The sequence below is a fragment of the Vigna angularis genome, chromosome 2, assembly GCF_016808095.1.
Source record: "Vigna angularis cultivar LongXiaoDou No.4 chromosome 2, ASM1680809v1, whole genome shotgun sequence".
Lineage (NCBI taxonomy): Eukaryota > Viridiplantae > Streptophyta > Magnoliopsida > Fabales > Fabaceae > Vigna > Vigna angularis.
In genome coordinates this window covers 29,045,274-29,117,362 of record NC_068971.1, presented here as the reverse complement: position 1 = coordinate 29,117,362, position 72,089 = coordinate 29,045,274, and the positions used below count along the sequence as shown (strand labels likewise).

At 34.4% G+C, this 72,089-nt stretch overlaps 4 protein-coding genes and 1 long non-coding RNA gene across 8 annotated transcripts; 2 read left to right on the top strand and 3 right to left on the bottom strand.

Annotated features, from left to right (window-relative positions):
- Positions 1–13,456: 13,456 nt before the first annotated feature.
- LOC128195331 (uncharacterized) lies at positions 13,457–19,989 on the top strand. Its single transcript, XM_052872592.1, has 4 exons — positions 13,457–13,641; positions 13,908–15,069; positions 15,157–17,510; positions 17,688–19,989. The coding sequence occupies exons 1-4, from the start codon at positions 13,457–13,459 to the stop codon at positions 19,987–19,989; spliced, it is 6,003 nt and encodes a 2,000-aa protein (XP_052728552.1).
- A 16,982-nt stretch (positions 19,990–36,971) lies between these two features.
- On the top strand, positions 36,972–43,351 carry LOC108329353 (potassium transporter 8). Its single transcript, XM_017563526.2, has 8 exons — positions 36,972–37,456; positions 37,550–38,039; positions 38,258–38,311; positions 40,383–40,643; positions 40,729–40,781; positions 41,081–41,204; positions 41,288–41,542; positions 41,940–43,351. Exons 1-8 carry the CDS (start codon positions 37,418–37,420, stop codon positions 42,989–42,991), a joined length of 2,328 nt encoding a protein of 775 aa, XP_017419015.1. The 5' UTR covers positions 36,972–37,417; the 3' UTR covers positions 42,992–43,351.
- A 15,337-nt stretch (positions 43,352–58,688) lies between these two features.
- On the bottom strand, positions 58,689–60,804 carry LOC108327777 (RING-H2 finger protein ATL46). The gene is made up of 2 exons (XM_052873384.1): positions 60,527–60,804; positions 58,689–60,242 (listed from the first exon to the last, which is right to left on the bottom strand). Exon 2 carries the CDS (start codon positions 60,128–60,130, stop codon positions 58,970–58,972), a length of 1,161 nt encoding a protein of 386 aa, XP_052729344.1. The 5' UTR covers positions 60,131–60,242; positions 60,527–60,804; the 3' UTR covers positions 58,689–58,969.
- A 4,327-nt stretch (positions 60,805–65,131) lies between these two features.
- Positions 65,132–67,289, bottom strand: LOC108327470 (probable inactive receptor kinase At2g26730). Its single transcript, XM_017561166.2, has 2 exons — positions 66,445–67,289; positions 65,132–65,783 (listed from the first exon to the last, which is right to left on the bottom strand). The coding sequence occupies exons 1-2, from the start codon at positions 67,247–67,249 to the stop codon at positions 65,230–65,232; spliced, it is 1,359 nt and encodes a 452-aa protein (XP_017416655.2). The 5' UTR covers positions 67,250–67,289; the 3' UTR covers positions 65,132–65,229.
- Positions 67,290–69,723: 2,434 nt separating this feature from the next.
- On the bottom strand, positions 69,724–71,378 carry LOC128195596 (uncharacterized). Of its 4 annotated transcripts, none has more exons than XR_008247265.1 (5): positions 71,233–71,378; positions 70,659–70,725; positions 70,135–70,218; positions 69,917–69,986; positions 69,724–69,796 (listed from the first exon to the last, which is right to left on the bottom strand). It is a non-coding gene; the product is annotated as an uncharacterized LOC128195596 (long non-coding RNA). The 4 variants fall into 4 exon arrangements; XR_008247264.1 differs by having other exon boundaries at positions 70,144–70,218; XR_008247266.1 differs by having other exon boundaries at positions 69,751–69,836; positions 70,144–70,218.
- Positions 71,379–72,089: the final 711 nt, after the last annotated feature.

Sequence of the window (72,089 nt, the reverse complement as noted above, 5' to 3'; positions counted from 1 at the left end):
GCATTGGAGTCCATGTAGGTATAAAAAGATGAGCACCCCTAACCCTATGTTTATGATGCAGTGCTTGGAGGTATTGGCAGCAAGCTACGTGAAGGTGCATGCAGGTGGTGGAGATTTCGCAAGGTGGTGGACCATTTCTGTGCTGTGTAGCCTAGGTAAGGTGGTGGACATTGATCAAGATCATTCTGTTTAATTGGTATTATGTGTAATTTTTTTTGTTGATAGTGAAAGAAGTTCTTCTCTGGTTGGCAGTGTAAGAAACTGATGTTAACATGTTTTGATACCATTTGCATTCTTAGAAAACAAGATAGGGTGGCTGGTTGCTTGTGAAGTTGGTGGATAGAGCTGCATCATTGACTTAAGTGGCAAGCTGATCCATTTTTATGTAAGTTGGAAACATTATTTATGGTTTGTGTGCATTGTTGAATCATTTTATTTGATAATAATTTGGTATATGTTTCACGTTTGGTTTAGGCTTAGGAAAATTCAAATTTGAATATATCTTCTACAGAAAAGAAGAAAGTGTTATTGTTATTGCAGAATCTGTGACTCACCTCACTGCCATTACATTATAATTTGGACTCCAAGTTTTTGCTCAAACCAGCATATAGTAATCTTCATACGTCTTTAAATCTGGTAACTCTTATATCATTTTCTTAATTGCATTTGTATTTCAGTGAAGTTTATGAACTGATAAGTGAACACTCATTATTAATGACTATGTTAGCATTAGTATTTTTTGTGTTCTAATTGATCGTATAAGGGGGTTTACATTTTTTTTGTTGATTAAATAACTATCTTTAATTATTATTTAGACATTATCTATAAGTTAAAAATTGTATTATGTATATAAATGTATAAAGAGATATAATATATTGTTATACATATTTTATTTAACCTTATAATTATAATTTTGAAATATTACTTACCTGACAAAATAATTTTCATCTATTGTATTTAGGTTTTTTATATGACAACATTGTTTAATATTGATTATCTAATTATTATTGATTATTTATATTATTTAATGTCATAATTATTATTTTTATTTTATTAAAAAATAAAATTTCACATGAAATTATTCTTTATCATAAATATTTTGAATATCTTGTATTATATGTTTAATGAATATATGATTGCATGACATCAATTTTCATACTTTTATTTATTGCTCAATGAAATTAAATGCAAATCTGATGGATTCTCGAATCACAGATGAACTGCAAGAAATAATTAATCAAGGAAGAAGACTATATGCTGATCTTGAACGACAAACACAGGCCATGAAGCGTCGAAATTCCCTGTTAAATGCTAGGATTGAACCATCTAATCCAACAACAGAAGAAATTGAAAACTTATTACAGACTATAAACATTGAAGATCATAATTTATTTTATCTTCGCATCCATCTCATACAAGACGTCTAATAGGGATGCCGCAACAATATCGTTTCAATGCATTGCAATGATACCTCACTGAAGCAAGGTCATCATGAACTATTAATAATATATTTGTATGTTATTATGTTGGGACTTTTTTTTAGATCATGTAATATAATAACTCCGTTTAATTATATGTTTGTTTAAAATTAATGAATCTCACTTTCGTAGACAAATAAATTGATAGTATTCGGTAAGAAATTATATTACAAACAAATACTACATTTAAAAATAAATTTATTTTACTACATTATAATTTTTTTAATATTTTAAAATTAATTTTAATTATTATTAATTAATTTCCTCTCTTTATTAACATTTATACATTTAAATATAACATTAAAAATTAACATTTTATATTACTTTAATAGCTAGGGCATTTTGATAATCTTTAATTTCTACCAATTAAACTAATTTGTTTAATCTGTCATATCAATCAAATCCTACATTAATTCTCACAAACTTTACTCTCAAATCCACTCTCAATTACTCACAAATCCACTCAAAAAAATAACAAAAAAATTACCCTTAAATTCACTCAAATTCATTCAAATCATCTCCCTCAAATCATCTCCCTCAAATTCATCCAAAAAAACACAGCATTAGTGATGACTTAATATATGATGGTTATAATTCACCAGCTATTATATATGATAGCATTATTATATCGACTATTATTAGAATCGGTGGAATGATGATAATTTTGTAGTAAAGTACAGGTTTATTATATTATTTTTAACTTAAAAAAGAGATACTATTATGGGTCATTTCAATAGTTGACATGATATCTTTGATTTTTCTCTTTCTTCGTAGATTTGGCATTGGTTATTTTGAACATTGCACTTCAGTTAAATAATCAAAACATATCAAAACGAGCTTAAAAAAGGTAGCTTTTTGGTTTCGGTTGTGAACGAAGCTTAAACTTCAATATTAAGTTTCAATTTTGGAAGATGTAACGTCCAAATTCTGGGATGTCACCTATTTACAAAAATCAATAAATTTTAATATTTTATCATAGTACAGAAATGTATTTTTCAAAACCTTAATTTTTTAACATGTATAATTTATTCAAAACATAATAAGTTTCAAAAATCTTGTCCAATTACATTATTCCAAAAGTAACTAAAACGATTAAGAAAATAAAACAACTATAATTACTTTGTTTCAAAAGTCTATACCAAAATAACTTTTTAAAGAAACACAAATCTTTTCCTGTCATCTCACGAATCTATTATACCTCTAAAATATCTACAATATCGTCTACTCACATATAACGCATTATGTGATCATGATTGATAATTTCATTCACAAACATACAAACACAAACATGTATAGGATAAACTATCGATAAAACAATCATAACAACAAAATATAAACATACCTATTGAATTAATGTATTTGGATAATGGAATGTATTATGATGAAATTGATTCTGGAAAAATGGTATGAATGTTGTCGCGTGTTTTTATGTTTACGGATATAAGTGTATGAGAGCATTAATGTATTGTATTTTGCATAATATGGAATAATTTTTGTAAGTATGAGATATGTGTCTTTGAAATTGGAATTTGGAAATTGGTTTCATTAAGAAAGAGTAGTATAATCTAAGGCTTAGGAATTTTATATTCTGATTGAAATGAAATGAAAATCGCTGATAAAGTACGTGCAGGGTAGTAATGATATATGTTTACTCTATAAATGTAATTGGTGACTAAACATGAACAAAAAAGATTATTTTCCAAGGGGAAACTGAATAGTATAGAGTTATGGGTTGGGAAATTTAATTTGATGGTATAGTTATTGTTGTATTGTTAAGAATAAAGGTTTGAATTTTGAAATGAGCTAAATGCTAAGGACCTATAGATGTGAGTTAAATTAAAATTAGTTGTATTATTTTGGAAATTAAATTAGGAATTTTAATTAGAACAAATTAGAGTTTAGGTTGATATAAAAGTCTCTAGATTTATAAATAATTCTTAAGCATAAAAATTTTATGTTAAAGGTATTGAAATGTTATATCCTTCGATGATAAATGATATTGTTATGTATGCTTTGTTCTTATTCAAATAACTCACTCATACATTTGTTTGTATTGCTTGTGTGTGTATTTAGCAATGATCGTATAACATGTGTTATATGGAAACTCAGATAGAAATGCATATGTTTTGTAGATGCTTGAGAGTTTTGGTAGACCTATGAGAGGGGAATATAATTTTTGAGGAGATTTTCCAATGTGTATTTCATTAATTTAAAGAAATTATATTAGGTTTTAAGGGAATTATATTTTATTTCTAAATAGAGTTTCAAGGCTTTATGTATTATACAACTAAATACGGCTTGTAAATATTTATTTAACCCTTGGTTTATGCGAAATAAATTTAATTAAGAAATTCTCTTATCAATTGAATAATTAACTTTTGAGTTGTGATAAGTTTATATATTTGTAAAAGTTTATTTATAAGTAAAATGGAATAAAAACATTTTAGTCCTTGAAACTTTTAGTGACATCCAAATTAGGGGTGTTACAAAAATAATATGATTGATATGTTATTTAGATTTAACACCATACTTACTTTCTATAATGTAAAAATCATTAATTTTACTTGATTAATAAGAAAAAGTCATAGATAAAAATAAATGATAACGATAATAAAAAAACAAACAAATTTACTCATCTAACCTTATAATCCAGTCAAGAAATTACAGTAGAATCAATCCTAGAGAACATGAGAGAAGAGAGAGGACAAAATTTTAACCCCAAAAGGGTTGGTTTAAGCTTCCATAATATGTTTCCCTAATTCTCTTTATACAGAAATTGGATTAGACTTTGTTTTAGGCTTTTTTGTTGTTATAATCTTCTTGATGATAATGTAATATCATCCAATTATCTTCTAAATAATCGAATATCTTCAAGATAAATTTGATTCTTGTGAAGATCTAAAAATATTTGAGAAGATATTTGCTAGATTAAAAAAGATTTGACAAATATTATCTTTTGATATTTATTGATATTGTTAAATAAGGTAATTATTTAAATATATAAAATAAAATAACTTAAGATATATTTTCCCCAAAATATCTTTTATCATACACATTTATCAATTATGAAAGCCTTTTTGTAGAAAAAATAGAGAAAGCCGCAAGGTCCAAAATTTGTTACCTGTTTCCTTTTCTTGGCTTAGCTAAATTTTTTCATTTTTTCATGTTATGCTTGGATTAATTTCTTGTGATCTTGATTATTTGTTATTTTTGGATTTATCTTTAAAGTTTGGTGAAACTTTAAGTAATTTATTTCCATACCTTAATAAACTTAACTTAACTTCAACTCACTAACACACCTCAAAATATTCAAAGCATATTTATGCAACTATAAAGCTATTTTTAACATAATTTTTATTCTCATACTAATTAAACTAAATTATAACAAATCATAATTAAAATATTTTATTAAATATCAAAGTCTAAACGAAGACATAAATATATAAGCATCACATGTTATTTCTTATTATAACAAACAAAATCAACATCTAACACACAGTTTCCTAACTTTATTTTTTTTCCTTAGGTCTTACAAAAAGGCCTCTTCCTTATCATAGTGCCCCATGTTGACAAGGTGCTTTACCCAAATGGGTGTTTTCTGATTTAGCTCTGAAGGATTTCGGAAACCCAGATAAAGGACCTCGGGAGTCCGGCTAAAGCACCTTGAGAACTCTATTGAAGGACCTCGATAGCCCGACTAGAGGATCAAACCCTTTCTCAAGGGTTATTTTACAAAATAATAAGAAAACAAAAACCTATCTATGCAATACCAAAATTAATGTCTTCTAGTTTTATTCAAATTCTATGGAAATGGTCACCTTTTATTTTAGACATATTTTTAATTTAAAAACAGAAATTTAACAATAATTTCTAAGAAACTCTATTTTTTCACTTAAACTTAAAATCTACCATAACCTAAGAAAGTTACAAACTAATTAAAACTAAAAAGACAATTTTATGAAAGAAAGTGGCAAAACTAAAGTGCTAACATGGGGTACTTAATAATCATTTAACACTACATTTTTGCTCGCATCTACACCATCATTTTTGGTTCACGTATGCAAAAAAAAAAAAAACTTCTTTGTCTTCTTTGGTTGGGCAGAGGAGCTTGTTAGCGGCAACAGTATGGAGGACCATGACATGACTTGGTTCTTGCCATCCTCCTCGCTAGAAACATCGTTATCACCCATGGTGTCTAGTTCCTCTTCTCGAAAACCTTCCACAATGTAGGAGACTAACGCGAGAGGTAGAGGAGGATTCATGAATCCCAAAATAAAGTTAGCCTGATCCGAGTTGTAGAAAATCTTGGAAATATGATAGAATATGGTAATAAGTTCTTATACTATCAACTATAAATATCTTAGAGATACTTTATAATATCTTTATAGTACTGATTTTCACGTTATCACTGCATAACAAATTTTGTTAGGATATACTTTTTTTCAGTAACTCTTATGTTATCTTAAAAAGTAAACTTCAAATCTAATTTAATATTACAAAATTAATTTTTATAATAATTTTTACATTTATTTATGTATAATAAATTATCTTATTTTTAATGGATATGAAATATCTAATAGAGGGAGAAAAATGAGCAGCTTTGGCAATGTTAAAAGTTAGATTGATTGAAATTAGATAAGAGATAAGTGTAGTAGGTTTGGCAATGATATTGGGAAAACTTGGACCCATTTATTTCTTGTTGATAATAGACATGTGGTGGTCACCTACCTAGAAAGTAACCCTTCAAAGAGCCCCATTTGTAATGGCATTGTATACAACTTCTTGGTCTTTTAGTGCCACCTAACCACTTGCCAAAATTCTTTCCACACTTTAGATAGAGGGAATGCCTTATATATATGGTGTAACTTATCTGCACTTTATGATATCCTAGCCTGATTTTTTTTTTTCACATCTTATCTTCCTGCATATCATATTAAAGCTCACTTTTTTGTAGACTCAGCAAGCACTATCTTAGCCCAGCCAATTACATGTATTTAATTGTGGTGAAAGTGAGCGATTACGTGATACTTTAGTTTCTTTCATTTATAAAATGTTAAATGCGATGGTAAGTTTGATGATTTTGCTTGAGAAAAGCAACAGCATTGTCTGGTTTATTTGTATGCAAGACTAAGGAAAGGATTCCATGGGACCATGGTGGTCACGTAGATTGAATTATGAGGCAGAACCAAACAAACGTTAAGAAAGACACAAAGGGCTTGTGGCAGGAGGGGGTCCGTCGCACACGTAGCTTTCTTCACAATTTCGTTGTTCTTGTGGCTTCTTAGTGCACATCTTCGTGAAAGATAGTAGTGACGTTTAATGCTTTTTCTGGAAGGAAGAAAACGTTGATATTATTATTGTAGCCTTTATGAAGTTTAATGCTTTTTCTTAGAATAAATTGATTGTTTTTAGTCAATAGCATATTTAATTCGATTATTTATTTATTGACGACGAAGAAGTAGTGAAAAACCTATAATTTTTGTATGATGAATTGTTTTTGTTGGAAAATTCTTCAAAACTTTCATACGTAGAATCTTTACATTTTTTTTCGTTTCTTTTTTAACTAATTTCAAACTTCTTTCGGTGAGTTTAGAGACAAGATTAATGTAAGGATCATTTATCAAAACATTAACAAGCAAGACTTCGTCTTTTTTGTCTTTCTTTCCATTTACATTTTGATTTGAGTTATGGTATGAATTTCAAGCAACAAATTGTCAATTTCCTTCACCTTTTTCATAATTCTAGCTCCTCTAGATAAGTTTGCATTCTTAGTGTCCATAGATAATAACTTTCATCGTCAAAGAATGAAATAATGACTGTGATAAATTTCCTTCCACTATAGGTGATGGTAGGCTACTCCTCCTAGCTATATGACTCAAGCAAGGTGGGTGAGCCCAATGATGAATGATGCACGAAAGCTAGAAGAAATGGAAATATATTACTCAGTTTTGATGATTTAATGATGATGGGATGATAGTGTTTAAGTGCTCTCAAGAGAGCTTGGGCCAACTCCCAAGAAAATTTGGCTAGAAGAAACTCAGAAGGGGTGTTCTAGCCTTTGGTGAACTAAGTGAGTAGTATGAATTGGAGACATCTTTATTTATATGGGGAGACATCTTTATTTATATGCCTAAGAAACCCTATAGGTGTTTAAAAAATTGGAGAGCAAAACCCTAATTCTACAATAGAAGGAGGACACATGGTCACTAATCCTCTCTATTAGGAGAAAGACACATGGCAAGAGCAAGTGTCTCACAAAAAGAGAGCAACCTAGAGATATCTCTAGCCAAGGACCCACAAGCTATTATAATCTCTCCCCTCATGTGCATAGAAGGTGGCCTCTCTTCTAAAAGGTTTGAACCCCAAGCTAGAATTTTTACCCTAGACTAAGTGTCTCCTTAAGGCTTATCTTCTTTAGGCCCAAAAACTACACTACAACCTTAAGCCCAAATTCATGGTCTAAAAGTAAACCTAGACTACTTGGCCCATTATACAAGGCCCCAAAAGAAAACGCTATTTAACTAGGCCCATAATACAAAACCCTTGATGAGCACCAGGTCGATAAAACTAAAAGCCATATACTCGAACTCAAGATGTAACAGAATGAAAATGAATGAAGGCGTAATTGGTTTGAAGAGACTTGGGATCAACGGTGATTTGGAGTGATAGAAAGAAAGTGGTTCTCAAAATGGCTAGAGGAGCCTCTTGCAGGCTCTCTAATCGTGACTCTCAAGGGGTAAAATGTGCTCTGGAGTGATCTCAACATATGAACATATTCTCTTAAAAGTGCTTAATACAATAAAGAAGCATGGTATTTATAATAGCCCCAATGCCCATGCCTAACTAACTACTTCGTTGATGATTAGTCGTGATTAATGAATTCGTTGCCAAGTGGCACTCTACGTGGCCACTCATTTAACATGTGCTAAAAATGTGTGAAATGAATAACAACAAAGTCTGGAAGGTGGAAAACACTAAGCGAAAGTAGAACCCACTCAACGCTTGGTCGTTGAGCGAAAAGTAAGGCTCGCTAGGCACCTTCAAGTTATCCAAATGAAGATATTGTGAAATGGTCCACTTTCTTTTGGTGTCTCCCCCCAACCTTCTTAGATCCTTCGAGCCATACTCTTAGTTATGGTTCCATTGGTTGGACTCAAGTCATCAATCCTACTCTACTAATAATTGATTCATGGCTCATAATGATAACAACTTGGGCCCACCTTTCACAGATGGCTCCAACTCTTTTTGTATGTGCTTGACCACTGTTTCGGTGTTTTCCATCAATAGGTCTTGTAAGAATAATGTCTCTTGATATCACGAAATCCATAGTCGACAAGATGGTACGAATAGAAGAAGAGATATATGTCAAATTGAGTGAAGATGTGATCACATGGAAGAAAGAGGAGAATAATTATAAGAAAAAAAGAAGGAAAAAATGAAGCACAAGAAGAAGAAGAATTAATGAAATTTGAAGATTTGAAATCTAAATAAACAAATATTAAGCAATAAGGAATGTTGAGAATATTTACTTAATATATTTTTTATTTAAATTAGCTTTTCGGAAATATTTTTATTTTTATCTCTTATACCTCTCATATGTCTCGTATCTCCAAAATCTCTAAAATTCCATTAAAGTTTATGTCTCACGTTGTACGAAAGAGAAAGTAGAGCAACATGCAAAGAATAAGACCTATAGACTCTTTAAGGTTTTGAGTTCATCTCTTATTAGTATTGTATCTAATGAATTAAAAAATCTATAAGTGGAATCAGAATATCTCGTTATGCAAACTCATAGTTTGAAATGCTTTCACTCAAAAAGATATTGTCAACACCCAATTTTGTCCGGGTTGAAAAAATGTGTTTTTATTTTTTTTCTTTTATTTTATCTTTTTATTTTATTTTTTTTATGTATCTAGATATTTGCTTTTAATTCAATTTCTATTTTATTTCTTATTTTCAATTTGTTTTAATAAAGTTAATTAAATAAAATAGTTAAAAAAATTGAAAAATAAAATTAAAATTAAAAATAATTAAAAATAAAATTGAAAAAAAATAATAAAATAAAAATAAAATAAAGTAAAAAACAAACAAACAAAAAACGTGGAAAAGGGGTACGTGGGAGGCGTGTCTCAGCAGGGGAGACCAGGTTGTTACAGGGGAATATTTTTCCAAGATTTTGGGGGAGGATTTTGTTGGATGAGAGGGAGAAAAACGTGGAAAAGGGGCACACGAGGAAGATCCATCATTGGGGAATCATCATCCAGATTGGCACAGGCAGAGAAAACAAAAGGCTAGAGAAGGTCACCGGATACAGAGCGATAGCAGCAGCCATAACTACAGGTAAGTCTCTGTTTCACCTGTGCATCCAGACTCATCATGTATGCTTACTGCATAAGCTCCATTCACCCCTATCCCGTCAGCCCATGCACCATTATCAGGATGATCTATCCCACTCATGCTCATATGCACACTGCACTCATCGTTTCCAATACCGAATAGACGGAAATCAATCAACTTTAAACCAATCAGAAAATAATAAAAAATTAGGGGAGGCCGAGAAGGAAAAATGGTGTTGTGGAGGGCTTTCGGCATTCGAGAAAATCCTCGAATGGGGAAGAAGAAGAGTAGTGTTGGTGGCACCGGTGAGGTTAGTGGCGCGATGGCGTTGAATCCCGGAGGCCTGGAACTGTTGAGAAGGAATCCGGTGGCCGTGGAGGTGACTGAGGAGGTAGACGAGGGTAGGCATAAGGACATTATCGTGATAGTGGTTGTGTTGTCGCAGAGGTTTTAGCAATGGTGAAGTTGATGTTGATGGGTGATGATGGCGAATGGATCGGAGATGAAGGCTGAAGAAAACCCTCCCCGAGAATCGCTGATTTTCGAAGAAAGAAGATTGGAAACGGTGGCGTCGTGGCTGGCGGTGGTTCTGGTAGCGCGAGTGGTCGCCGGTGAGTCCAAGGCGTGATCTGGTTGAAGCAACGGTGACCGGCTCTGGCAGAGGTGGCAGTGAGTTCATGGTGTAGAGCAGGAGACCTTGTGTCTCTAGGAGGCGTGAGCTGGGGAATGGGGAATGAGGATGAACCTCCTGAACCCCTAGAAAATTCTAGGTTAGAGAGCATTCGTCTGGACCAAGCCCAGAAATGGGCGTACGTCCGGGAACATTCAGCCTTTTTGACCGTTCGTTCAACATTCCAAACGAACGAGCGCTCGTTATCCAAACGAGCGAACGCTCGTTATCCTTAAGCCTTTTTGACCATTCGTTCAACATTCTCACCAAACGAGCGAACGCTTGTTACCTTAAGCCTTCTTGACCGTTCGTTCAAATCTTCTCCCTGAAGAGCGCTCGTTATCCAAACGAACGAGCGTTCGTTTCCGAACCAATGAACGCTCGTTACTCAGCCTCAATTTCTCAACGTCCGTTCGCCATGCCTTCAACGAGCGTTCGTTATTGAGCCTTCGTTCTCAACGTCCGTTCGTCATATCTCTGGACGAACGCTCGTCATTCAGCTCACATTTCTAAACGTCCGTCTGTTATGTTCCCCAATGGACGTTCGTCCTCTGCCCCAACGAACGTTCGTTCTTTACCTAACGAGCGCTCGTTATTCTGAATCTCTTCCCAGCGTTCGTTCAACCTCTCCCATTTCTTTTTTTTTGTTTATTTTATTTTATTGTCTTATTTTATTATATTTATTTATTTTTAATAATACAATATTTATAGTTTAAATAATGTACAAAAAATATTTAAGGGTTTAAGCGCACGTGTGACCGCTCGCGTCGTCCTTGTGCTAAAAACCTTTTCTTCTTGTCTTAAGTAAAATTTCAAAAATACGTTTTAAAGGTTTAAGTACACGTGTGACCGCTCGCGTCGTCCTTGTGCTAAAAACATTTTCTTCTTTTCTTAAGTAAAATTTCAAAAATATGTTTTAAAGGTTTAAGCACACGTGTGACCGCTCGCGTCGTCCTTGTGATAAAAACCTTTTCTTCTTTTCTTAAATAAAATTTCCAGAAATATGTTTTAAAGGTTGAACACTCGTGTGATCGCTCGCATCGTCCTAGTGTTCAATACCTTTCTCTCTTATTTATATAATATTAAACGAGGGTATGAGTGCTCGTGCGATCGTCCGCATCAGCCTAGCACTCAATACTCTCAAGTCTTCCTAAATAAGTAGATAACGGTATGAGTACTCGTGTGATCGTTCGCATCGTCCTAGTGTTTAATATCGTTATCTATCTTTTAAAAAATAATTAAAAATATTTAAATATCATTTTAAAGGTATGAGTACTCGTGCGACCGTTCGCGTCGGCCTAGTATTCATTACCTTTCTTTTTCTCGAAAATATTAAAAAAAAAAACATAAAATCCGCAAAAATTAAAAACAACTGGTTTCAAACAACAAACAATCTTTTAGAAAGAACTACGTAACCCTGATTTCTCATTTTGAATGAGAATACGTAGGAGCAAGGTCAATCCTTGTCGGGCCCAAAAAACTAAAAAATATATTTTGTTTATTTAGAATTTTATTTTAGGGACTAGTTAAACATTTTGAAAACCACATCATATTCGTGCATTTAGTTAAAGGTACTGCCTTCGGGCAGGCGTTGTAGGGTGCTAATACCTTCCCTACACGTAACCGACTCCCGAACCCAAAATCTGGTTTTCGTGGACCGTGTCTTATTATTTTATGGTTTTTCCGTAGTTTTCCAGAATAAACTATGGTGGCGACTCCAAATCTCTTTTCCAAACCCGTTTCTTTTTTGGATCGTCGTCCCGTCGCGATTCCGGTTGCGACAGATGGCGACTTCACTGGGGATTTACTTCCTGTTTGGCTATCGTGAGAACTCCAGCTAGAGTCTGTTCTCTTCATATGTGTTTCCACACCTAGTTGATTACTCGACTGTTGTGGAGATGCTATGAAGGGGGCCATAGCTCTAGTGACCTTTGACCTTTAGGTTCAGGGAATCATCCTTGTGAGATTGCATATACTTGACCTTGAACTCCAAGCAGTGAACCTTTGATAGGGCACAATGGGAGGAATATGTACTTCTGTAACCCTCACGCTGTTCATTTTTTTGTGATATTACATTTCATATCATGCATGTGCTTTGTTTCGTCATGTTGATTTATTATCATGCATCATATTCATACATCATTTAGTAACATGTTAATTTTAAAGGAAATCACAAGTACCTACTTGACTTCATACAAGATGGATGTTAACACAAGATCCGATGCTACACAGCACACCGACTCTTCCGATTTAAGAAAGAAGTATAGTCTAAGGACCCATGTTGGAAACTTGACCGGGCTGATAAACTTGGGCAAAAGGCTTAAGACTATAAAGAGAGAAACCTTTCAGAGAAGATTTGGAAATTTGTTGAACTTGATGGAGGTTGAAGTACAAACACCCGCTATCACAGCCTTGGCACAATATTATGATTCTCCGCTTCGATGTTTCACATTTCAAGACTTTCAGTTGGCGCCAACCATAGAGGAGTTCGAGCATATCTTGGGTTTGCCACTGGAGGGCACCACTCCCTATCAACATTTAGAGCATCATGCCTCTATACCCACCATTGCTACCATCATGAAATTACATCCCAAGGAGCTTGAAGACAGGATGATGATGAGGAATCAAGTGCATGGGTTATCACAGGGATATCTAGAGCAGTATTTACATCACTTGGCTGATAAAGAGGATTGGGAAACTTTCATGGATGTATTAGCCCTCACCATATATGGCATTGTCTTGTTTCCCAAAATAGAAGAATTCGTGGATTACACCGCGATAGACGTCTTCGTGGCGAGTAAAACCAGATCAGAGAATCCTGTAACAGCAGTCCTTGCGGATGTTTATGGGTCTTTAAGTTTTTGCCATGAGAGAAAGGGAAAGAAGACAAATGGAGGAATATATCGAGGAACAGGAGGAGCGATGGAGGTCGATAGAATTTGAAGAAAGGCATCAGGCCTTGATAAAGCGAATGGAAGAGCACATCGCCGAACAAGAAATGGCTGTAAAGCACTGGAAGGAAAGATTCTCTCAGTTGGCTGCTTTGGCAAACGGGGCAATTGAAGACATCCCCAGGATGGTGTCGAATGCTGAAGCAAGCACTCATTTTTGTAACTCATCAGCAGAAATAGAATTGTTTATTAATCATTGTAAATGGTTGGTGCGAGAGATGAAATCTTTCATTGCTCGGGCGCGGGATTGATGTACATCAGAGTTATGTGTTTTGTTCCTTAGACGATGTAATGGATCAAATTTCTTGAAATGAAAGATGGGGGATGTTTGTTTGGTATCGGCTTGTGTTAATTTTCCATCAGTATTGTCATTGTTATCTTGTGATTTCCACTTATCACTAGCATGCATCATGTTTTCTTTTTGCATTTTTCATCCTTATCTAATTTAATTTAATAAAAAATAATCATCAGTACAAGTGAGAAAACAACGGCAAGTTTTCCAAGACATCCGTACAGGACCAGAGCTAATTCGAAGGTCATGGAGAATTGGGAGCAGTCACACGAATCTATTAAGGCCGATGTCAGCCAGTTGAAGGATCAGATGACCCAGATTTTGGCGGCTCTCGAAGCCCTGAAGACTACGGGAGGGGTGACCCCTGCGCAAGTTGAGGGAAGTGCTCAATATTACCCTCCGTTGTTCAATGCTGGGAGCCAATCTGTTTCATTCCCAATGTATGGATTGCCTCCAGGTTACACCCCACCTGTGGGAGAATACACAGAAGGGGAGCATACTTCATTCTCTTTCCCTACCACTGCTAACGTACCGCCAATCAATACTCAGGGACCTGTTGTAATGTCTGCACCTATGGTAAATGAAGGGATGTATGCAAGCATGACTGATGGAGTACGAGTAACCCCGGTGCCACCTGTGATTACCGGAGAGGGCTTTTCTACAAGGGCTGCGCCATATACTTTGTCTCAGGGGGTAACTAGTAATGTTGATGGGGCGAAGGATAAACTGGAGAGCCTAGAGGCAAGGTTGAGGGCTGTTGAGGGGTATGAAAGTTATGGATTTGGGGATGTTTCTAGATTGAGCTTGGTTCTTGGTGTCAAAATACCACATAAGTTTAAAGCGCCAGATTTTGAGAAGTATAAGGGAAATACATGCCCAAAGAGCCATCTAACCATGTTTTGTAGAAAGATGGCTGCATATGCTTATGATGAGCAGCTGCTCATCCATGTTTTTCAAGATAGTTTGGCTGGAGTGGCGTTAAACTGGTATACCCATTTAGAGCCGACTCGAATTCGTTGTTGGGCGGACTTGGCTGATGCTTTTGTGAAGCAGTATATATATAATACACATGTTGCACCAGATCGTTTACAGCTGCAAAACATGTCAAAGAAAGATAACGAAACTTTTAAGGAGTATGCTCAGCGGTGGAGGGAATTGGCTGCACAAGTTGAGCCACCTTTGTATGATAGAGAAATGGTGGCAATGTTTGTTAATACGCTCCAACCACCATTCTATGAACATATGGTGGGAAATGTATCTTCAAATTTTGCCGATATCATCGTGATAGGCGAGCGGATAGAGATCGGGTTGAAGAATGGGAAAATTGCATATGGCTCATCGGTGGTTGCACATTCCAAAAAACCCAACTTCAACTCAGGAAAAAGAAAGGAAGGAGATGTGCATGCAACATCTGCAACCCCGGTGTAGAGAGGTCAGGTTCCCACTCATAACTATCGACCATACTGGGGTCAACATCCACATGCAGCTAATGCGTCATTTGGTCATCAAATTAGGCCTCAACAGCAACCAGGGTACTATCAACCACAATACATTCCGACGAATAATTGGAGGGGAGGGGCGAACGTAGGTTCCAATATGAATGTGGGTCCAAATACTTATCCAAGAAGGAACCAAGAAAGAAATTATGTTAATTTTACCCCAATTCCTACTACTTATACGGAATTATTGCCTCATCTTATCAAACAAGGTCTGGTTGTCGTTTGTCCCCTGAAGCCTTTGCAGCCTCCATACCCAAGAGGTTATGATGCAGATGCAAAGTGTAGTTATCATGGAGGGGCCGCTGGTCATTCCACTGAGAGGTGTCTGGCTTTCAAGCATAAAGTGCAGACTCTAATTGATTCTGGGTGGTTAAAGTTCCAAGAGGATAAGCCTAATATTGAGGCCAATCCTTTATCTGGGCATGGAAGTGCTTCGACGAATGCTGTCGAAGTGAAAGAGCATGAGCTGGTGAGGAATGTGAAAGAAGTCAGGAGCTCTAGGAGGTTTATTTTGGAGGCGTTGCTGAAAGTGGGTATCTTGAAGGGTGATTATGATGAGAATATAGCATGCGCGCTCCACCCAGATGCTGAGCACTCTATTGAGGAGTGTGTTAAGTTTGAAGAAATTCTGCAAGACTTGTTAGATCGTGGCCTGATGCAGGTATGCTACAAGAAGGAGGAGGGAAATGTATTTGCACAAACTGGTGATGAATCCGGCATGATTTTACCAGAACCATTGGTGATTCATTTCACTAAGACTACCTCTATCCCACCAACTCAAGGAAGGTCGCCCGTTGTTATCCGTGTACCAGCTCCTTTTCCTTACAAGAATGAAAAAGCCGTCCCATGGAGATATGGGACACATGCGTCAAGCGAAGCACAAAGCGTTGACCCTGTCGTCAAAAACATATCAGGGATAGGTGGAATGACTAGGAGTGGTCGAATTTTCACATCACCAGAGTTGGCACAAGAAAGAGTCAATGATAAGGAAACAACGATGGCTGCGAAGGCAAAAGAATTCTTAAAGGGAAAGGGTGCACAGACAGAGGAGATCCCCGACAAGGAAGAGAGGAGAGAAGTTTCTGAAGAGGAGGCTTGTGAATTTTTAAAATTCATACAACAAAGTGAATATAAGGTGGTGGAACAGTTAAACCGTATGCCCGCTCGTATATCCTTGTTAGACTTGCTCATGCATTCAGCATCACACAGAAAGTTGCTAATGAAGATACTCAGTGAGGCTCACGTAGAGCGAGGTATTTCGTTAAATAAATTCGAGGGTATTGTTGGCAATATTGTTGCTAATAATTATCTCACCTTTACGGATGAAGAGATACCAGCTGAGGGAAGAGGGCATAACAAGGCTCTTCACGTCTCTGTGAAATGCTTGGATCATGTTATAGCACGTGTTTTAGTGGACAATGGGTCCTCTTTGAATGTCATGCCGAAAGCAACCTTGGAAAAGCTACCTTGCGAGGGAATGCATATGAGGCCGAGTTCAATGATTGTGAGGGCGTTTGATGGTAGCAAACGAGAGGTGATGGGAGAGGTGGATTTACCAATGCAAGTTGGCCCTTGTGTCTTTCAAATAACTTTCCAGGTTATGGATATCCTGCCAGCTTATAGTTGTCTGTTGGGGCGCCCATGGATCCATTCGGCTGGGGTTGTGCCTTCTACACTACACCAGAAGTTGAAGTATGTGATGGGAGATAAGCTGGTGATAGTATCAGGAGAAGAAGATCTTCTTGTGAGTGGGCCATCATCCACACGCTACATCGAGGCGGCTGAAGAAGCTCTCGAGACAGCCTTCCAGTCGTTGGAGATTGTGGGAAATGCTTGTGTGGAACCGTTTCCAGTAAATCCTCGTCTATCATGTGCTTCTATTATGATGGCCAAGATTATGATAAAAGGGGGCTATGTATATGGGGAAGGTTTGGGCAAATATCGGCAGGGGCGAGCATTCCCTATAGAAATCGTTGAAAACAAGAACAGATATGGCTTGGGGTACAAACCTACCAAGGAAGACAGGAAAAGGATGATAGAAGAAAGAAAGGAACGCAGTTTAGCCCGTGCAGAAAGACGAGGGCCCAAAGAGAGCAAAATTCACATTGTTGACATCAAGGAAAGCTTCCGCAGTGCAGGGTGGATCAACACTGGCCAGATAGCAGCTGTGGAGGATGAAGAAAGGACTCAAAGTTTGAGCTTTGTGTGGGCTTGCTCCCCTGATACTCAACTCAACAATTGGGAAACACTGGATTTACCTGTGATGCTTAATGTGAACAAAATGTAATAGTTTTAATTAAGCTTATAGTTTCGATTGGGGCTTTAGAACTGAGATTTTGCGGATTGATTCTTTTTTACTTTTCACTCAGCGTGATAATAAAGATGCATTTCATCATCATTTGGCATTTTTCTTTGTTTATCTTATTTATTTATACTTTTTCATAAATTTAAATGATGTAGATGTGACAATGATTGTTTTGAAAATAACGATATCAATGTTCCTAATTTTGAGCACCCTATCAATAATACGGAAGATGATTTCGAAGATGATGTGGAACCCTCTCCAGAATTGTTGAGATTAGTGGAACAAGAATCTAAGGAGATTAAACCCCATCAGGAGGAAATTGAAATACTCAACTTGGGAGAGAAGGATGAGATAAAGGAGGTGAAAATCGGTACTGGTATGAAAACGGAAGTGAGGGAAAGATTGCGCGTACTGTTGAAGGAATTTAAAGATGTGTTCGCGTGGTCTTACAATGACATGCCGGGTCTAGATACCGATATTGTGCAGCATAGGCTCCCACTCAAGCCGGAATGCCCTCCAGTCAAGCAAAAACTGAGAAGAATGAAGCCGGAAATGTCCTTAAAAATTAAAGAAGAGGTCCAAAAGCAATTTGACGCAGGATTTTTGGCTGTGGCAAGATACCCACAATGGGTAGCGAATGTTGTACCAGTGCCTAAGAAGGATGGGAAGGTTCGAATGTGTGTTGACTATCGTGATTTAAATCGTGCAAGTCCGAAAGATAATTTCCCGTTACCACACATCGATACTCTGGTTGATAATACGGCCAAATTTTCGTTATTTTCGTTCATGGACGGATTCTCGGGGTATAATCAAATTAAAATGGCACCGGAAGATATGGAAAAAACGACCTTTATCACGTTATGGGGAACATTCTGTTATAAGGTGATGTCTTTTGGACTCAAGAATGCTGGGGCAACATACCAAAGGGCAATGGTGACACTCTTTCATGATATGATGCATAAGGAAATTGAAGTTTATGTGGATGACATGATTGCAAAGTCGGAGTCAGAAGAGGAGCATATTTTCAATCTAAGGAAATTATTTGAGAGACTGAGAAAATACAAACTCAGGTTAAATCCCACCAAATGCACGTTTGGAGTAAAGTCTGGAAAATTGTTGGGCTTTATTGTCAGCCAAAGAGGGGTAGAAGTTGATCCTGACAAAGTAAGAGCGATAACGGAAATGCCTGCGCCCAGAACAGAAAAAGAGGTTCGAGGTTTTCTGGGAAGGCTGAACTACATTGCTAGGTTCATCTCCCAATTAACTGCTACTTGTGAACCAATGTTCAAGTTGCTACGAAAAAATCAGGCTGTAGTCTGGAATGAAGATTGTCAAGTTGCTTTCGAAAAGATCAAACAATACCTGCAGGACCCTCCTGTATTGCGTCCACCTATGCCAGGAAGACCGCTCATTTTGTATTTGACCGTACTGGATAATTCAATAGGTTGTGTATTGGGTCAGCATGATGAAGACGGGAAAAGAGAGCATGCCATATATTACTTGAGCAAGAGGTTCACAGATTGCGAACAACGATATTCGTCGTTAGAGCGAACTTGTTGTGCACTGGCGTGGGCTGCTCATCGTTTAAGGCAATATATGTTGAGTCACTCTACTTGGTTGATATCTAAAATGGATCCTATCAAGTACATATTCGAAAAGCCCGCTCTCACTGGAAGGATAGCTCGATGGCAGATGCTATTATCGGAGTACGACATTGTATATGTTACTCAAAAATCTATCAAGGGTAGCTCTTTAGCAGAATTTTTAGCCCATCAACCCATTAGTGATTATCAGCCGATGCAACCTGAGTTTCCTGATGAAGATATCATGGCTTTATTTGCTGAGAGCAGAGATGACAAAAATGAAAATGCCTGGACGGTGTTATTCGATGGGGCATCGAATGTAATGGGGCTTGGAATAGGGGCAGTGCTTATCTCTCCTAAGAATCAATACATTCCAATGACGGCAAGGTTGTGTTTTAATTGCACAAATAATATCGCAGAATACGAAGCCTGTGCTATGGGTATTCGAGCAGCAATAGAGTCTAAAGCAAAAATTCTGGATGTATACGGAGATTCAGCTTTGGTTATCCATCAATTGAAGGGAGAATGGGAGACTAGGGATACTAAATTAATTCCATACCAAGCTTACATCAGGGGATTAATTGAGTATTTCGATTCCATCACGTTTAATCATATACCGCGAGAAGATAATCAATTAGCAGACGCGTTGGCTACCTTGTCGTCGATGTTTGAAGTTGATCAAGATGCAGAATTGCCAATGATTGAAATGAAGAGTCATGCGGGGCCAGTGTATTGTCATTTCATCGAGGAGGAAGTAGATGGTAAACCTTGGTACTTTGATATCAAGCATTATCTTAAGACTCGAGAATATCCAGAGAAGGCATCCGAAAACGATAAAAGGGCGTTAAGGAGATGGTTGGCAGTTTCATTTTGAGTGGGGATATTCTATATAAGAGGAATCATGACATGGTTCTCCTCAGATGCGTAGATGCAAAAGAAGCCGAGCTGATACTAAAAGAAGTGCATGAGGGTACATTTGGCATGCACATGAATGGGCACTCAATGGCCAGGAAGATACTGAGAGCGGGGTATTTTTGGTTGACTATGGAAAATGATTGATGTACACATGTGAGAAAGTGTGAGAAATGCCAGGTGTACGCAACTAATATCAATATGCCACCCACGACCTTGAACGTGTTGTCTGCACCATGGCCCTTTTCGATGTGGGGAATAGATGTCATCGGAGCTATAGAGCCAAAGGCGTCAAATGGACACCGTTTCATATTAGTCGCAATCGACTACTTCACCAAGTGGGTTGAGGCTGCTTCTTATGCTAATGTGACTAGAAAGGTAGTGACCAAGCTCATAAAAAAGGAGTTGATTTGCAGATACGGGCTCACTAACAGGATCATCACCGATAATGCCACTAACTTGAACAACCAGATGATGACAGAGTTATGTGAGGAGTTCAAAATTCATCATCTTAATTCTTCTCCTTATCGTCCAAAGATGAATGGGGCAGTAGAGGCTGCTAACAAAAATATCAAGAAGATTGTGCAGAAGATGGTGGTCACATATAAGGATTGGCATGAAATGCTTCCTTTTGCTTTACATGGTTATCGCACTTCGGTACGAACATCGACTGGGGCAACGCCTTTCTCGCTTGTATATGGAATGGAAGCAGTACTTCCGTTTGAAGTGGAAATTCCGTCCTTACGAGTTTTAATGGAAACCCAATTAGAAGAGGCTGAGTGGGTCCAAGTTCGTTTCGACCAGCTCAATCTCATTGATGAAAAAAGATTAACGGCAGTATGCCATGGACAATTGTACCAAAGAAGAATGAAGAAGGCATTTGACAAAAAGGTACACCCAAGAGAATTTCATGAAGGTGAGTTGGTGTTGAAGAAGATCCTACCTATACAAAAAGATCATAGAGGCAAATGGACTCCAAATTATGAAGGGCCATTTGTAGTGAAGAAAGCATTTTCTGGTGGGGCACTAATTCTCACGAGAATGGACGGAGAGGAGTTACCATTGCCAATTAATTCTGATGCAGTAAAAAAGTTTTACGCATGATGATTCCGTGATAGTGGTTGCCATTAAAGGGATGTTGATATTATCGTTAAAGATTATTGTACTCTGTGTTTTTTTTTTTTTTTTTTTAATAAATGAAGTTCATGCGAATTCATTCATATTTTGGTTGTTTGCATTCCATCTGAAATATTGCATGTCACGCTGAGCTGTTAAGTATTCAAAGAAAAATGAAAATGAAAATAAATAGGAGCTTGTTGATAAAAGCATCACAGGTATATCAAGTTGGTGAGCTCGGTCCTGGAGGATGTCGAAAAAGGAAAACGAAAAAAAGAGGGTCACATGTTGAGTTTGTTGTTAATAAAGTTGTCAAGGACATAGTATTTTCGAAAAAAAAAGTTTTGAAAAAATACCGTTGGTGAGTCCTTTCCTGATTCAAGGTTTTGGGTGTAACCGGTGGTCTTTTCTTGATAAAGCATCTGCATTCACATTACTTGAACCCTAATTTTTTCGTTTCCCGTAAGAAGAAGGATTTCGCCATACGCCTAATAGTGGGGCAGTTTTCATCATGTTACATATCACCGATAATCCGTTGATTAGGGAGATATATATATAAAAAAAAAAAGAAGAAGGAAGGAGAAAATAAAGGAAAAATGAAGTTGATGTGTCAGGCACTACATAGTTCCGTTTCAGGTTTAAATTCAAGAGAAAGTCAGACAAACAAGATTCGGAGTGACGTGTGGCCATTTTTCGTTATCCAATCGTCAAAAGCAGTTCATCCAATTGCACCCCTTTTTGAGCCAAAATTCGTAATTGTTTTCATCACCCTAGACAAGAATCATTAGCATGTTGACGTCAATTTGAAAGGGTACATCATAAGCATCCAAAGTTGAGAAAAAATGAATGAAAAGGAAAGTATCATAAAAGGACCATAACAGGGGCAACGAAAAGAATGATCAAAAGGGAAAGAAAGAAAAAAAAAACAACGATAAATATGCTTGAAGTTCAAATCCCTAAAGACAGTTGACGGGACACCTTGCAAATGATTCTTGTTTAAAAACTTTAACCGTCAAACACTTATTTGGGCCTTTGTTATCCTTTCTTTCAAAACCCTTTGACCTTTAGCCACGGTACAAGCCCATAAAAGTCCACGCTGACTGAAGGCTGTTGGTCTTAATCTTTCTCACGAATTTAACTTTGAAACAGAATAATGTGGTGAATGACACAATTCAGTGTTATTTTCAAAAAAAAAAAAAAAAAAAAAAAAAAAGAGAGAGAGGTCTCCCTGTCAATCGACGATCATCCAATTTGGGGGATCCTTCATACCCAAATCTTTTCGCTTTTCCATTGTGCAAAATTGGGGCAGTATGGGAGCACAACATGTTAATAGCACTTTCCCCTAAATGAGGGACACACATACGTTAATTTTTGCTCACAGAAAATCATTATTCATTTGTTTTTCATAACCATCCTCCCACATATCATACAGGGTTCAAGTTAATTTGGATTGCAAAAAGCGATAAAAAGAATTTTAACTCGGGGTTACACTTTCTTCCTGCTCATTAAAGGGTTCTATACCTATCAACGTTGTTTTTAAGGAATGCGTTTTGAACATACATTGTGTTTGATGACAATATTAACAATGGATTCCAAGCATGGAATTTTCAAAAAAAAAAAAAAAAAATGAATGAAAAAATGAAGGTCTCATGTGTCTATGCATCCATGCATCATCATGACATAACATCATCTCAGAGGAAGCGAGGAAAATTGTTTGCAAAATCTTCATGTTTTACTCGGCATTTATCAACTTTTCAAAGCTGCAAGTCAGGTTTTAGTTTTTTGTTATCGGCCCTCTGCATGGCAATGGTCAGATTTAAATTTCTGTTCTGTGAGTTTGGCCCTCTGCGAGGCAATGGTCAAATCCAGGTTTTAATTTTCTGTTATCGACCCTCTGCATGGCAATGGTCGGGTTTAAATTTCTGTTCTGTGAATTTGGCCCTCTGCGAGGCAATGGTCAAATCCAGGTTTTAATTTTCTGTTATCGACCCTCTGCATGGCAATGGTCGGGTTTAAATTTCTGTTCTGTGAGTTTGGCCCTCTGCGAGGCAATGGTCAAATCCAGGTTTTAGTTTTTTGTTATCGGCCCTCTGCATGGCAATGGTCGGATTTAAATTTCTGTTCTGTGAGTTTGGCCCTCTGCGAGGCAATGGCCAAATCCAGGTTTTAATTTTCTGTTATCGACCCTTTGCATGGCAATGGTCGGGTTTAAATTTCTGTTCTGTGAATTTGGCCCTCTGCGAGGCAATGGTCAAATCCAGGTTTTAATTTTCTGTTATCGACCCTCTGCATGGCAATGGTCGGGTTTAAATTTCTGTTCTGTGAGTTTGGCCCTCTGCGAGGCAATGGTCAAATCCAGGTTTTAATTTTCTATTATCGACCCTCTGCGGCAATGGTCGGGTTTAAATTTCTGTTCTGTGAGTTTGGCCCTCTGCGAGGCAATGGTCAAATCCAGGTTTTAGTTTTTTTTGTTATTACTTGACATTGGTCATTTGGCATCGTGACTTGAATTGTTTTGTTCGTTTTCTTTCATAATTGAAACCCGGACAAAATTAGTGTCTTTATCTTTACTTAGCTTTACTTAAATAATACGAAAAGATTAATTTTTCATATTATTTAGTAATATCTAAGTAAAGAGGGGCAGCTGTCAACACCCAATTTTGTCCGGGTTGAAAAAATGTGTTTTTATTTTTTTTCTTTTATTTTATCTTTTTATTTTATTTTTTTTATGTATCTAGATATTTGCTTTTAATTCAATTTCTATTTTATTTCTTATTTTCAATTTGTTTTAATAAAGTTAATTAAATAAAATAGTTAAAAAAATTGAAAAATAAAATTAAAATTAAAAATAATTAAAAATAAAATTGAAAAAAAATAATAAAATAAAGTAAAAAACAAACAAACAAAAAACGTGGAAAAGGGGTACGTGGGAGGCGTGTCTCAGCAGGGGAGACCAGGTTGTTACAGGGGAATATTTTTCCAAGATTTTGGGGGAGGATTTTGTTGGATGAGAGGGAGAAAAACGTGGAAAAGGGGCACACGAGGAAGATCCATCATTGGGGAATCATCATCCAGATTGGCACAGGCAGAGAAAACAAAAGGCTAGAGAAGGTCACCGGATACAGAGCGATAACAGCAGCCATAACTACAGGTAAGTCTCTGTTTCACTTGTGCATCCAGACTCATCATGTATGCTTACTGCATAAGCTCCATTCACCCCTATCCCGTCAGCCCATGCACCATTATCAGGATGATCTATCCCACTCATGCTCATATGCACACTGCACTCATCGTTTCCAATACCGAATAGACGGAAATCAATCAACTTTAAACCAATCAGAAAATAATAAAAAATTAGGGGAGGCCGAGAAGGAAAAATGGTGTTGCGGAGGGCTTTTGGCATTCGAGAAAATCCTCGAATGGGGAAGAAGAAGAGTAGTGTTGGTGGCACCGATGAGGTTAGTGGCGCGATGGCGTTGAATCCCGGAGGCCTGGAACTGTTGAGAAGGAATCCGGTGGCCGTGGAGGTGACTGAGGAGGTAGACGAGGGTAGGCATAAGGACATTATCGTGATAGTGGTTGTGTTGTCGCAGAGGTTTTAGCAATGGTGAAGTTGATGTTGATGGGTGATGATGGCGAATGGATCGGAGATGAAGGCTGAAGAAAACCCTCCCCGAGAATCGCTGATTTTCGAAGAAAGAAGATTGGAAACGGTGGCGTCGTGGCTGGCGGTGGTTCTGGTAGCGCGAGTGGTCGCCGGTGAGTCCAAGGCGTGATCTGGTTGAAGCAACGGTGACCGGCTCTGGCAGAGGTGGCAGTGAGTTCATGGTGCAGAGCAGGAGACCTTGTGTCTCTAGGAGGCGTGAGCTGGGGAATGGGGAATGAGGATGAACCTCCTGAACCCCTAGAAAATTCTAGGTTAGAGAGCATTCGTCTGGACCAAGCCCAGAAATGGGCGTACGTCCGGGAACATTTAGCCTTTTTGACCGTTCGTTCAACATTCCAAACGAACGAGCGCTCGTTATCCAAACGAGCGAACGCTCGTTATCCTTAAGCCTTTTTGACCATTCGTTCAACATTCTCACCAAACGAGCGAACACTTGTTACCTTAAGCCTTCTTGACCGTTCGTTCAAATCTTCTCCCTGAAGAGCGCTCGTTATCCAAACGAACGAGCGTTCGTTTCCGAACCAATGAACGCTCGTTACTCAGCCTCAATTTCTCAACGTCCGTTCACCATGCCTTCAACGAGCGTTCGTTATTGAGCCTTCGTTCTCAACGTCCGTTCGTCATATCTCTGGACGAACGCTCGTCATTCAGCTCACATTTCTAAACGTCCGTCCGTTATGTTCCCCAATGGACGTTCGTCCTCTGCCCCAACGAACGTTCGTTCTTTACCTAACGAGCGCTCGTTATTCTGAATCTCTTCCCAGCGTTCGTTCAACCTCTCCCATTTCTTTTTTTTTTGTTTATTTTATTTTATTGTCTTATTTTATTATATTTATTTATTTTTAATAATACAATATTTATAGTTTAAATAATGTACAAAAAATATTTAAGGGTTTAAGCGCACGTGTGACCGCTCGCGTCGTCCTTGTGCTAAAAACCTTTTCTTCTTGTCTTAAGTAAAATTTCAAAAATACGTTTTAAAGGTTTAAGTACACGTGTGACCGCTCGCGTCGTCCTTGTGCTAAAAACCTTTTCTTCTTTTCTTAAGTAAAATTTCAAAAATATGTTTTAAAGGTTTAAGCACACGTGTGACCGCTCGCGTCGTCCTTGTGATAAAAACCTTTTCTTCTTTTCTTAAATAAAATTTCCAAAAATATGTTTTAAAGGTTGAACACTCGTGTGATCGCTCGCATCGTCCTAGTGTTCAATACCTTTCTCTCTTATTTATATAATATTAAACGAGGGTATGAGTGCTCGTGCGATCGTCCGCATCAGCCTAGCACTCAATACTCTCAAGTCTTCCTAAATAAGTAGATAACGGTATGAGTACTCGTGTGATCGTTCGCATCGTCCTAGTGTTTAATATCGTTATCTATCTTTTAAAAAATAATTAAAAATATTTAAATATCATTTTAAAGGTATGAGTACTCGTGCGACCGTTCGCGTCGGCCTAGTATTCATTACCTTTCTTTTTCTCGAAAATATTAAAAAAAAAAAACATAAAATCTGCAAAAATTAAAAACAACTGGTTTCAAACAACAAACAATCTTTTAGAAAGAACTACGTAACCCTGATTTCTCATTTTGAATAAGAATACGTAGGAGCAAGGTCAATCCTTGTCGGGCCCAAAAAACTAAAAAATATATTTTGTTTATTTAGAATTTTATTTTAGGGACTAGTTAAACATTTTGAAAACCACATCATATTCGTGCATTTAGTTAAAGGTACTGCCTTCGGGCAGGCGTTGTAGGGTGCTAATACCTTCCCTACACGTAACCGACTCCCGAACCCAAAATCTGGTTTTCGTGGACCGTGTCTTATTATTTTATGGTTTTTCCGTAGTTTTCCAGAATAAACTATGGTGGCGACTCCAAATCTCTTTTCCAAACCCGTTTCTTTTTTGGATCGTCGTCCCGTCGCGATTCCGGTTGCGACAGATATATCATTGTGAAGAGACTCATACTTCGAAAGATCCATAATTTTTTTATATGATTTCAATCTATCTACAAAAGTGAAAAAGAAACTAACAAAGTTTATCCATAATAAAGATATTTTATAATAAGATATTTTATATGATGGTTAACCATAATAAAGATCTTCTTGTATTTAATCAAATAAGAGATATAGAAAGTTTATCATAAATTAACATATTTTTTTCTCCTTTTACTCGTTGATATAGCTAATATTGACTTCGTTCCCTACCATATCTCTAAGTTTAGCCTTCCTTACTATGTCACAAGTCTGTCTCCATAACTCATTACCATCACTCACGAAGCATACTCTATCAACTAAGTTGGTTTTTACACTTATTAACTTTCATTTCATCATTATAAATATTAAATTGATGGAAAGATAAGTGTTTAATTAAAGTGATTTTAAATTGTGAAACAAAAAATTCTTGAGAGTGTAGCATATATTAGTTGGAGAGATCATGAAAAGATAGAGATGTGAGTGATAGAAACTGAAATGATTCACGTAAACACAAGAGCTATCGATGAGCTGATGAAGATAGTGTTAACAATTGATAAAACTCAAGCATAAAAATGAAGATAATTTAAAATTGTTTCTCAACGATTTAGTTGTGATAGTATTCTCTGATGAATTCCCAAGTACTGAAATTTTTCAGGGTTAAAAACACTCCTTTAAGACCTAGTTTGTGAGTCTTGACTTTTTAGAATATTTTTAGTGTTGATTAGAAGAGTTAGTTTCCACCTTAATTCCTTTTAATTGGTTGTTTTTAGACTATTTTTAGTGTGAACCTAGAGTAGATAGGGTTTTACCCAAAAATCCTTTGAACTTTTTCCCCCGTGCATTTGAAACTCTTCGTTTTTTTTAAGTGGAAGATGGTTTTCCAATAACCACCAACCTTTTTAAGGTTTTGAAAGGCAAACTAATTTGAAGCAATCCTGAATATTGCATGTCTCATCAAGGAAGAGCAAAGATACATACTCTCTCGATATTTTGAAATTTGAGAATTATTACCATGTTTTATATAACCCTTTACAACTTAGAATAACCTTTATTGAAACTGTGTATACTAAAGAATCAGTAGATAGAAATCAGACGAATTTCAAAACACAAAAGTTATTTTTGTGTTAGTGAGCTCATACTACCATAACTGATCTTCAAATGCATGTAACCTAGTTAATGTCATCCAAGCCAATTAACTCATCATACATTGCGTCACAATAGTTAGATTGAGGCAGGTCATTTTTCACAGATTGAAAATTTATAATTTCTGGTAAGACAATATCATGTTCATAAACTAATTTATAAGACAAACTCTTTATTGAATCTTTCATTTTTCTTCGATAAGCCCACAAAATTTGAAACAAAGTCTCATGCCATTTTTTGGTTTTTCACCAATGTGCTTTAGAATCAAATTAATCCACATCTTCTTAATTGTTCCACTTAACCATTTGTTTGTGCGGTAATAAGACATTAAAGCCACAATAATTTAATATTTCTTAATTCTGCATAATGTATTAATACCTTTCTATTAATAAACATTGCTCCTTGATATCTCGTGATTGATTACGCGATTCTAAATGGATGAATAATATGTTTCTCAATAAAGTTAATCATATCTTTTTCATTCATTCCACTACAAAAATTTATAAAATTATTGACGAAATTTTACCAACGTAATTTTATCAATAAAATTATTAAAGATGGAAATAAATCCGTCAATAAATTTGAATTATTGACGAATTTTATCAATGAATTTTTAAATTTTAAATATAAAAAATTTTATCGACGAAATTTATTATCGACAGATTTTTCCATCGATAAATCTGATGATAAGAAATTTTATTTATTGATAAAAAAAATTGTATAAATCTGTCGGTAATACATATTTCATTTATAGACAAAAAAATACATAAATAAATTCATCGATAATACATAATACAAATATCGAAGGTGAACAACCCTAACCAACACTAGTGCCTATCTTCTTCTTTTTCAGCATCATCCAACACCATATTTCTTTTCTTCGACACAGATAGCCATCCAACACCTAGGCAGAACCAAAGTTAGCCATCATGTGTTGTGTGGTCAACGACAAGCATAATGTCTGACGACATCGTCGATGACGGAAAAGAAGGAAGGTTGGTGTCGGACATACACGTTGTTTCATCATCATCAAGGATTTGAATCGATTGGACTTGGAGTGACATAGTCCAGATTTGAAACCGTGAGAGAACCATCGCGCATTGTAGCCACCTTCAACATCAGGTATGTGCAAACCATGCAAGCACTATTCGCAACAACCATATGAACGAACCCAACATCACCATCAGACCTCCATTATAGTACCTATGCATATCGAAAGCTACACAAAATGATGGATTAGGCCTGAGGAGAAGACCTCTTGGAGCTATGTGAGCGTGATTCAAACCTCCTAGAGCTTCCTTAGAGAGTGAAACGCAGCGGAAAAGGATTGAAACTCGAGATTGAGAGAGAATCTACGAAAGCTGAACAACGATAACCTTCGCGGAAACCTTTGTCACTAATGGAAGAGAGAAATTGAAAGAGAACGATCCAAATCTGATAAAGAACTCACAAAAACCCTAGAAAGGGAAGAAACATTATATGAACCAATTAATCGGTTCAGACGCAAGATTAAATAGTGGAAAATGAAGAACAAACGGTGGAAAGGTTTTTAATCGGTAGAAAAATGGTTTTAACTGGTAAAAATTGGAAATCAATTGGTGGAAATGAATGAAAACCTAAGGAATATGTAGGCTTATAAAGTCAAAAAATGGGGTGGAAACTGTGATTTGGAGATGAAGCTAGGGTTCAGTGAGCGAGATAGAGAGCAAATGACGCTTGAGGCTCGCGTGAGGGAAATTAAAAGTGGTTAAAGTTGTGTCTCTGATGCGCGAGAGACAAAATGAAGATGAATGATGTGGTATTGTGCTAAGGAGGCAATGACGCATTGTGAGAAAGGCTGTTGCAGTTCTGTGAACAATGCATCATGGAGGAGAGAGAAAATCATGAAAGCACCATGAGAATTAATGGAAAATGAAAATTGAGGTGTGTGCTTGGAAGGTGGCTAGAGGAGGATCCCTAGGATTCTCTAGCCTGACTTTCAAGGAGAATTAATTCTAGGTTTCAGAAATCTAATTTGCATTTATCTCAAAAAGTGAAAATACAATAGTGGAGCTGAGTATTTATAGTAACACTTGCTCCTTGCAAGCTAAGAAACGTTTATAATAAAATGTAAATATACAAAATAGAATACACTAAGGAAGGTTTTTTGGTCAGTATTCCATCAAAAAATCATCGCAAATTGCACGAACATTGCAAACCATCACCGCAAACAAGATTATTATTTGGATTTTTTTCATTTTGGTTTTGGAATGAAGAATTGTTTTCGTTTTGCTTTTGGAACGAAGGAAGACACAAAATAAAAGTGAAAAGCAAAGAAACAAGAAGAAGAAGAGGTGAGGAATAAAGTGAACCAGATCGCGATATTTACCGATGAAATTTACTAAGATTTTTTTTTTGTAATTTTCGACTGATTTTTCCTTTAGTAATTATCAACGGATATAAAATTTCATCAATAAATATTACCGACTGCACTATTATCAACAGATTTTGACCTGTCGGTAATCCATCGTAAAAAAGTCATTATTAACAATGTAATTTGATTAAATCAATGCCTTATATACATTGGTATTCTTGGGTCACTTATTTAATCATTAACTATATGAATATCCTCCAATCAATACATTTTTAGCATGTAATTTGATTAAATCAACGCCTCATATTTTGCTTTGTTATTCGAACAATTGGGTCAAATTTCATACAATACTCCTGTACGAATGTTATTTTGCAAAGTTATTAGTACTCCTCCACTAATTCCATTCACAATACTTAACCCATTGAAATATAGTACACACTGATCATATTTGACTTAAAATACTTCTTTAATACAAGAATGATTAGCCATAAAATCAATTATGGTTTCACCTTTAATCACTTTTAAAATTTCAAATTGAAGTGAAAATTTAGTCTTATCGATTTACCCACACAGTTATGTATTGTAGGCTTAGATAACAAAAAGTTCAATATATTGTTCTTTGAGAATACAATTACTTCATGAGGCCTTAAATAATGTTTTAACTTACAACAAGAATAATACAAGCATATACGTAAAATTTGTTGATATCACTATATCGAGTTTTAACATCTCTTAAACTCAAGTAGTACACGACACATTCTACTCCATTTGTATCTTCTTGAGCCACATGCTTGCTATTGATTCTTTCCAAGCTGATACATATAACTATAAAGAAGAGAGAAAATTGCATAGATGATTTTATATTGATTTAGATCACAAGGATCCTATCCAATTGTTAATCTTAAATGAGAATTAGCAATTCACTATCACAAAACCAACAAACCGTTACAATCACAAAGAAATAAACAAGTTTAAGGTTTATAACATTCTCTTGTTACCCCCAAGAGATGAAACTCACTTCCCTTGAAAGCCACAAGGGATGAATACCTCTTTCGAATGTTTTGCGAAGGATGACCTCCTCCTTTGAATCTTCACAAAGGATGTCATACTTTAACTCAACAACAACAACAACACTAAATCACAACTCCCGTGAAAGTTCTTGCTCTATGCCAACACCAAGTTCTCAAAGCCACAACACAAGGGTTACACAAACCCTAGAACACACTTGTCACAATACACAGCAAAATAGATAAGATTTTTGAAATTCATGTATTTCGTATTTTAGAAAGAGAGTCCCAATCCAATATATAGATATCTCACTCAAGGATACACCTCAAATTGCTCACAACACTTCTATTTCAAGCCCTAATAAGTCTAATAACAGATCTGTAACTGCCCAAAATAGTTTACACTTAATGTTTCAAAATCTCCCTACTCAAAACCCTCTTTTTACACAAAAACACTTCAAAATTTCAACTATGAACCACCTTTTTGCTACATGACAGATTTTCACTCACAAAACACTTCTAAAAAGTCTCAAATTACCTCATGATAGCTCCTAGACAGTTGCTTTCTCACCTCAACCTCTCTTTCTCAAACTCACCCATCAAAACCTCTCTTTTTAGCCTTAAAACTCAAGAATTTGACCACCACTCATCCTAAACACTTGAATCCAGTTTCAAACACTAAAACAACTTTATCACACACAATCATGACATCATTAATCATCAAAATCACGCCATTTCAAATGTGCACACATCACACTATCATTTATCATCATTTAAACATACACATTACTCAAACTATTATTACCATTACATCTAATTTATTTTATCATAAATAGAGATACTAAATTCAAACCACAAATACAATTCTAAGACAAGTTCTAGCTTCCCTTACCTTACACCGACGATACAAAGTTCTAAGAACACCCTGATTACTTCTCGCACAAGGAATTTCTAGAAACACCTACGAATCACCAAATTGAAAAAGAAATGAGTCTTTAGGATCTTAGATTGACAAGGAAACTCAGAGAAAAGGCCAAAGTACACATGCAAATGGAAGCTTCCATGCATGAACTCAATTAAAGAGCGAAGAGAAAAAAATGAGCTGAAACTTACTTGCTCTATTATAGAAACCAATCGGATAAGAATGTAGACCTCGTTGCCGTAGTCGATTAGATACCTCTTTATTGTCAAAGAGATGACTTAGGAGTTAGAACTCTTATAAAGAAGGTAGAGAACTTTAGAAAAATGTTTTTTAGAGAGAAGATACGTTTTAAAATAATGAAACTCGTTTATAACAAAATTATTTACAAATAAATCATTTAATATTAAAATAACCAAGTCTTACTATATTTAAACTAGTATCACTTCTAAAATACCATTTTCTGGAGTTTTACATTAATTAACAATTTAACATTGAAATAATTTATTTAAATAGTTTAAATATATTATTTGGCTATACTTAAGAAAAATATTTGACTGCATATATTAATGATATTATAAAATTTAACATATAATATATAATTATGTAAAACAATATTATTAAATAATGCTACATTCAATATTAACATGCAATTACTAATTTTTTTTAAGATAATACGTGCTCAAATCAGTGAACACAGCTTTCTGAAAGAAATTAACTGAGAAATTGATTATTGAAGTTATTGATATAAATATTTTAAAGGCAATTTTTAGGACAAAGCAGTATTAAACGATATCATAAAAACTTAACTACTTATCAATATTAAAGAGAATTAAATGTTACACTCAACTTTCTTTTCAAAGTAATAAAATCTATTCAAAATTTTATTATAGTAAATGGAATGTAATTACACCACTTACATGATGATAAATTGTATTCTGTAATAAGATGTAAGAAATCCTAAATATAAAAGGAAAAACATTGTTTAATGGGAATAAATATGAAAATAAGTATTTATTCATAAATTTTAACAGAAATTGGTTGAAAACGGATATGATAATATTCATCTCATCTCATACTCTATAATTTATATAAATATAATTATTTAAATTAAAATATTCTCAGATATAAGTAAATTATTTAAGCACAATATATTTGAAGAATGATTTAAATACATTACTAATGCTACTTTAGTTAACTTAAAAGGTAGTCTTCGAGTAATATATTTGTTAAGATACCAATAAATATTCTTAATTCAATTTGAATCACATGTTTTAATACGATGATTAAATTTATACGTAGTTTTAATTATTATTATTATATTACTACTTATGCTTGTTCGTTAGACATATTTAAAAGTAAATATTAATTGTATATATTGATATCATTTTAAAATTATTCTATATATTAATAATCAAATATTTATATTCATTTTAATCTTCTTATACATTAAATGTAACATCCCAATTATATAATAATCAATATTATATAATAAGGACGTTAACATTCAAATATAGAGAACAGTCAGAGTATGACGTGTAATTAAATGTGGTATTACAGTCATCCAGAAATAAAAGAAACTGAAAATTTAAACTTAAACAGTTGAAAGGATTAAACACTACAAGTGTTTAATCAAGAAATTCTAAGAAGATTACTCCTGCAATATCAACAACCTCCAGCTATTGCTCCAAGGGAAACTCCACGACAACATCTGCTCCCATCCAAGTGGATGATCATCGCCAACGAAACATACCCAAACAGCACATAACAAAACAATGCAAGGGTGAGCTAGATATAAAAACATGTTATACAGATAGAACAGTTAAATTCAATGTTATCATACTTAGATTCGTATAAAAGAACAATTAGAGCATATTCATTAAACCATAATTCCATCCACTCATACAACATGCAAAAGTCATCCAAACATGGTAAATTGACATCTACAATACTTGTTACTTTATACCCCGACTTGTTACATTATAGACAGACTCGTTACTTCATAGACAGACTCGTTACTTCATAGACAGACTCGTTACTTCATAGACAGACTCGTTACTTCATAGACAGACTCGTCCGGACTAGAATGAATTCTGTGTAGCTTCGATGTTCGTGCACCCGGGTGATGTAGTAACTGGAACTCTCATCAGCTGCCACCCGAGGTTAGTCCTATCTGTCCAGATACCCTAGGACTAGGACCTCCTGCCGTTCCCACACATGACGTACCCCCTCTACGTGAGGACGAGTACTCACGGAACATCAGGATGAACAACCGGCTAAGCTTCCCACATTCATTCTTTACACCAACTGATCCCACCGAGAGATCTAAATTTCCGATTCAATCCGACCATTTTAAATCTCATGATATTTCTTTTGGATCAACAATGTACATCATAAACCACTTATATTCATACCCTTTCAACCAATCTTGATTACATGAACATGCATTCATAAATTGCAACCGAAATATTTAAATAACATAACTTACTATTACTTTGAATCTTAACCCCAATTATGAAAAATCAAATACCACCATATTATCCCAACAATTCCAACATATCTCATACATTCACATAATTCATGTCATAGATAATATTCCAAACATTGGTACACATAATTCAATCCGAAAGCAAAGGAACTTAAAATTCAACATATTTGTAAAATACTATTTGGACGAGTACTATTCACTGGACACTAATGGACGAACGCTCACAGATGAAACCAAGGACGAACGCTAAGAATTGAACTAAGGACGAACGCTCACTCACACTCGCTCAAAGGCCGAACGCTCAACACTGAATTTAAGGCCGAACGCTTGGTCGAGCCATTTGGACGAACGTTCACAAGTTGAAGTCATGGACGAACGCTCACTTGCTAGCTGAAGCACGGACACTCATAATCTACAACTTGGACGAACGCGCGACGAGCCTTTGCGGACGAACGCTCACACGTACAGAACGAATCACTCAATGTCGAACACTTGGATTTAAGGACGGACGCGCATAGCGAATGGGACGAACGTCCCCTTTTCACTTCACCAACTTTGAACGAGCGTCCACAAATGAACGCTCTCCAACGACTACCGAACAATTTGGACGAACGTCCAAATTCACCTTGACGAACGTTCAACCATTTTGGACGAACGTTAGCTATTTAGGACGAACGTCCAATTTGAAATCAAATTGGACGAACGGTGTTTCTGCAGAAATTCTGCAGGTTTTCCAGAAAACCCAGAAACGAAACCAGAACCCAAATATTCATCCCATTCTTCCCAGATTTGCATCAAATACAACATACATCATCAACTAAACAAAAGATCTAGCTCCCCTTACCTCTTGAAGACTTCCTTTGCTAAATCTTTAAATCTATCTTCTCCAAGATTTCCAGTGCCAAGGTTTCTTTCCCACTCCAGCAACTCTGAACTTCACCTCCTTCACCAACCTTGCAGCAAGGGTTTCCTTCCTTATTTCAGAACCTAGCATCCCCTTATATCTTCCACGTTTGCAGCCTGCTGAATGATGCCAAACATGAGGGAAATCACGGACTTCTTTACTCTCCAAAACCAATTCCCGTGACTCCCTTAATTGCTTCCCACACCCCTTCAACAGCTGCCTCCCCGTGAAGCCATTCCCTACCACACCACTCATCACAGGAAGCCCCCACCACATCAATTACCAACATATCCTTGTCCATACACCACCCCCAAATTATTTAGGTCCTTACATTAAACAGCATTTAATTTTATATTATAAATTAAAAAAGTCAAAATTTTAAGTTCACACTTTTCCCATTTTCTGAAATAAATATATCAAAATTCTCTTTTTGACCAGTAACTTATGAAAGATTTTCTCATTAAATCTCAAATAAAATAAATGTTTATACGGAATTATACACAACAATAAAATAGTATTATTATCATATTAAATATTTTTGAGTCGTTAAAGAAGATTAAAACTATCAGAAAAAACATTGGTCCATGACATTTGATTCAATGCTTTAAATAACCAAGATATTGTGTTCACATTTTTGTGAATTGAAAAGGAAAAAAATAAAATAAAGATGAATAATGAAGTGGGAGAAGTTAGTGATAATGAAAATTGATTCATTGTATTGGTTTGAAAAAATGAGATTAATTTGGAATAATTTAACTCCTTGACCTAATTGAAGGTTTTGTAACAGCTAGGTGTTAACAGCTGTGAAACTGAAACGTCCCCATAATTAGGACTGTGAGAGAAAGAGATAGACATAGAAGTGTCTCTTTCTATTGAGAAATGGTCAGCGCTGTTGTCAGGTCACTCAAGAGTTCCAATAAGTGCATGCTTAGATGCAACCCTCTCCCTGTTTCTTATCCTCCCTCATGAGAGTAAGAGGGTAAAAATAGTTATTTGGAAATAAAATTTGATGGAGAGATAAGTATTTATTATCGATCGGAATATTTTAATATTTACTTGTAATTTTTATTACTTATAAATTTAATTAAAATTAAAATTAATTTATACTTTATTAAAATTAAATTTTAATTTAATTTATATTATATATTTTTTAATTTTTTTAAAAATATTTATTAATACATTTTTTTTTCAACTATTTGTAAATATTCTCCAATATTCATAGATATATTTTTTAATTAAGTATTACACACCTATGAAGTTCTTTAATACAGGTCAAATAATATGTAAAACACTGTTCCGTGTTCAATTCAATCCGTTTTCATATTTATTATGCATCATTATATATATATATATATCAAACTTCCAATTTCACGTTTCAAAACTATTATATTATATTCCCTCTAAACCAAACTGCAAACTCAACAGGCATTTAGAGAAGGAAACGGAAAACTTGAATCCAAAATCACCACTCACTCACTGGAGAAGTTTTGCTTATCTGCTCTCTCTTTCTTTCTCTCTTATTCCAAAAATCTGTTCACTCTTACGACAACACTTAACCCTGTTATCTAAATTGGTTGGTGTTGGTGGTTTTTTTTTATGTTTGTTTGTTATTGTTTTGTCTGAACTTGAGCACATACTTGAAAAGAGAAAACACAGCATAGGCGTTGTACCAAACTCTCTCCTTTGCCAAAATTAGTTTTTTATCCTAAGGACTAGCTTGAACTAGGGGAGGGTGTTGATTCATGAGGGTGGCATTCATTTTCCTTTGATATCTCAGCAAAATTGAAAATTTAAAGGTTGGTCTTTTCCGAGACATTCCTTGATGGATCTGGAGTCTGTGATCTACAAAAACTCTTTTAAGGTATGGCATGTTAGAGTTTCCTGATCAGTATTATGTGTGAAAGAAAAGAAAAAAAAAACTTGTTTTTGACGTACCACTCATGACACCTTGCAGGATGGATCATGGAAGACAGTGTTAACATTGGCTTATCAGAGCTTAGGAGTTGTGTATGGCGATTTAAGTACATCCCCACTTTATGTTTACAAAAGCACTTTTGCTGAGGACATTCAGCATTCAGAGACCAATGAAGAGATATATGGAGTGTTGTCTTTTGTGTTCTGGACTCTCACACTGGTTCCACTCCTCAAGTATGTCTTCATTGTGCTCAGAGCAGATGACAATGGAGAAGGAGGGACTTTTGCTCTGTACTCTCTTCTATGCAGGCATGCTCAGGTGGGGTTGTTGCCTAATGTTCAGCTTGCAGACGAAGAACTAACTGAGTACACCAAGGATGGAACAGTGCCAATTGATAAGAAGAATGTTGGGTTGGGGTTGAAATCGGTGTTCGAGAAACACAAGGTTCTGCAGAGGGTGCTGCTTGTTCTGGCTCTGATAGGGACTTGCATGGTTATTGGGGATGGCGTGCTTACACCTGCTATTTCTGGTACTGGGATTTCCAACGTTATCTGTGTTTTCGTCATGGCCAAGGTTTTAAACTGCTCTCGTGGTTTCTTCGCAATCTTTCACAGAGCTGGAAATTGTGGACAAATGCAATCCGCAATTCGGCAGATCCGAGAAACCATGTTGCAGCTAAAATCATGGTTTTGGACAGAGATGGTGGTTCTTGATGACTGAATTATCTGGTTTTTTGTTATTATGCAGTTTTCTCTGCCGTGTCAGGGTTGGAGCTTTCTATGTCTAAAGAACAGCATAGATGTAAGTTCCTTTCTAAATACAAGTAATTGGTTGATTTAATCTCCTTTTAGTATGTTTTGTTCGAGATCAATTTTAAGTCTAGTTTGCGGCTAGCCTCTAATGAACACGAAAGAGCAGTAAGCAACATGTCATGAATTTAATTGAAAAAATATATTTTAATCTTAATAAGCTGCAAGATGGTTTGAAGTTTCGTTTCATATACTGTATATTACAGTTGGATACACGTACATAACTATACTATTGGAATTGGATTAATGGATTAAGAATTCAATTTTGATTAGTAAATTGCAAAATGCTTGGCATCTGGAACTATTCTCTGGAATATTTTCTAAAGAATTGTGTACATTTAGAATAGTTCTAATGGTTGCATCATACAATACTGCTATTGATTTGGGGGAAGTTGCTCTCTGAATGGCATATATGCTGAATAGATATTGATCCTGAAATTATTGTTGTTAGCTATCACAATATATTTTTGTTTAATTTTTTCTATACAACCTATTTGAAATTCTAAATGACTTCCCTTTTTATGCTAACTATATCAAAGCGTTCGAGTTAGTGGACAAAAAGGGAGAACCAAATGCCTCCAAGTGCATGCATTATTGTGGGTCCCCATAAATATGTAATCAGGGCCAACTTCCTTGTTTTGATCGAAGTCAAATCAATGTCATGCTAAAATTTATATTAAAATAAACAATCCCTGCTAACTTGATAATATTGAATATATGATAAAGTTTGTGGGTTGTGGCTGATAGAATATCAAGCACAGAAGAATTGAAAACAGTAATTTCTTTATTAATTAATTTTCATTAGAATATGATGAGCATAGGAAATTACTAAAAGAAGTTGTTACGATAGGAGCAGGGTGGCATGGATAAGGTTTTTGAATAAACCATTATGGATCAATCTGGAACAGTAAAGTGATTATCTGATTGGATGACAAAATTAGGTAAGGACACTAGTAAATTTGTCATATACTGTTCCACTATGAATAATTAATGATGATCCAGGTACTCTTCAACTTAATTGAAACTTAATCACTGCAGTGCTTTAAACACTAAAATGTGGTCCTTTCTCTATTAAAATTAGGCTTTTGATGCAGCTTCGTTTGCTGGACTTCTATTTGTTCTTCTAAGGTCATTTGTGATTCCCGTTAAGTATTTATCATCTTTAATAATGACCTCTCACCTTGAGCTGCTTAATTTCAATTGGATGACTTATGGTCAGTTGCATATAGATTTGATTCCATCCCATTATTCAACCTTTTTCCAGATGCATTCAAAGTATACTACTGTAGTCTATACTTTGTTTTGCTGCATTGGTAACTTTTCAGCACACAGAAATCAGAATAAGTTGACTATGTCAATTGATGTTTGCTCCACTTCTTCAGTTTCTGAAAATTCTGATTCCAATACAAATGTAACTAGGCACTGGTCTTTTACCTTTTACATTAGAACCTTACTGAATGTCTAAATCATGTGGGCCCTCAATTGAAATAATATTTGACTCCTTATAATCCTATAGTGTCTTTAGGTCTATATTCAAACATTTCTATTATCATCTGTACATTTTCTTTCCCTTTGGAAATACAACGAGGGAAACAATATTAAAGAGGGGATATTTTAAGATATTATAAGACTGGTTAATGATAACCACTTGTTTCATAAATTAATCACTTGAGTAGTTTTAAGTATAGCACTATTGTATCAGCACCTTGAGAAGTTGACTGAACTGAAAGTAGTTATCCTAGCAAACAAAGAGGTCCACATATCAGGGTAATGTATTATTATTATTACAGCATGAACTGGATATATTTTCCCTAAAAGCCACAGTTAAATATGTGACTTACTATTTGTGTATATTTATTAAACAATTCGGAGTCCTAAAATATCTCTCATTGCAAGAGGTTTCTATTTCCTAACCAGAATGTACATGTTTAAGTCAATCTTAGAGCTTCTAATGTTTGTTGGTTGTTTTTAGGTAGGACAATCTACTGTTAGACTTAGAACTCAATTTCTTAGCATATATCTATACATTATTCTGCATTTCTGAAATATAATTGCTTGTGCAGATGTTGAAGTACCAATTGCTTGTGTGATACTGATATTTTTGTTTGCACTTCAACATTATGGAACACATCGCGTGGGGTTTCTATTTGCTCCTGTTGTGTTGACCTGGCTACTATGCATTAGCTGTATCGGTATGTATAATATCTTACATTGGAATCCTCATGTTTATGAGGCTCTCTCTCCCTACTACATGTTCAAATTTCTGAAGAAGACTCAAAGAGGAGGTTGGATGTCCTTAGGGGGAATTCTACTATGTATAACAGGTAAATATAGTAATTGTACTTCACAACTGCTACATGCTTGACATATGTTTTAACTTCCTCTGACGTTGTCCCTCTTATGTTTCAGGTTCTGAAGCCATGTTTGCTGATCTAGGGCACTTTTCACAGTTGTCGATTAAGGTGCACAATTGGTAGCATCATTTTTAAATTATGAGAGAATGTTTGTAGGGAAATGATGTTTGTCTAATAGAAAATATGTTGGTAGCATCATTTTCAAATTGAAACTAAACTCATGATTTACATTCCTAATTTTGATTTGAAAGCAATGCATCATTTTTCGTGCTAAAATTTGGAATCAATGATTTAAATACATCATTGTTTTTCTATTGTTCATGAATGTGAAGCTTTGGGGGATGTTTCTTGATTAGAAGCTGCAGGGAAATAATCAACTGCATTAACTGAAAACCACTTACCTGCAGATTGCTTTTACTTTTCTGGTATATCCTTCTCTAATTCTGGCATATATGGGACAAGCTGCATATCTTTCCAAGCATCATACTATTGAGAGTGATTACCGAATTGGGTTCTACGTATCTGTACCTGGTAAGATCTGAGTTTCTCACAATGGGGACATTGTTAAAGAATGATTAATCTTTGGCTTACTCTTCCTTTTGAAATTGTTTTAGAGAAAATTAGATGGCCTGTTCTTGCAATAGCCATACTTCAAGCTGTGGTTGGAAGTCAAGCTATCATCACAGGTACTTTCTCAATAATCAAACAATGTTCTGCAATGGGATGCTTCCCCAAAGTCAAGATCATTCATACATCATCAAAGGTACACGGCCAGATTTATATCCCAGAGATCAACTGGTGTTTGATGCTACTTTGCCTTGCTATTACTGTTGGTTTTAGAGATACAAAACGCATGGGAAACGCATCAGGTACTCTTTCTCCTGATGCACACGCAAATTTATTTGTACTGAATGTTTGAAACATCTCTGTCACTTTGATTTTTGTTTCTCTAAACTAATTTTCTTTTCTCTTTACTCCCTTTCCCCTTTTGGTAATTAAATTTTCAATCTTTTACTTACTTCTTGATGGAAAGAATCAGTATGATGTACTTTGCCGTAAAAACAACAGATTAATGCAAAAGACCCAATATAGGATTAGTTCGGTCCATTTGCATTTTTCAATAGTTTCTAGATTATATCTTATGGTGTTATTCTGATGTTTGAAAAAAAAAAAAAGATCAGTACATTAAGATTGTAGAAATCTTGATGATGGTTTTTAATGGCTTATAGCATGTCTAATGAATTTTTATACTGTTTGGATGAACAGGCTTGGCTGTCATAACTGTGATGCTGGTCACCACTTGCTTAATGTCTCTAGTTATTGTTTTATGCTGGCACAAGAGTATTTTCCTAGCCATTTGCTTCATATTCTTCTTTGGGTCCATCGAAGCACTATACTTCTCTGCATCCCTGATCAAGTTCCTTGAAGGAGCATGGGTGCCCATTGCCCTCTCGCTCATATTTCTTATCGTGATGTATGTGTGGCACTTTGGCACACTTAAAAAGTACGAGTTTGATGTTCAGAATAAGGTGTCCATCAACTGGCTCCTTGGTTTAGGCCCCACTCTAGGAATTGTGCGTGTCAGAGGAATTGGCCTAATACACACTGAACTTGTGTCTGGGATCCCAGCCATTTTCTCTCACTTTGTCACCAATCTCCCAGCTTTTCATCAAGTAGTGATCTTCCTCTGCGTCAAATCTGTCCCAGTGCCACATGTGAGACCTGAAGAAAGGTTCTTGGTTGGTAGAGTTGGCCCAAAAGAATACAGGCTTTATAGGTGCATAGCTCGGTATGGTTATAGGGACTTTCACAAGGATGACATTGAGTTTGAGAAAGATCTTATTTGTAGCATAGCAGAATTCATTCGGTCAGATACTTCTGAGTCCAACCAAGGATTTGAGAGTTTTGAAGATGACACAAAAATGGCAGTTGTAGGAACCTCAGCATCAAATTCAGAAGGTATAAGGATGTGTGAAGATGATAACAAAAATTCTGAGATGGAAGATTGCTTAGAAATGAGGGTGGTTAAGTCTCCTGAAATAGTTAGGAAGAGAGTGAGGTTTGTTGTGCCAGACAGTCCAGAGATTGATTTGGGTGCAAGGGAGGAGTTGCAGGAACTAATGCAAGCAAGGGAAGGAGGAATGGCATTCATAATGGGCCACTCTTATGTGAAAGCAAAGAGAGGTTCAAGTTGGATAAAGAAAGTTGTGATCAATTATGGGTATGATTTCTTAAGAAGAAATTCTAGAGGACCAACTTATGCTCTAAGTATCCCTCATGCTTCTATCCTAGAAGTTGGCATGGTTTACCATGTCTGAGTTTTGGCTACAAGTTATGCAGTTTAGATAAATCATACACAGCATAAATTGGTTGCATTTTTTATAGTGCCCCTCCATGCTACCAATCTTTTCATTTCTCCTCCTGATACATGAATAAATAATATGTTAGGAGGGAATTTTCGCCCATTGTCCAAGTAAATGAACGTCAAGTGACCAATGGATATTTTTGTGGGAGGTATTTTAATTTTTTTCAATAGAAAACTTTTAAGAGAAAGATTAGTTTGGTTGTGGATTGTGTATCTAGCAGGCCTAGAACTTTGTAAAATGTGCTGTGTTAGTTCTTCAATGTATATGTTTTATACTGCTGAGAATTTATACAAGGATTCCTGTTTGCAGTTTTGTTGATGATCTCTTCATTCAAACATAAAGGAAAAGGTTAAATATGATAAGGATCACAAAAGAAACACTTCCTATGTATTTGTTAGGATCTTTTACATAATTTTCATATATATATATATATATATATATATATATATAGTTTACGACTAAAATACAATTTTTATAAATAATTTAAAAACGAAAAATATATTTATTATTAAAAAAAATGAACAATCTGAAACGCATGTTACCTAAAGAAGGGCGAGGACATTTACTCATTTGTACAACTTTATAACTGCTATTATTAATTTTTTATTAAATAATTTAATTTAGTATTTATTATTAAAAGTCGATTATCGTCTAATAAAGAAAAAAGAAAAAAAAGATTATTTCAAAGCATATTTTTCCATATATTGTGAAGAGTAAATGAAACATCATTTCGTATACCTTTGATTCATGAAGAAAATATAAACACAAGTTTTTTCATGTTAAAGTTATGAAACTATTTTTCCGTACGTATCCATTATTAAACCATGCTTTCACAATTTTTTTTTTTTAAATAAACATGTCAATGAATATAGTAAAAATTATGTATGTAATTAATCTCTTTTGAATTAAATATACACATAGGGTATTCCATTTATAACGAAAGAAATATGGATTAAGTCCAAAATACAACTAAAAAATAAATAACAAACTAACTAAAGATAAAAGATAAATATAAAATAGAGATAATATATCTAACACTTCCCTTCAACCTAGTGCATACAAATTATATGTACTGAGCTTGTTACTAATATAATTCATAAAGATTTAGTGAAAATATATGTTTATGCACTCAGTGACACCAAAGTGTTATTTTTTCAAATAAAACACTTTGCTCATTTTGTTTCATATTGTTTCTTAAACTTCAAAACATGTGATAACATTTAAAAACATGTGATAACATTTAGACAGTTTAATCTTATAGATGATCTTGTCTTAACAAATAGCTTACTAGTCTTGGTTGAATAACTCTCATATTTGTATATTTCTTACCTTATCAAGCTTTAGATGAGTAAAAGTGAATTTTTTACAACAATCATTGAGGGAATTGTATGAAAAATAGGTTATGCTCCACTACATATACGTTAGTGGAAAACTACAAATTATAAAAGGTAAAAGGAAAGAGATGAGTACTGAATGAAAGACAACTCCATGACAATTATTCACCATTCACATCTAGTCAAACCTTTCATCCCATTATTTAAACTTCTTCGTCGCTATGCTGCTTGACGCAAAGGGCTACTAGTACGGTTATTACTAAAGATACAAATTTTCTTTGTAGTACAAAATGACTACCAACTACCTGTTCTCAATACCATGTTTCGTAAACCAAAGGCTAACTACAACTATTTTACTAAAGTTCCTCACAATTGAAGATTAGGGGGGTTGATGTACTGATCAATGCATATTTATGCCCGCCTTTTAGGCTTAATTTTCAAATTTTTTATGGAATTTATATGTTTAAAATATTGATTTAAATATTATTTGTGATAATTGGACTTATTAAGTTTATGAATAAAATGTCTTAAAAAGTGATTTTTAGTTGCATAAATTATTCTTCGATATCCTAATGTTTATTGATGCAGCTAAAGTTAAAGTTTATTCATTCAAAGCATGAAATTAAATTATTTTTAAGTTACAAAATAAGTCCAAAATTAGAAAGTTATAAAAAGAAATATACAAGGATTTGAATGCATCCATAGTTTCACTTATACACTCCTTTTTCTGAAATGGGTCATTCATAATTTCTACTCTACACCCCTCGATTTCCCTATTCACATGCCTCATACCCCTTACATGTCAGATCATTTAAGATGTTGCCAAGTGACAATCATCCACTCATGAATCTGACCAACAAGATATTGTCACGTGTTCTAGTCCTCCACACACCACTTCGTCTAGTGATAGGTCGTCACATCATCATCCTCTTTATCTTTATCTTCTCATTATAACAACTTTTAGAAAAAAAAAAGGGTTAAAGACAAATATTTTGGGTCTCTCAACAATTTTGGACAAAATAAGAAAGGATGAATTGAATTTTTGAGAAAAAATTCTGTTGTTGATAATTTATTAGATATTTTACAAAATAATTAATTTAATTATATATAAAAATATCAACCAAGAATATCTTTCAAATATTTTAAAAATTAATCAAATATGTTAATTATTTGGGGAGATATTACAATATCATAAATTAGATTTTAGCAATAGAAAAATCAGAATCTAAACCCAATCAAGATCTATATAAAGAGACCAAGGAAAGTAATATGGTTTGGTGCAGTTATTATCCACCACATCTTCCACTCTTTTATTTTCATTTATAATGTGTTTCACTCCATCTATGGAGAGTTAAGCTTTTAGGGTTATTTCTGTAATTTCATTATAGATTCTGAAGTTAGGTTGAAATAATGTCTTTGTTTTTTTCTATTATTAGTTTGAGGTATCCTTCATCTACGTCTTCTATCTCTCAATTACATAAAAAGTAATGGTTCTACATCATAACTAACTATCAAGGTTTTTTTTATCTATATAGTCTAAAGGTTTTTAATTGTGATTGAGAAAATACTTTGGTTGAATTTAAAAACTTTCATATGATTAAATGAGTTTTTTCTACCATTTGATAATGTGCTTTGATTAATGGTAAAAATTTTAACAACAATTAGTCAAGAATATACATTAATTAATTAACTTTTAATTTGGTTACGAGATAAAAGAATAGATATAATTAAACATAATAGGATTTAATATTGAATGTACTTTGGTTGAATTTATTATGAATAATGTATAAAGGTCTTGCCTTTATTTGAGAATCTATTTTGATTAATTGTAAGATCATTGACAAATTAATTGAAAATTTACTTTGATTAGTTTGAAATAAAAAAAAACAATAGTCCATTTTATGTTCGGCCTCATTGGTCCTTGGTCTTGTTTGGTTTATCTCAATTTCATTCGTATTCGACTTCTCCAGTACTCAGCGTTAGTTGGTCTCTCTAACTCACGGTTTTGTTTGCTTTCTCTAGCTTTTGCCTTGTTCGGCCTTAACGATATTCGACCTTGTTTGATCTCTTCAACTCTCGATTTTGTTTAGATTCTCCAACTTTAAGTCATATTTGACCTCTCCGATCCTCAATCTTATTCGGTCTAGACCATACTTAATTCGTAAATACATCATCCTTTTGTCTATTATTTATTTCATTATTGTCTATTATTTTGATATATTTAATAATTTCATATTATTTAGTAACTATGATTAATCACAATTTAAATATATTTTTCTTAAGTGCTGTCTTAATAATAGTAGCAAGAGTTTTAAAATGGATAATACTTCATATTTAAAATTTGACTCTATCAACTAACTTAACATTGGGTAAAAATATTATTAATTAATAAGGTACTAATTTAAGGTGGGATCAAATATTCTATTAATTAACAAGGTACTAAGTTAAGGACGGATCAAATATATTATTAATTAACAAGGTAATTTATTTATGGTCATACAAAATTGAGGAATCTAGAAAGATAGAATATTCCAATAAAATAGAATGAAAATGTAAAAAGCATATACAATGAAATGTTACGATTAATTTAGATTAGAAGATTCTAATTCTATGCAAGTTGGTTTTGGGAAAAACTATTATGTGGAGCCAACTGTCATAGGAACTTTCGAAAGGAAGTTGGTAACTAATTATTAATCTGGCAACCTATCTGTTCTGCGGTGTTATTTTGCTAAAACAGGTTCTTCATTGGTTCATTATCTCGCAGAATGCAAAACCCAAGACAGAAAGGGAGAGAGAGTTTTGATATCACAAACATTTCCGATTACCTCTCTCCTTTCTCCGGCGAAGATGACACCATCGTCGAACAGGATAAGATTCGTCGATGACGACATGCAAGATAATGCGTTCTTCGAGAGAGGTTGTTGCTTCAACTTTTCCTGCTTCGGAGAAAGCTCCAGAACGACGTCGTCGCAGAGGAAGATAGTGAGAGAGAAGGTGCAATGGTGGAGGAAGATAAGGGAATGGTCAAAACATGTGGCAAGTTCCAAATGGAAAAACTTGGTTCGTCGGTTGAATAATAAAAATCGCGCCATTGGGTATAGAAAGCAAGGCTCGTTCCGCTATGATGCTCGAAGTTATGCCCGAAACTTTGATGAAGGAACTAAAGAGAAACGAGAGGAACATTATGCTTATGATTTTTCGTCTCGTTACGCTTCTGTTCCTTCGTCGGCTAAGTCTTCCATGGACCTTGGAAAGTATGGCCCCTCCTTCGTTTGACTGCTGGAGAATGTGCTTATTTCATGATCAATGGTTTCTTTTGTTTTCTACTAAAACTCTCTGAGAACAAAAAAAACATACACACACCGAACAAGTCTTTTCATTTTCTAAATAATATAGTGAGTTTTTTCTTCTTCTCTTTTTTATACTTTTTTTCTAACTAACTAGGTAAGGATTTCGTCGCTAAAGAAAATGTGTTCACCATGAACTGTTGATTAATTCTGGTTTGGTGAAGTTATTCGAAGCTAATGACAAAAAAAATTCTTGTCATTATTTTTATTCTTTGATTTAGAGATTGGAAGTGTTGGACACATTTATTGCATGTTAAAAATATTGTAACCATTAAATAATAATGCTCCAACGTGTTTGTTAATGTTATTATTTAACTAGTAGGGGATTAGGGTGATGCATAATTTGTTTTTTATTCCTAATCAATTAACGAAAAAAAATTATTCGTATAAAGGTCAAAACCAAGATAAATCATATTCATTTTAGACCATAGCCTTGTCCCATAGACATGGTCTTAGTTAAAAAAAATAGTAAAACAAAATAGAATGCCTAACCACTACAAAGAAAAAAAAAAGATTTACCAATAATCAGTGTTCATTACTAATTATTATTTTTCGTTAGATTATCGACAGACAAAAATTCATTAGTAAAAGTGTTATAGGTCAGAATTACTATTAGTAAAAATGACACTAGTTCCTCATTAATTATCATAGATATATTTATCGATAATTCTCGATGGGTAATATTTGTCGGTAATGACATGACTGATCAGGTACAAGACAATACCGACAAATGTAACTATTGGTAAAGATCGTTGATAAATGACAAGTCAGTTTTCAATGGAGTGGATTGTATTCTCTATTTAGTAGACAAACATAATGTCACTACTAGATAGTAAAATCCAAACAAACAATAATACATGTATAAGGAAAAGAGTTCGACGTTTTGTGGTTAGTTTAAAAGAAAAAAGGAAAAATAATAAAAAAAGATTGACCCTTTGGCTTTTGACTAGTCAGTAAAACGTCGAAGTCCCAGAAGAATACGACGTGTAACAAAGTGACTTTGCATAATAAAACGTCGAATTAGGAAGTGTTTCGTTGTTAATATATAGTGGGACGTCAAGTTCTACAAGGGTTCAACGTAAAACTCTTAGAAGAATTTCTAAAAGAAATCCATTTTTACAGAACGTATGTTCATAAATGAAAACAAAAACAAAAGAAAAGCATAATAACACTAAACATAGGAAAAAAAATGAAAATCTAACCACGAAAAGATCCACATGATAGTTAATATGTAGAAGGATTTTGGTGAATAGAGGTTGTAGTGTTTTGAAAGGGTACAAAATCCAAATCTCTCAACCTTTTTCTTTGGATTTCTATCACTCCTTCAAGCTTTTCACCATGCACAAAGAATCAAACCACAAGGAAATGACTCACTTTTGTGAAATTGAAAGAGTTGATAGAAAAACAAAGAAAAAACTTAACAAATTGTTACGAGAAATTTTATGAATGGAAGTTGCAAGGTTTTGAAAAGTATCAACCGTTTTCGTTGAGTTTGTATCATTCCTTCAAGTTTTTCAACATAACAAAGAATCAAACCTTGAAGGAGCTAATACAAAATCAAAGAAAAAAGTTAACACAAAGAAACCTTGAAGGAATATTACAAGAAATTTTATAAATGCAAGTGTAGAGGTTATCCAGGGCTCTGAAGCTGTATTTATAGAAAAAATGAATAATTGTTGAGAGCCAATCACGTCCAATCCCCACAGAGTTCGACGTGTTATGCAGTGACCCTTTGACTTCAATAGCATAATAAAATGTTGAGGTCTTTAGTATAAGGACGTTTTATGGGTTGGTTTAAAAGAAAAAATAAAATCCATAATTTCTGGCAAATAAAAAGTCGAATTGATAAAAGAGTTCGACGTTTTGTGGTAAGTTAAAAGAAAAAAGAAAAAATAATAAAAAAGGACTGAGGCTTTGGGTTCAAGTTGACGATAAAACGTTGAAGTCCTTACCAATTCGACGTTTTATGGGTTGATTTAAAAGAAAAATAAAAACATAATTGCTGGCTGTAATATACAACATCCAATGTTTGTTATGGTTGACGTCATATTTAGTAAATCACTATTTAGTAGTTAATTATTTTGTATTCGACGTATGTTGTTTCCTTAGCTAACGTTATGTGATTACTAAGGTCATAGTTTTATGTCGACTTTGTGTACGATTGGATATTATTTCCTTAAAGACGACGGTTAGGAAATTCAATCGACATGGTGCGAAATGAATTTATTTACAACAATGTCACCGGTCATTGTTAACGTTGGTTGTTCTACTATGGAACGTTGAACGGGTGACGTTATACGCAATTTTTGTACTAGTGACAATATCAAACAATCATCACAAACACGTTTATATGTGTAAAGTTTTGTTGTCTTGCTGCACCACCACTACACTCCCCTCTCAAGAAAAGATGATGATATAGGCTTATTGTTGTGAAGCTTATCAAAGAAGTCATATGAAATCTAATGCATGGCAATTTAGGCCCTGTGAGTTGTTGTCAATTGTTGTTGCATGTAATTCATTTGTGTTGTAACAAAATTGATGGCTTCTTGTCACAAGTGCAAAATATACTTTTTATACCTATTAAAATCCACTAGGTATAGAAAGTGGTGCGATGACAGTATTGTAAATATGAAAAACTTTTATATATTGGTTACACTCATAACAACTATAGAAAGTGGTGTAGTGGCAAAATTGTAATAAATTGCAAAGATTTCTATACTAGTTGCAATCAAAACAAGTACAAAAATTCATTTTTCTATACCAATTAGACATAGAACTGGTATAAAAGTGGCGCGGTGAAAAAAAATGTAATATTGGAGAATATTTTCTATACCTGTTAGACACATAGTTTCTTTCTTATAGTTTCTTTAAGGTGCAAGCAGTGTGGGACTCCACTTAAAAGAAAGAAGAATAAATAAATCTCTTCTCCTTTTAGTTGTTTGTAGTGCAAGTTATCTCATGTATAATTTTAGTTTTGATCTTTATACTATAGTTCGGTAGTTTATATACCCCCCTTAAAACTATGTAGAATTAAGAGATGTGGAACCTAAAACAACCTTGAAAGCTATTGTCCAAACTTGTAGGCCTTCAAGTCCAACATCCCTTAGTTTTCTCACCTACTTCATCTCCTAGTGCTATATATGCAACCTAAGGTCTCCTTTGTAAGTACACCTTCAAATTTGAATATAAAGATTGTTCTGCATTCAATTGATTACTTCTTTGAGATAGAAATTTGTCTCTTAGTTTAAATTTGTGTCTTATCTTATGAAGAACAAATGGGGATCCCCCTTGGCATTTATCTTGGATCGTTCCAAGTGGAATGTCTTCAAATCATAAGTTTCATCTCCTTTCTCTCTTTCAATTTTAGTCTTTTAATTTCATTTCTTAATTATTCTTGTTTAGTTCTTAGTTTTATTTATATCTAGAGCCTTAGGTTTGGTGATTTTTAGGAAGGCATGCTAAAGCATTGTTCTTCTTTCCGTCAGCGTTCATCGCTTATAGTCCTCGCTCAGCGCGGACACTAATGTTTTGTCCAGTTTGTTTTGCTTCTAAATTGCGTTTTTGAAGTCTGTTTTGAGTGAAACGTTTTTCTATGGCTTTGTTTACATGTTAGGAACAACTTTCAGTGCTTATTCCACCTTAATTTCATCCTTTATGGTGTTCATTTGTTATTAATTCATTCAATACTCCACAATTTGCTTGTTGTTTTTGTCATTCATATTCTATTTTATACTAATTCCTTATTGTTTATATGTTTGTTGATTGGACTCTTTCTTCTGGATGTTATACTTCATCAAGGTAAGAGTGATCTAAAGACTCTAATTAAGTGTCTAGAAGTGGTCTAAAAAGTTGTTCTCCAGATGCTACAAAACAGAACCTTCCAACACAAGCAATAAGTACCTTTTTGGAAGTCTTCAACAAGTAGGCTTCTAAATTCTCTTTTGTCTTCTTTTCCAGGTATTATTTCTTTATTCTATGTTTAACCTTTGATTTCAGTCATTTGTGGTTCCTCTTCAAGAGTTTTCAAGAAATTTTTTCTTGAATTGCACTTGTTTGAGTCTTTTGCATCATTTCTCTTATATGCTGAATTGAGATGAATCAAATTAGGATTTAAGTGTGTATGCTTTGCTTATATGTTTTGCACTAGTAGAGGTCTTAAAGAAACATAAAAGTAGTGTTGTTCAAACATACATACTCTATTTTTTATGCTTGGTCGAAACATATAGCTGCAACAGTTTGCAAAAAATCACCAATGCATCAATTTGTTTTGTGCTTACTATTTTGATTATGGCTGAGACACTCATCCAATTTGTGTGTGTGTTTGAAATCTTAATTTAAGCCTCTATCATCATCATTTTAGGATCTTTCTCTTCATGTATGCCCAGAATTGTTTTTGTAATTGCCTCTTGTTTATGTGTATTATTTTGGTGCAGTATTTTCATAGGTGCCTTTGTTTTGATTTCCTCATGCTCCTTGCTATTTTTTCTCTTTAAGTACTTTAGTTTGCTGCCATTTTTTTGTGCCAATTTTTCTTGCTTTACTAGGTTCCTTTTATATCATTATCTAGTAGTTTTCACTTGATTTTTTTGCCTCTTAAAGAGTATGTCTCTTCGATTGTGTCCTTGTATAGAACTTTTTAAGGACATTATAATTCAACATTTTGTACTTCCTCACTACTTTAGGAAACTCTTGGTTAAGCTCCAACGGCTTAATCATGGTAGACGAAGTGTGCAGGAGTATGCCCGTAACCTTGAAATGCTTGTGCATCACACTAATATTAAAGAAAATGAACAACAAAAATAGAAAGGTCTATTAGTAGACTTTTTACAAATCCTCGGCATCAAAGGATAAAGTCGATGATGTTCCTAAGGAGCCCATTAACAAATCTTGCACTCATTCTCCTTCAAACCCCTCTTCTTCCTAACCTAAATCCCCTTCTTGACCAAGCCATATTAAATGTTTTAAATCCTTAGGTCATGATCTTATAGCTTCTGTCTACCCCAACACAAAGGCAATGTACATTTGGGGTGAAGAAATTGTCACTAATAATTCTACCTCTTCCTTACCTTTATAAACTTATAGCTCTTCTTCCTCATCAAGTGATGCAAAAGAGAATGGCATGCTTACTTGTTTAAATGAGGACCTACAAGATAGAAAAGAGGAGAGAGTAAAGGAAGAAAATGAGAGGAAAGAAAAAAAGGAGTGAGTAAAAGAAGAAAATGAGAGGAAAGAAAGAGAGAAGAAAGTAAAAGAAGAAAATGAGAGGAAAACAAGATAGGAGAGAGAAAATGTTTTCTAAACCACATTTTGAGTTAATGTTTTCTTTTTTACACTTAACTCAATACAAAAATAAAAGTTGTTCTAAAGAAGGATTCCTAGTTTTCATTAAGAAAATCAATTCAATTAAAAAAATCAATTCAATTCCAAAGAAGCCTTCTTCTAATATTCGTTGTCTATATACATTATTTGGAAAACATAAATTCATTCATAAAATGTTTGATGTTTTTTGCAGATTGACATTTGATCCAGGAGGAGTTCCTTTGGATTACAAAAGAAATAAAGCCATTTGATAATGGCATGCTTTCTCAATAAGACATTAATCTCTCTTTGTTACAGGTTTTTCAAGATCTGAGGTTGAATCCTCTCCAACCTTGGGGAGGGGGGGATGATGTGATCACAGATAGGACAAGGATGAAGGGATTAAAAGAGTGACAAAAAGCATAAAAAGACATAGCATATATTTCATGGCATGTATTTTAGCCTTTAGTAACATAGGTTTTCGTAGGCTTGTATTTTGGCTTTCTAGTTTCTTTCTCTTAGTTCGATTGTAAAGAAGTTTATGTATTCTTCTTTTCTTTAAGGTGCAAGCAATGTGGGACTTCCCATATTTTGGACTTAAAAGAAAGAAGAATAAATAAGTTTATTCTCCTTTTAGTTACTTTTAATGTAAGTTACCTCACGTATAGCTTTAGTTTTGATCTTTAGACTAGTTAGGTAGCTTATATATACCCTTAGGAGAATGTAGAATTCATGTACAACAATAGCTATCATTCTAGTATTGGAATAGTACCATATGAAACCTTATATGGGAGGAGATATAGAACATTGTGCTGGTACCAAGATGGCGAAGTAAAAACTATGGGTCTTGAGTTGTTACGACAAATAATAGAGAAAGTAAAAGTAATACAGGAACAACTACGAGCAACTCAGAGTAGACAAAAGTCTTATGTAGATCAGAGGAGGAAATCCTTGGAGTTCGAGGGAGGAGATATTTGTTTCTACAAGTTACACCAACGATAGTTAGAAGGGCTAGTAGCTTGAAGGAAGTTGTCACCAAAATTTCTCAGACCTTATGAGATTCTCAAAATTATTAGGGTAGTAGCTTACGAGGTAGCACTACCACCTCAATTGTAAAAATTTCCTTATTGATTTATTTTTCATGTAGTTGTGTGTGTGACATTCTTTCAAAACTAAGTTTGTTGCTGCTTTGAATGGAAGATTGACTCAGGAGTAGGGGAGTGTTTACTTGATAAAATTATGGAATGTCTACGTTGTCATCATGGAATGAACCAATGTTAATACTTTTAACGATTATTGTAATGGATTGTATTAAACATTTCCAATTCACAACATCTTCTTGCAATGTTAATATTCATAGATTGAACCAACCTATATTCTCAACATGGAATGTTAATTGATTTGACAACCCATGAACATTAAAATCCCTCACCCATATAAAAATTTGGAAAAAATTACAAAGAACACAGGCAAAACCATGTTGGGGAGTCCAGTTCTCCCAATTGGAGAGTGACATTGAACTTTTTGTACAAATACCTCCCAAGCCTCTGGTAATTGATTATAAGACCCTTGTAATCGATTGCCAGGGTAGAAAAAGGCCAGCAAGGCTCATGGACCTCATATAACTTACATGAAAGCACCTAAATGACCTTTTTTCTCAACAATTCAATAGTCTAACGTTTTCGTTGGTGCACTAAACACCACCTATGACAATTAAACTCACTCACCCATCTCAAAAATTGGAAAAATTCACAAGAACAAAAGTAAAACCATGTTGAAGAGTCATGTTCTTCTAGTTGAAGAGTCATGTTGAACTTTTTGAACAAATGCCCTCCAATCCTTTTGATGGAAACCAATTCCCAGCTGGAAACGAGTAGGAAGAGGTTCCAGACCAGAGGAAACCAGTACTGAATAATGGTGCAGCGGATGGATGAAATGATGCAGTGTTTGAGGTGTTTTAATGGAGGAAAGGTGTATGGGTGAAGCCTCACAGCTCAGAGGGCCTTCCTACAGAGGAAGGAAGCTTGAGGAAAGGAGAAGAAGTAGTAATTCAAAGGTGACTTAAGAGCACAAAAGCTGGAAAACCAATTCTGCAGCATATCATTAAGCTCAAAAGTGAATCAATACAAGGAAAAGGCCCTCTTATTTATAGGTGAAGAGGAGCCTAATTTCTAATTCTAATTCCCTCCTAAATTCAAATGATTCAGATTTATTTTGATCAAGCAAAGTCCATGCCTCTTTCCAGCTCATCCAGCAAGGTGTGTGCTTCCTTCCACATCAGCCAATTCACGTGGAAAATGCTGGTGCATGCCGTAAGCACCTCCTTTGCTTTTTGGCTCCTTTGCTTGGTTCTTCTTGGATGGCTCAATCATAGTCTCCAAGATTTATTAATTCCTACAAAACAAAATATAAGTGCTTTAGTTAAGAGAAGAAGGATTTTTATAAGTAACCTTCCATAGAAGTAAAATGTTAGATGATCCTTCTTCTTCTTGAATCTTCCTAGCCATTGCTCTAGTAAGAGGTCCAATGTGATTTCTTGATGATTTTCCATCACCTTTGGTAATCGATTACAGGACCCCTATAATCGATTACCAGGGAAGAAAATGGCCAACAATGTTCATGGACCTCATCTAACTTATATGAAAACACCTAAATTACCTTTTTTTCTCAATAATTCAATGGCATAACATGTTCATTGGTGCATTAAACTCACACACCCATCTAAAATAAGAAACATGAAACAATAACTTGAAAATAAACTCATTTAGAAAAACGTTGTTTTTGGAAAATTAACTACATCTAGTACAGTGGTCTAAAAATTATGAATTAGTAGTCATTTGAAAGTTCTTTGAGACTAGATTCGAAAAAAACAAGAATAAACTCATTTGGAGTTTAGTGGAAAAAGTTATTAGCAAAACAACCATCAAAGGTCAGAGTTGATAGGAATATATAACACGTTAACTTTAAGAAATTAATTATACCTACTCAAATGTCCAAAAATTACAAATTAGTAGTCATTGAAAATATTTTTGAGTCTATTTTCTAATACAAAAACAATTACATCATTTGGAGGTCTATGGGAAAATTTATGATTAAAATAGTCAATAAAGGTCAAAGTTGACAGCATATTATTTTATACGTGTATCTTTCCCTCTAGTTCACAGATATATCATTTATTGAAAATACCTTTTAAAATTTGTGCATTGTAACAACATTAGATGACATACCAGGGCATGAGTTGGGCAAAAATGGTAATGGAATTGAACTACCTTGATTCAAACACCTATAGGGGCTTTTTCCTCCATAATTGAGTGGGGAAAACTGTTTTTTTGATACATTTAACACCATCAATGATGAGCAACATGTGTTTTGTCCATAATTGAGTAGGGTAAACTGTGTTTTGATGCACTTGACACCATCAATGATGAGCAACGTGAGTCATCCATGCAAAAAGATGGAAAAAATCACCCCTAGAGACACAAAAATGACTCTAGGGAGTCAAGTTCTCCCAGCTGGCGACTCACATGAAACTTTTCATATAAACCAACAATTTTCCCCTAGTAATCGATTGCAGGGACCTCATAATCGATTACTAGGGACTGATTGCTGGTTTGTACGAAAAGTTACACGTGACTCCGTAGTTGGGAGAACATGACTCCTAGGGTCATTTTTGTGTCCCTATGGGTGATTTTTTCCATAGTTTGCATGGATGCCTCATGTTTCTCATTATTGATGGTGTCAAGTATATCAAAACACAATTTTCCCCACTCAATTGTGGAGAAAAAAGCCCATATAGGTTTCTGAACCAAGGTAGGTGAAGTTCATGACCATTTTTGCCCAAGTTATGTCTTGGTAATCGCTTACAGGATCCATGTAATCGATTATCAGGGATTGATTGTTGATTTGTACAAAAAGTAATAAGTGACTTCTCAGGTGGGATAACTTGACTCCCCAAGGTCATTTTTTGTGTCCTTTTGGATGATTTTGGGTGTGTTTATACATGATTTATTTCATTTTTTTAGATGGATGATTGATTTTATTCATCGATATTGCGAAAATTCTCTTTTCTCATTGAACAAAGCCCAAACCTTGGAGAAAGGAGACACCTTTAATCGTTGATGAGAGCGCGAGAGAGGTAGATAGGCAGAATGCTACAACGCTGGTGGAACAACATTGAGGGAGGTCACCTTCGAGGTCCCAATGGATGAGAAAGCAAAAGCAAATCGCGAGAGGAAGACAACACAAAAATGCGAAAACAAAATGAGACGAAAGAGATGAAGAAGTCAACCAACAGAGAAGACATATTCAATGGACGTCATGGTGGTTGGTGAGAACAACAAGTAACAATGAGAGAGAGATTTCAAGTTTTTGAGAGGAAGAAGATGAACCTCTTTTTGAAATGATATTTCAAAACTCGCGAAACAAAATTTGTTTCCAAAACACCCTCTGCATAAGATTTTATTTTTGAAAATATTATTTGAAATGAACTAATCAAATGTCAAATGTCATCACTTGGTGTTATAAAAACGTTGGCAAAAATGAATGGTTAAAAAAACATTTTCCATAAATTTAACCGGTATATGCATGTTATTTTTATATAGAAGCTTGCTCTTTTCTTATACTTGTGTTTTTGTATTGTTTTTCATCTTAGTGTAAACAAACGAAGATATAAGTGTTGATCCATCTCGAGAAGGGAATGATAGTGCAGCAGTTTAGTTTCTCTGAATATTTGTGGAGGACTAGTTTATCTTTTTAAAAGACTTATTTCTTTTCCTTTTACTTGTTTATGGACTTGTTTATCTTTTTAAAAGATTATGTATCTTTTATTATGAATTTACACTCTTGAATTTACTTGTATTGCAGTATATCTACTTAAGATGATTGTAATCAAGTAAAGAAAATGTCTCTTTAACAATTTTTTTTGACAACTTTTTAACAATAACCTATGTGATAGTGTGTGATTGATCCATTTCAAATATACAAACCAATAAAACAGTAACACATCATCTATTGTCAAAAAATTATTAAGAAAAATTGTTAAAATACCATTATCCATCAAGTAAACATGTTCTTAGTTTCTGCTTGCAGATTATCAATTGTATAACGTCCTATCTAGTAATTTGATAATATCAAATTGAATGTTAATAAAATAAGACAATATAATTAAAACGAAGACAGTATTGCCGTTAGTTAAAAAAAATTAGAAATTTAAAATTTACGTAAAAGCTTGTTTACTAATTAAGCTTTGCATGAACTAATTTCAACTGATAGAAAAGTAAAGTTTAGTTTAGCTACTACTTTTCTACAAGGTTTTACGAATAGACTCCTCCAATCAAACTATTTTAACGAGTGAAAATAACAAATCAATTGGGTTTTATCAAATAGTTTCTACTACAGTATTATTAAGGCTTTTGATTTTTTTTGTAACTGCAAATGCGTATCATCGAATATCACTTACAAGATCACAACAAAAATGGAATCAAATTTAAGAATAGCATATCATAATCGTTTGCTATTCCTACCAACGATATATCAAATGTTTGATATTTATCAATATATCAATCTCGAAACAACTACGGTTCAGTGACCCAATGCATTTATGGGGTAAAAATAAGCGTGCTACATAGTTTTGACAAATATTTTCTCTCCCTTGATAAATTTCTTTCCATCTGTGAATCTCATGAAATTTTGGCTGTCTCCAATGATTGGGTCATTGTTACAATTTGTATGTTATCAGTAACATTTGTATCAGTTCATTCCTAAAATCTGTTTTTATAGAAACATAAATTTCTTCCATTTCATGTCACAGAATCGTAGTACATCAATAACCACATCTTCAAGATTAGAACACAAAATATTTGAAGAAATTTCGAGGAAAAGCAGAAGCTGCAATCAATGGATTCAAATGAATTCAAGTAAGAGGTGGAGAAGGGGTATACTACGGATACCTTTCATGTCCTTCTTGTTTCTCTCATCCAAGGCAAATCCGTGATAAGAGAAGAGGGCATACTCATCTGGGTATCAGAAGAAACTGAAAATTTTCCCTTCTGTGACCACTGCCAGATTTTGGAAACAGAAAAGCTCTCACCTTTACACACACTTGTAATCTTCTTTCCTTCAATATCCCCCTCAACTGAAAGTCTCTCTAAGTTTTCTCTTCCTTTCAAGAACTGTGCATGACGACCTTCTCGGTCATGGCTCAAGGTTATTCTGAGGTCTGAATTCCCAAGCACGTACTGATAAGATCCCATGGAATAACATCTTCTGGCATCCAAATTATTGCTACTAGTCTCTCCTCCAGCAGCCACCTCTGCCTCCACATCAAGCCTTCTGAATTTGCCAAGTCTCACAGGGAAAACCCCCTTCTCTACCACAGTTTCTTCAATTTCAATCGTTTTCTGCCTAGTTGTGAACTCATGTTCCCCATTATCATCCCTCAAATCATCAAAATCAAACAATGGATTTTCAAGGGGAAAGCCAGGAGTAAGGAGGGTACCCCTGCAAAGAGGGCATGAGGAGTTGGACAAAAGCCAGGTGTCTATACAGCTGATATGAAAGGCATGGCTGCACATAGGCAGCAACCTGAGTTTATCCTTTTCAGAAAACTCACAGAGACAGACAGCACAGTCAAATGGCTCCTTCAACCCCTTTATCTCCTTGTATTGGAAAACAGGAAGTCCATCAATAAAAGCCTGGTCCAGACCAGAATCATGAAGATGGAACAGCTGTTGCAGCTGCCTTTGAAGAGCATCAGAGGTTGCACTTTCCTGGTTCCTATTGGATTGAGAAGATGCTGAGGAAGAAGGGTTCTTCATGAGAAATCTAACAAGCAGGTGGAGCAGGCCAGAGATGAAAAATAGAACAGCCAGAATCACAATGATGAAAAGCACAGCAGGACTAATTCTAGCACCAGAGGATGAAGGTGAGGGTGGTGAGGGAGATGATGGTGATGACGAAGACATTGATTCTTTGAGAAATGCACCCCAGCTTGGGGGTGAAGGGGGAGGCAAAACCGGTGGTGGATAGATCAAGTAACCATCTTTTTGTTGGATTTGATGCTGAATCCAAGCCATCTTCAAATGGGTATGGTCAAAGGACCACTTACCATTCATGCTTTCTCTTTAAAATCCCAAAAGTCATAAACGTGGACCCATAAAGCATGCTCTTGCCTAACCCAAACTCAAACTCATCCACACACAACATAATCCTAGTAACATTTCCAAACTACACATAACATAGAAAGTGAACACTGGCAACTCAGATAAATAAATGCACACAGAGAAGTGGTAGATGGTTGTGGAAAAATGAAGCAACGATGAATTGAGCAGTGAGCACAACCAAGTACCAACTACATATTATTTATTTATCGAATTGGGTAATCATTTTAAACGAAAGGTAAAACCAGCGATGGACCAACAACAACGGGTAAACAAAAACTAACATGTGTTGTGTCTTGTTTTCGAAAAAAAAAAACATAAGAAGCACAATATATCTGAAACTTGACTCACCAACTATTTTCTGAGGTGCACATTGTTTGAAAAGGGCATTGAAACTGTGATTTATCTTGAGGCTTTCAGGTAGGTGAAGGAACCCTAGGGTGCAGACTTTTTTTAGCTGCTCAAGTCAAAGAGTGCTGAGAGAAGAGTAAAGTGAAGTGTGAAACACCTTTCTCTTGGCTCAAACACTGTCTCGTCCTTGTCGTGTTTGTGGGTTAGAACAACAAAGTGACCGAAGAGAGAAAGAGGCGATAGTTTCCAAAGTGAGGTTAAATGATGACAAAAACAGATGCTCAAATTTCAATTTCACCGCCACAATTCGCGCGTGGGTTTCAGTTGCCGCAGTATTGTATGCACCATTTGTTGCCGACTATTGAATATTTTGTATTGATAGAATGAGTTGACAGGTTAACTTCACAGGGATTTATGAAATCTTAAATAAGCGGCAAGTATCGGTCAATTTCATTCATATATTTTTTAATTTAATTAAAATTAAGAGAAATTATTAATTATGAAAAGTAGGTGTTTCTAAATTATGTGAAAGGTCAAGGACATATTAGAAGAAGTATATATCTAAGTAATTAAATTGAACTAAAAATCTGGGAACGGGACGTGTGTCTTGCTATAAGAAAGAATATATTATAATAAAAAAATAAAATAATCTCAAAATATATATTTGAATATATATATATATATATATATATATATATATATATATATATATATATATATATATATATATATATTGTACTGTATGGTCCTCCCAACCTCGTGAATCGAACAACTCTATCTAGGCTGACTGATCATTTTGGTCGACGAACCACCAGGTCAATAGTTAAAATATATTATAACTTTAAAATAAATAGTTAAAATGTATTATTAAATAAAAAGTTCATTTAATTGTAAATTGTGAAGCATTTTTTTCTAAAAGGTAAAATAAAATCATCAAATATATTTATCCAGATAAAAATAAAAAATAAATTTATGTTGTTTCGCTGTGATTCTATATAAAAATATTCTTATGTTATGATTGTAAAATATTAATATAACTAATGATAATTATTTTTCCTTAAAGTAGAACCATATCTTATATGGAAAAAAAAATTGTAATGATAGTATAATTTATTGTATTTCTTTTTATCTATTTTATAGTGATATAGTTATTAGTTATGATCGAATTGCTTAAGAAAAAGATGCATTCCTTCAACACGAATTACCATTTTAAAAATTCAATTCAAATTGTATTTTATATTACCGAGTGTTTTTCGATTACATTAATATTGATTTTATCTTAGGACGGTATAACTCAAAAACACAACTGATTATATTTTAAATAATTGAACTTAAACATGTTTAGCGATCTAACTGATCACTTATCGGGTTATTAGAGTTAATGACATACTAATTATTATAGAACTTAGTAAAATATGATAAAACAACTTATTTAAATAAAGTAAATAGATCACGGGATCCAAGCTTAAGTCATCCAAATAAGAGTAGCAAATCTAATAAATTATCGGCTTAATAGCACTGATGGTCCCTATTTTTGTCAGGTTTGTTCTTAATGGTTTTAGTTTTTTTTTCTGTTCAATGTTGTCTTAAAGAATGTAATTTATGTTTAATTTAGTCCTTTTTGCAAACAACGTTTAAATCGTTGACGGTCCATTGTTCAGCTGTGCAAAATCCAAATGAAATGGCATTTAGAAGTTGTCACGTCACCATCTTCTTCAACCTTCAGCCTAAACAGAAACTGAAACCGTAATTTCTCTATAGCTACCTAACCCTAGCGTCGTCACACCTAAACTCTCAGGCCGCCATCGCAATCACCAAAGACCTTCAAACGCAACCCAAAAGACCATCACTAGGACGCCGCTACGACCACATCCATGCGCCACCACCTTCATCGCGCGCCTTCACCATCTTCTTCTTCCCAGCTCGCGCTGCCACCATAGCCCCGCCGCCAGCACCATGTCGTTGTGCCATATCCTCTCCTTCCACCATCAACCTCGCGTCAGCCGCCATGAAGCGCACTTCCACCTTCATCAACTGCACTGGAAACCTACATCAAATCCAATCCAGAAAACCCACAAAAATCCAGAAACAACACTGCTGGGATTTGCGATGTCTTTGCGAGTTTGTCCTTCTCCATTAACGCAACCTAGCAGTTCGAAACCCTCAACCCTATCGCGCCTAAGAACCACCATATTTGTGAACTTGCTTCTCCCTCGTGCTTTCATCAACCTGCAACGAAACACAATCAGCCCAAAAATTCCCAAATTAGAAACCCACAGAATCCTAATATTGCACATCTACCTAGTGCAAGACCACCAACATCCATCACAAGGGCAAGGCTACAACGTCTTCATCTTCTTCTTCATTGAGCCAACATCGCCGCAAGAGAGGACAAGAATCATGACCACCACTAGCGCGCTTCCATCATCACAACAGCGAATGACCTCCTCGATTAGGACACGTGGCAACTCCACGTGGGCAGTTAAATGTCACCTCATTTGGGTATTGCACAGCTGGACAGTTGGCCGTTAACGATTTAAACGTCATCTACAAAAAGGACTAAATTGAACATAAATTACATTCTTTAGGACAATATTAAACAGAAAAAAAAAAACTAGAACCATTTCGAACAAACCTGACAAAAATAGGGACCATCAGTACTATTAAGCCTAACTTATATTATAAATAGCATAATCATTTGGGCATTTTTTTGGGTACTTATTATTACGACATTTACTATTATTATTTGGTTAACTTAAACATCAGAGTGTCTTTTGGTAAGCATACGTACTCTTGATCTCGAAGAGATGTGAACTTAGAATATTTTAGTTTGAAGGTGCGAAATTGGAAACATGACTCTTCTCAATCTAAAGTTACATTCAAGTCATGAAATCTTACGGTTTAAAAAATAAAGAGTCTTTACTAAAAGATATTTACATAATATATTCAATCTTGGAAAAACATAAATAATTACATTAAAATTAAATTCATATTCGTATTTTTCTTTTTGTAAAAGCATGAGTTTGAAGTTTTATAGAATGAAAATCTAAATAATTGAATTAGACTTTAAATTCAAATTTATATTTTTAAAATATAATAGTTTGAATGCTTATAAATCAATTTAATATCAATTTTAAATTTTATTACTTTAAAATTAATATACATTGTAACAGCCTCATAAAATTATATAATATTTTAAAATACAAATTAGACATATTTTAAAATACAAATTAAACACATAAAATAACAAAGTTGGAGTCGCGCCATCGTTGCACTACCGTCTTTGCTACCACGAGACCACTTCCTTTGCGCGAGCCACAAATAATTTTCCTGAAGTTGAGTTGTCCCTGCGAGAACAAAGATAGAGAAGAAGTTTGAAGCTTATGGGTTTGTTCCCGAGAAATGTAAAAGAGAATAGATTAGGGAAAATAACTCTTAATAAAGGTTTTGAGAGAAACCAAACAATTGGGAAATTGGGATTTTTAATTAGGGTTATGTAATTTTTAATTGAAAAGCTTTCCCTTCTTTCTTTAAGAAAAGAAATTTTAATTTTAAAAATTATAAATTAAATTATTATTATTATTTTGTAGGTAACGGGTACTTGCGGGTAAGATAGTATAATATCCGCATTTGACCTGTTTAGAAGTGAGTATTAAAATACCCGCTACCCGTAGGTAATAAATATTCGTAGATAGTAACTACCCATTGCGAATTTTATTCGCGAATATTCACAAGTGCGAATTTTTTTGTCATCCTACCTGATTCACTATATATTGAACTCAGGTGATGGGGGTTCTAAGTAGGTCAGGTTAAAAATTGGTCCATATATAAACAAATTATATTTTCTTCAAACTTAATCCAGTCAAAATCTATGATGGACCAAGTTGACTTGTGAGTTCTAATCCGACAACACTACTTGAAAAGCAAATGTTGAAAACATTGTAAAGAAATTTTTATAGACAAAGAAATTTATGTTAAAGATTAAAAGATTTAAACCAAGTTACAAATGGTTTTTTACGAGTCTGGCCTTAGTGACTTTTACGAAGGATTCTTGAAATATAGATCACACATCCAATCCTAAGGTCATGTTAAACTCTCTTCACTGTATAATGCAAACCCTCCTTACTTAATAATAGCGTCTTATTGACTAATACTACAAATATGCGCTAATATGCGCTAATCTTTTGTGGGGTGTGTATACAAAGAAGAATAGTTTTTCTAACACTTTGTAAAAGACACGGTTAGTTCGCTTGTATATCTTTATACCAACAGAATATATATAGTTAACGGAAGCTTTGATAACCCTTTCGTTTCTATATGCTCACGTTTTTTGTTTTAATATTAATTATATAAAAAACAATTATCTGTATTATCCATTATATACGAATAATATTTTTCTCTTACATTTGTCCAAATTCTTCATTTTTTTTTTGTATTAGTTGTTGTTTCCTACTTATCAAAACTTTAACAGTAAATGTTAAAACATAAAAAAATATTATTACGAGGACTAAAACACAAAACTTCAAGGTAAAAGAATCAAAATACAAAGTTAACGGCATGATACGATCCATTGTTCAAGATGGACAAATTTCAACTTATTGTAGTTAATTTTAATGAATTTACAGAGGACCTAATTTTATTTTTTCATCTTATAAGTATGGCTTACAAGTATTAAGGGTTATCGAAATATTTGATAGTCTAAATCAGACTTCATAGATCAATGATTTTTCGTCTTCCTCTTTGATAGTGTTAATCATGAGAGCAACTTGGTTCATGGTTGGCCTTACCTGTGGTGAAGGATTGACACATCTTATAGCCACTTGAAGCAAATTCACCATTCTCTCTTCGCTTGCATACTCTGATAACAGAGACTTGTCAAAGACTTCACCTGTCCATTCTTCCCTCACGACTGACTGAACCCAATCAGTTAAGTCAATCCCATTTCCCTTCACTAACTTACCAGTAAGCAGTTCAAGAACAATCACACCAAACCCATAAACATCTCCCTTTAACATATCTAATGCACCACCATCAGTACTACTAGTGCCAAAAGCTGAACCTCTTTGATCATCCATATCCATAATGCCACATTCACTTATGCATGCTTCCATATTCTTGTTTAGCAAAATGTTGCAGGATTTCAGATTTCCATGACCAATACCATGATGGCCTACCTCTTGGTGCAGGAAAGCTAATGCCTCAGCAATTGTTGCTGCAATCCCAAGTCTGCTGGTCCAGTCTAAGGCCTTTGTAGTACCTGAATAGCACATGCTATATTTTAGTACATGAATTAGTGTGGTTAAAATGGGTATCTTCGTTAGGATTTTGAGTCGGATTAGATTTAAAAAATATATTTTTTTATACGAACTCAATTTTAATTCGATTCACTTAGGACTCAACTTACTTGAGTTGAATCTATGCTAAACTGAGTTCACTAACTCACCTAGTTTAATTTAATTATTTATTATTTTGTGTTTCAATATTATTAATTACCATCTATTTTATTGTATTGTAAATGAAAATAAAGAAAAAGATGTTGCAAAAGAGTAAAATACTATAAATTTATCTATTCAAGACTTTAATCTTATAAACACAAAATTATCAATATTATAAACTTATTTATTCACGGTTTGTTTTTAGATTATACTTGTTAATTTTTTATTTTGAATTATCTTTGGAGTTTAATATTATTTTAGAGTGAAATTATTTAAATTTGAATTAAAAATAATAATAATTCTTTTAGATTTTAAAAAAAAATTTATAATTAAGTGAACTAGTGAGTGAATGCATTTAATCCATCAATCTATGATGATCCCCGTTTTGAGGACAGTGTATAAATTTGTATGTGACATTTCTTGTTCATCAAAGGAAGTGTAACTAAAAAATATGCAAAAGTAAAAGAAAGATGTGATATTTACCATGTAGGAGCTTGAATAAACTGCCATTCTGCTGATATTCATACACCAAAAGCTTGTCTTGTTTAGAAGAATAGAAAGCAAGTGGTGGAAGGACATGAGGGTGCTTTGCTTGGCTCAGTATTCGCATTCTTTGTTTGAAATCGTGGCTTGAAATAGTCCAATCCTTGATCCTTTTCACAACTACCATGATCCCATTGTCAAGCATCACCTTATAAAGACTTCCATTTTTTCCTCTTCCAATAAGTTCTGCAGGTGCTCCCAACAAGTCCTCCAATCTCAGTTCCATTGCCGTTTGGCTCGAAAGAACCACCAGTGATTGTGAAACCATCCCACTTTCAGAAGGGACTGAAAACTCAGATCTGCTTACCTCATTTTTGTATTCACTTGAAACATTTCTCGGCTTTTCAACACCACCACCACCTCCACTGGCCCCTACCATATTATTCAATGCTTCAACTTTATTCTCTCCCTTCTTTCTTCTACACAGCTTTAAGACTACGAAAAGGACAATGATGACACCCAATGCAGCATACCCTGAGTACATAAGAATCTGCTCCTTGGAAGCACCCTTTGATTTTTCTGATGTCTGAGCCTCACTCAAAGGCATAGGCTTATCAGAGCAATTCTTTGGCAGTGGATCTCCACATAGTTCAGGATTACCAAGAAAGCTGTCAGCAGAGAAATAGCCATGCACGTTTGGAATATGGCCACGGAAATTGTTGAAGGAGACATTGAATTGGTCAAAATTAGAGAACTCAAAAGCAGGTATAGTTCCTCCAAGGTAATTGTTCTGTGCGAGGAACATGTTCAGCCCTGAGATTCTATACAAGTCTGGTAAAGATCCTGAAAACTGGTTATTTGAAATGTCCAATCTCTTCAAACTGCTCAGCATAGCAAGTGAACTAGGAAGGTCTCCAGCAAGTTGGTTTCCGCTTAGGTGCAGGCGAGTGAGTTGTTTGCAATTTCCAACCTCAGAGGCCATCCCTCCACTGATTTTGTTGCCATCAAGGCTAAGATATGTGAGAGATGCAGCCAGGGGCTGCAAGTTGCAAAGCATAGCAAGATCGAGTGTTCCAGAGAAATTGAGGTTATCAAGTAGCAACTTCTTTATGGACATGTTTTGAGCATCGCAGTGTACACCTTGCCAGGTGCCCTTGCAGGGATCAGAGTCTTGTTTCCATACCAAACTGGAGTTCTGTTGGCCATCTTTTCCAGAGACTTGTCCCAGAAATTGTATCAGTGTTCTCTTGACCTCGTACTCTACACAACTGGTCGTGTTTAGGAGGAAAAGGAATGTGGCAAATGCTATCCATGTAGAAGGTCTTTTCATTTGGGTTGATGGAAGACTTTATGCGAGATCACCAGCTTTGTTGCTGAAGAGGGTGGAGTAAAAATGAAATGGTTTATGAATAAAATAGAGTTTGTAATTTCAGTACAAAAGAAATGGAACTGGTCCGTGTGGCTGATACTTCGATGACCGTTTGTTTGTAGTTGGCATGATTAGTTTATCATACCTTAACAAATATTTTAATACTCATTGCAGCTTTCTCAATAATATTGGCCGGCATGATGAATAGTTGCAACACTAGCATGATGAATAGTTGCAACTAGTGTTGTCATTACCTTCTTAATTTCATTCATACGGCATTGTATACTATGATAACAACAATATTGACAACACCTCCGGTTGTTTCTTTTCTATGTGTGTACCAAAACAAATTTTTTTCATGATATTATCTTTCTTTATTTTTCATTTTTTCTATTTTTAAAAAATACTAAAATTCACTTTCTATGATTGTTTTATCTTTCTGATAACTTTTCCTTATTTTTTACTTGTTCTATTTTTAAAAAGTACAAAAATTTACTTTTTATATTATTTTATTTTTATAATGTTAAATGAATATAGATGTGTAATCTTCTCATTTCTCCTCTTTATATGTATACGGATATTAGAAAATTTGTAATTTTGTCAAAAAGAATTATGAGAACCTTTATAATTTTCATAAATATGGCTAAAATTCTTTATTGGAAACAAACTCTCAACATGTCTTGATAGATAAAAGTCTCAAAAGATATTTTTGGAAAGTATGTTAAAATTCTTAAACAATGATCCAAAAACTTGTAATGAAATACACCTTGCTAAATGCGCTTTTGCAAAAAAACACTAGTGGAAAAATGACATTTTATAACGTACAAAAATGACCTTTTACAACGTAGTTACTGGAGACATAGTTCTGGGCGATATAGTAAGTCTGCGCATTTTATAACGTAGCAGAAATTTACGTTATAATATGTTGAACATATTATAACGTAGTTTCTAAAATCCGTCATAATATGCGTAGTTTATTATGACAAATTTTCGTTTGTCCATTATAATAAGTGGAAGATAACATGACGTAGAAATTTTTGTACGTTATAATATGTGATCTATTATTACGTATATATTTTTGTACGTTATAATATGTGATCAACGTATCATAACGTACATGGTTTAGTACGTTATAATATATGTTTTTTTTAAAAAAAAAAATTAATTATTACATTTGAAAATTATAATAATATACTTGTATTATCATCTTATTCCATCAATTTATAATCAATATAGCTTCAAATACAAATATTTAATGAAACTAACAAAATAAAATTCATTTCAAACATTAAATAGTGTAATATTTAATACATCATTTATATTATGCATATTTAAATGATTCATATACACTTGTGTTAAATGATACAGTATTAGTTGATTCACATCGTCTACCCATGAACAAATCTGTACTCATTGACAACAATTTGCATCCCCAAGCAAATGCCCAAAAATGGAACACTATGTTCTCCAGCATACTTAGTCGCAAGAATTTTCCCTTGCACTCCATCACCAAAACCTCTTGGAACTAGAACGCCCTGCAGAATAAGTCCAATTACAGAAAACCAATAAATAATATATCACTATATGAGATTTTAACATATATATCAATATTAAAGATCTGAAAATGGAATAAATATGTTTAGTCTAAATAGTAGGAATACCTTTAAAATATTCCATGCAAACTTTATATGCCTCAGATCCTGCAGCAATATATTTTAATCAATCGTCAGAGGGTTGCATAAAAGCAAAACCAAAACCAAAAGGTCAACTAACATAAGTAATGCAGTAGATAGATCAGTAATCACCTCTTTATATTTCAGTATGCATATTGAATAAAAAAGAAGTTGTAGAGAATCCAAAAGGAGGAAATTACTATGTAAAAAATAGAAGGGTTCAGTTACTAATTTAGGAGTAAGTTACCTTCAGAACAGAAAGATATGCATCTGAAAGGCCTGTGTATTTTCCCACCATTGGAATTCTAACCTGAGGCACGTAACAATTGTTGTAAGCTCCACATTGGCCACTATTAAGATAAATAAATATCTATGCACATGTTTTTTCTTTTTCTTTAGATGATGCATATTTGAGATGTCTGCCACTCACAGTTTCATCACATCTGTCATAAATTTTTTTCCTTGCAGTCGACTCCTTCAAATTAGGCTCTGCTGCAACACTGTAAATGATAAAGGAATTAGTTTGAAGACCCAAACACTTTAGGATAAATTCAAAGGAAAAGGTTTAGGATATTGCATGAACTTAAACCACTTAAAATGCAAAAAGTATGAAATTCAATTTTAAAAGAAAAAAGAAAAAAAGAAAACCATCAAAACCATGAAATTAACAAATTAAACTGCATAAATACGGTTCCAGCAGTGCTTCAATAAAAGGCATGGACTCAATATCCCCTGCATGAAAGAAAAGTCATTGTAAATTAGTTGCTTTAAAATATAGCCGATCCCACCACCAAGTGAGAAGAAACTTGGTGGTTGCCTTAGAATATAGTACTAAAAATATGGATATGAATATTATTTTCTCCCACTGTTTGCTAAGTATAAATCATTTTCAATTTTTAGTTTTCAACTTCCATCTAACCCATAATCTTTAGAATTAAATATGGGAAAAAATTGAATGGATATAGAAATATAATATTGAAAAAGTTCTATCTTAATATTGATTGAAATAAAAGTAGCATTACTCAACAGAAATAAAAGTCAACATTATCACAGCAATAATTTATAATCAAACTTCAACTTGAAATTAACAGTAGACAGGACATAATTATTAAAAAGGAATAATATATTTGTTTCGCATGTAAAATGAAAAAGACTGTCAAAGAAAAAGATACCTCTCTCATGTAAAATATCTGCTGAGTTGGTTTCAAACTCTAAAGCCTTAGTCAAATCTTCAATAGCCTGAGATGTCCAGAAGCAATAGTCAATGTCACATTATGAATTGTTATGTGTGCAAGAAAATCATTTATAATAAAAAGTGATTCAAGTGAGATCTTACTTAAGTAACTAAAAATTTCAATCACCTTCTTTTCAACTATATATATATAATAAGATCACTAGTCAAACAGTTCCTTAACATGGCTCTACATAAGTCTTGACAACTGCACTAGTTTTGCTTAAACAATACATATTTGACCCAAGTGTTAATGCCTAAACCAAATCAAGTTTCTACTCCTTATAAGTCAAATCAAACATAAGTAAAAACCAGATTTCAAGATCATTTCATTTTCTGTACCAGAAGAGATCAATTTCATTAAGGGTGGGTGTCAATGGGACATACCTAACATGAAGCATTGATTAACTAAAATACCGAGGTTAAAAAATAAATAAATAAATTCCAATCAGCAATGCGAATTGGGTAAACTTCAAAAAAATTTACAAATACTAAGATCGAGTAAGCCACCCCACCTCAACAAACTCCCCCAAGGCTGCCCGAGCTTGACCTCTCCTCTTCCATAATCTCCTCTTCTCTCCTTCTCAATAACAAACTATAAACATCCAAAACAAAACAATTAGAAACATCTGGCTCACCTGATACATTTTTCTAGTAGTGATGTTATTGTCGCTAGTTAATTTAATGTCCAAAAATCGTCCGTAGTTCCCAAGATCAAGTTCAAGCTTCCACAAACAAACAAAATAATGAAAATGGCAATCTAAAACTTCAGAGGAAAACAAACTGCAGATATCCTCTTTTACTACGACTCAGAAAGTTTTAGCTTGCACTTATGAAGTAAAATGAGAAAATGAAAAGAGCAGGGGAAAGTATAACATAACATACAACCTCAACCTTCCATTGAATTTAGAAGGAAATAAAAAATCTAATGACTGTCATCTTGTTGTAGAAAATTTTCATTTGCTTACCTCTCCGCTATCATATAAGACCAAAACCTCCGCATGCTCGAAAGGAGACATTGTCCCCGCATCAGTGTTCAAGTAGGGGTCTGCAAATGATGGAAAAATTAAAACAAAGATAAAAACAGTGAAAATAGCATTCATTACTTTACATAATATGATAATAAAAGCAAACATGTTTTATTAAAATTTCTATAAATATGAAAACTAAATTAACAGGATAAAGAGGGGAAAAGTGTTACAGAGAAGAATGTGAACTATAACTACGGTTGGAAGAGCAGCTCTGAGAAGATGACTATAGGCGCGACGCGAATCCTCGAAGCTTCTTCCAGAGAGAAGACGTAGCGAAAATATGACAAAAACTCGAAGAAGAACAAGAAACAAAGGATTAAACTTGATAGAAACCCTAGAAG

Excerpts from the sequence above, each read along its gene's own strand:
- LOC128195331 (XM_052872592.1), top strand. The coding sequence starts at position 13,457 with ATGGAAGAGCACATCGCCGAACAAGAAATGGCTGTAAAGCACTGGAAG. Across the intron at positions 15,070-15,156 it reads AAATTGCATATGGCTCATCG|AGAGGTCAGGTTCCCACTCA; the intron begins GTGGTTGCACAT and ends ACCCCGGTGTAG. Across the intron at positions 17,511-17,687 it reads ATGCTTAATGTGAACAAAAT|ATGTGACAATGATTGTTTTG; the intron begins GTAATAGTTTTA and ends TAAATGATGTAG.
- LOC108329353 (XM_017563526.2), top strand. The coding sequence starts at position 37,418 with ATGGATCTGGAGTCTGTGATCTACAAAAACTCTTTTAAG. Across the intron at positions 38,040-38,257 it reads GCTTACACCTGCTATTTCTG|TTTTCTCTGCCGTGTCAGGG; the intron begins GTACTGGGATTT and ends GTTATTATGCAG. Across the intron at positions 41,205-41,287 it reads GTTCTACGTATCTGTACCTG|AGAAAATTAGATGGCCTGTT; the intron begins GTAAGATCTGAG and ends AAATTGTTTTAG.
- LOC108327777 (XM_052873384.1), bottom strand. The coding sequence starts at position 60,130 with ATGAATGGTAAGTGGTCCTTTGACCATACCCATTTGAAGATGGCTTGG.
- LOC108327470 (XM_017561166.2), bottom strand. The coding sequence starts at position 67,249 with ATGTTCCTCGCACAGAACAATTACCTTGGAGGAACTATACCTGCTTTT. Across the intron at positions 65,784-66,444 it reads TTTATTCAAGCTCCTACATG|GTACTACAAAGGCCTTAGAC; the intron begins GTAAATATCACA and ends TGTGCTATTCAG.